At 54.0% G+C, this 70,337-nt stretch overlaps 4 protein-coding genes across 6 annotated transcripts in view; 1 reads left to right on the plus strand and 3 right to left on the minus strand.

The window, feature by feature from the left end:
- Positions 1-10,034: 10,034 nt before the first annotated feature.
- LOC119096212 (ATP-binding cassette sub-family F member 3) lies at positions 10,035-30,212 on the minus strand. 2 transcript variants are annotated; one of them, XM_037219011.1, is made up of 16 exons: positions 30,120-30,212; positions 26,497-26,567; positions 22,511-22,616; positions 21,491-21,665; positions 19,753-19,970; positions 19,266-19,370; positions 18,472-18,630; positions 16,551-16,751; positions 15,412-15,594; positions 15,011-15,083; positions 14,532-14,632; positions 12,652-12,829; positions 12,319-12,499; positions 11,692-11,762; positions 10,939-11,088; positions 10,035-10,474 (listed from the first exon to the last, which is right to left on the minus strand). In XM_037219011.1, exons 2-16 carry the CDS (start codon positions 26,561-26,563, stop codon positions 10,316-10,318), a joined length of 2,127 nt encoding a protein of 708 aa, XP_037074906.1. In that variant the 5' UTR covers positions 26,564-26,567; positions 30,120-30,212; the 3' UTR covers positions 10,035-10,315. The 2 variants fall into 2 exon arrangements, with proteins under 2 accessions (XP_037074906.1, XP_037074905.1); XM_037219010.1 differs by having other exon boundaries at positions 30,124-30,206.
- Positions 30,213-30,524: 312 nt separating this feature from the next.
- Positions 30,525-34,538, plus strand: LOC119097081 (eukaryotic translation initiation factor 4E type 2). The gene is made up of 7 exons (XM_037220117.1): positions 30,525-30,631; positions 30,816-30,959; positions 31,782-31,842; positions 32,158-32,282; positions 32,520-32,634; positions 33,012-33,301; positions 34,349-34,538. The coding sequence occupies exons 2-7, from the start codon at positions 30,928-30,930 to the stop codon at positions 34,389-34,391; spliced, it is 666 nt and encodes a 221-aa protein (XP_037076012.1). The 5' UTR covers positions 30,525-30,631; positions 30,816-30,927; the 3' UTR covers positions 34,392-34,538.
- Positions 34,539-36,204: 1,666 nt separating this feature from the next.
- LOC119097583 (uncharacterized) lies at positions 36,205-44,581 on the minus strand. Of its 2 annotated transcripts, none has more exons than XM_037220628.1 (5): positions 44,167-44,581; positions 39,960-40,095; positions 39,118-39,226; positions 37,801-37,917; positions 36,205-36,826 (listed from the first exon to the last, which is right to left on the minus strand). In XM_037220628.1, exons 1-5 carry the CDS (start codon positions 44,252-44,254, stop codon positions 36,653-36,655), a joined length of 624 nt encoding a protein of 207 aa, XP_037076523.1. In that variant the 5' UTR covers positions 44,255-44,581; the 3' UTR covers positions 36,205-36,652. The 2 variants fall into 2 exon arrangements, with proteins under 2 accessions (XP_037076523.1, XP_037076522.1); XM_037220627.1 differs by lacking the exon at positions 44,167-44,581 and adding an exon at positions 42,349-42,496.
- A 23,476-nt stretch (positions 44,582-68,057) lies between these two features.
- Positions 68,058-70,337, minus strand: part of LOC119097106 (transcription factor SOX-14) — a 6,798-nt gene continuing 4,518 nt past the window's right edge. Inside the window, exons 4-5 of the mRNA XM_037220152.1 lie at positions 69,332-69,435; positions 68,058-68,968 (exon numbers count right to left, since the gene is read on the minus strand). Coding sequence (XP_037076047.1) covers positions 68,510-68,968; positions 69,332-69,435 — 563 coding nt within the window. The 3' untranslated portion in view covers positions 68,058-68,509. The remainder of the gene's footprint in view (positions 68,969-69,331; positions 69,436-70,337) is intronic.

Genomic DNA, 70,337 nt, shown 5'->3' on the forward strand with positions numbered 1-70,337 from the left:
CTGAAAGAGCCATCTTCAAGATCATTTGGTGTGGTTCACAATGCCGCCCATCTCAAGACCTGTCCTTCTAGTTTCTTAACTCAACGACCGCGAGGACTTACGTCGGACGTGGACGAGGACGTGCACACTGTTTTCGGGAGAATATTTTAAGGTCACCCAGGCATTCATGATATGATAACGTCATTGAAATCTTGTCATGCCATTAGCCGTGCGGCGACCGACGCTAAAGAGATAAACTGCCGTGCCTTTCATTTCTGTCATTTGTGAACGTCATTTGCATATAAAGCGGCCGACAGCTGGCTCTTAGCCAACGTTATGCATTACACAAAGAGGTATCAGACATTAAAGCATTGACAAGCATATTTACTAAACAGAGGAACCGCAATGCCTGAAGCAGTTTTCCCACTTGACGTACACCAGCAGTGATAACTGAGCCCATTTCTTAATATCTGATGCCTCTCCAAATGTCACACATCTTTAAAAGCCACGACAAAATAATACCCGCAGTCCAATTTGGGAATTAGACGTGGTACCAGACGGTTTGACGTAGTCACACGTGTTGTGTGATGAGCTGTTGTGCACAGCAAGATACACACGGCTGAGGTGGGCTAGTTGACAACAGCACCGTACGCATTCCGGCATGTGACTGTCGCATGTCCCAAACCGACCAATGATTCACCAGCTGGGGCTCTGCACCCAGCTCTGAGAAACTGCAACGTTACGACCAGGCGCTGTCAGAGTCGGTAGCGGGCGGGGAATTCCGTGCAGTTTCTTGGAGGCGTCATTTTCGAGTGCAACCCTCTCCTTAGCTATTAGACGGGAACCAGCGCTGAGCACGAACTAGACTATTGCACGATTGTAAAATCAACTAACACAGGGGGGGGGGGGGGCAAAATGACCGCAGTAGTCGACGCGCCCTAAAACTCCAATCAACAACAGCTAACACAGTATTCAGCTGGACTAAAATGCCTTTCCCTTTGATATTTTCCCAGACTAAATAATCTACTAGGTCATCTTTTCACTAGTTGGTACAGTTAACTAGATCACACATCTCACTAAATGAAATGTTTCACCGAATAATTACACAACACCGTTAGTTCGGTAGCTATGCTCTAGAGGCATCGGACTCTCAACGTTTGCTTCTTGTACGTCGTCCTGTTATTGCTCCGTATCCCCCCCCCCACACACACACTCACGCCACTGGTTCCGTTACGCCCAACGGCAGCGTAACCAGCATTGCCTTGCGACGAAGCCATGTCCACCGCACAGTAATGACGCAATTGCAGGTAGTTCCCCAACCGCAGACATCGTGCATGACAATTACTGAAGACCTGTCGATGACGTCACACCAGTTCCAGAGAAATCGGCATGCATATCCATCACCGAAGACCATCGGATAAATTAAACGGTCATATCGAAAAGCATGTATCCACCTGAATGCTGCGGGGATATGGATCAAACCGGGAATAGCGGCCGACACGGGCCAGGCGGGAGCGTGGATAACAGGCGAATCCTAACCTGGATGCGATCGGGGAAATGGATCAACTCGACCGGTGGCGCAGCGGTCCCGAAGTTGGTATTATGACCGCTTATGTGATCAGACCATGCAGCACAATATAGTCATGTAATGTGACCACAAACCCACATCGAATGACGAGCTCATGGCTGGCAGTACGCTCACTTATGCTATATGCCACGGATCCGCCGTAGCTGCTCGCGGAAATACACAACACAGCCAAGGTCAGATCAGTGATTTGTCCTGCCTAGATGCATGCAGTATGAATAATTAATGGAATTCTTGAGCGGGTTATACCGCCAGTTAAGAAATCATAACTGCATTTACGTAGTGAACTAGACTACTCACAATCGACGCTGGAAACGCAACAACATGAGTCACTCACGTGTCTACACTCAAAGATTGGTGAATCGGGATGTAGCATGGAAACCTCTAAAACTAACCAATACGCGGACTAAAATTTAACTCATCACACGACTGGGAAATTTCCGATGTGATGGCAAATCCCTCCAAACTCCCAAACAAACCAAACAGGGCGCATTCTCTCTCATTCAGAGCAATTTCGGCGCAGTCGACAACATGCGCCAACAGCGACCTGTCACCTAAAGCGCTGTCTGATTTCTCATCTGAAGTAGAATTACCCCTATGCATATAACAGACCGCGACTTAACCCGAAAGAAAACGGCAGCGGAAGCTGTAGTTGAACACGGTTGTCAGAATTGATCCTTGGAGTTGTATCATTCCATCAATGAGTCCAATGAAGAGAAGGTCTTAAACGCAAGCGTGCGTGAAATCAACGCGCCATCTTAAATTTCATATTATCTATCACAGACAGAGGCGCATTTTTGTTTGTCTCCTTATATCTCTTTTCTAAGAAGGTGGTTCAGAAGGTGGAACAAAGGATCAAGCTGGATAACAATTAACAAGTCGAGAATGCCGAATGTCTGTTCTGGCAATTATCCAAAAAATTGAACAAACTTTGATAGGCGAAAATAGACCGTAGAAGTAGGCCGGTATAGTAGTAACGTGCCGAGGCAGCGCGAGAACAGAACACGACACACCGGGCGTCAGGTCAGGACAGATCGGTGTACCGACGTCAGGTCAGGACAGATCGGTATACCGACGTGAGGTCAAAGCAGATCGGTGTACTGACGCCAAGTGAGGATCGATCGGTGTGCCAACATAAGGTCGGGACAGATCGGTGTACTGCCATACGGTCAGGACAGAGCGGTGTACCGACGCCAGGTCAGCACAGATCATCGTGTAGACATCAGGACAAATTGGTGTACCGACATTTGGTTAGGACAGACCGTTTTATCGACGTGAGGTCAGGACAGACTGGTGTTTGAAAAGCACGGACTGCTGAATTATATGGATGGGTTCACTTGCAGTTAAGAGACAAAACAGCAGTTTGTGCAATTCTTACAAATCAGGGAGGGGAAAATGGACACGACCAAAGCCTTTCAAAGGGGGCAATTGATATCTTGTCCACAAGACGTCATTGGTCATTTGCTTCCAACATGGTCACACTGCGCTGAAGATAGCTTTATATTTACGGATCATTCTGTGCTCGCATGTGCCATGATACCTGAGAGGCTTGTTCGAAAATGAAAATAAATCGGCTTACAACTAACTTAAAGCTATGAAGAAACCAGTTACACGCCAACAGATTCCACAACTGAACGTTATACCAGCGGGTCCATTGGAGCCACACATCTTGTGTGATAAGCTGTTATGCATAGTAAGACATAACAGGTGTGATGGGGCGGCCGGCAACATAACCCGACGCCTGCCCGCGTACGACTGTAAGTCCCGAACCGTCCCATGATTCACCAAGTGGGGTTCTAACCGCAGCTCTGACGAAACCCGACGTTACGGCCGGGCGCTGTCAGAAGGAGGTAACGAGCGGGGCGTTTCATACCTTCCACGCCTCGCTCGTCTTTCCAGTTACCTTACGTGTCTTCCCTCGCCGAGCAGAGTCAGAGTCAGAGTCCAGAGCCGAGTAGTCAAACGTCGCGTGTTCATAAGATGTGGTCCTGGCGTGGTGAGATGGCACACCAGAGAGATTCCGTGACTAAACAAACACCTCTGCACGTGCATGGAGATGTTGTCGGGAGAGTGACGTTCGAAGCAGCTCTGGTTTTCTTCATGCTGCACTTAAACCTCGTCCGACTCCAACGCGGACGAGGGAAGACACCAGCGTGCAGACCGTGTGTTGTATTAGCAAATTCGGTTTGATACATGTTCGGCGTATCAAGGGCTTTTGACAAAGCCTCCAGCTAGCGTGAGAAGCGCATTTTCAACAAAGCTAAACAGAGCATTGGTCGCGTGGCCCGCCGCTGATGGGACATACGTCACTGGTGCTCTTTCCTGCGAGCCTGGAGAGGAGATAGGAAGGAGCTGATTCGAAGCCGACGCAGGAAAATAATATTGCATGAAGGTATACCGATATGTTAAGTAACTCACCTGTCAGTAGTCGTTTTAGCTTCCACATTGTGACTAGTCATGTCCATTATTTTGTTTAAAGACTTCATGCAACGTGCAAACACTCTCAAAGCCTGCATAAATAATGAGCAGATGTAACGCGGAAACAATTACACCTAACAAGACGCACGTTAGACCTACTTAAAACCAATCTTCCCGCTGCCATAATGAGCATCTCTGCGAATCTATCAATCAAGTCACGCACTGATAACATTCGAACACAATCTTTCGCGCTCAACATCGCAGCCTAAGCTTTACTGAGAGAGCTTAGGTGGTCAACATTGAGGCTTTACAACGTACTCAGCTGCTGAGGCTATATGGTGCCGCTTGCCTCTCACCCTGGCGGGAAGGGCGAGCGCTGCTGGGATTTATCTCCGCAGTTCTGTTTTTTCCACACAAAACACGCGATTCAGCCCTCTGATCTAAGAAAGCTTAGGTCAATAGGCTGAATCGCGTCCAAGGCGTTTTGGAACGCTTGATGTAATACAAGTGTGTCGTTCAGCTGCTGCTCTATCCAGTTGGTATACTTGCTGAGGTCGGTGTAGACGCTGGGCAAGTCCGCGTCGCCGCAGCCGCGGCCACTCGACACCACGGCCACCAGCCGCTGCCGGCCGGCGGGGCCGACGGCCAGCGGACCGCCGGAGTCGGCGCGACACGCGTCCCGGCCACCGCCGGTCACGTCGGCTGCACACAGCACAAGGCCACCGAAGCCGCCCGGGAACAGCTGGCGCACGAGCGAGTTGGGCGCGGCGCCGTCCAGGTGCAAGCGCTCACATTCGGTCGGATCCGTCACTGTCACGTCCGCCTCCAGCAGCACGGAGGACGGGCGTCCGGCAAACCTCGTCACGCCCCAGCCGGCGACGGTGGCGCGCTGGCCGGGCCGCACCGAACCCAGCTGTGCCGGCTGCTGCCTCACGGCCGCCGACAGCGTCAGCATGGCCAGGTCGTTCTTCAAACCGACACGTTCCGGGTGCACGACGACGCGCAGCACGTCCCGATCGGCGTGCTGGCCGTCGGCTGTGGTGCCGAGCCGGGTCTCACCGAGCCGCACCACCAGCTGACTGGGCGCCACGCTGACCAGACAGTGGGCCGCCGTCAGCACGTGACGCGGGCTGAGCAGTGAGCCGCCGCACAGCCAGCGGACCGAGCCGTCCGGCTGGCGGGCCCCCAGTAGCGCGATGAACGTCCACTTGGTCTGCCGCTCGCTAGGGAACACCTCGTCACCGTTGGAAATAGCATCTGGGTCCACGTCATCTACATTTTGAGATTGCAGCCCAGGTCGTTCCAACGCATCGAGCAGAGCCGGACTCAAGGCGACCGTCAGCAGAAGAGCCCGCAGTAGCGACATGACACCGGCAGAAAGAGTGGTGCCTGCTGTCCGCCATCCGCGCCTTATACACGGGCGGAGTACGCCGCCAACGTCGTCACGAGCGCCGCTTCAGCCGCTGCGGCGGCCGCCGGCGACACCCAGTCGGGAAGTACGGCTCCGCGGTCAGCCGGCGCCGCCGACACGCCGTATATACCTGGAAGGCGCTAGGTGCCGTCATACTTGACAAGCCGGGGCCTGGGGTCCCCCACCCGATGCGGAGACAAAAGCCGACGGGGAAGTTCGGCTCGGGAGATGCAATCTCGGATGCATCCAGCCACGACACGGCACCACAATAAACAGTCAGTTGCATTTCTGGCGCTCTGTTGGCATTGCGACAATGCTATCGTCTTTCGTAAAGGCAAACTTACGCGAGCCTCTCCCTGAAACGCTTCAAATTTCACAAACAAGCACAGGAAAGAGGAGCGTTGCTGTGATACACCGTTTTGATAATCAGAAGGTTGTTCGCTGTCCATGAAAATGCAGCCAGCCACTGGTAACAATACTGGCTCCGAGTGGGAACACAAACGATGCGTGGTTTTGTAGCGATAACTGTCAACGGAAACTTTTCTTTGAGGCATTTTTGTGCTCACTCGGTGTGAGCAACTTTTAGCTTGGACTTTGTAAGGCGCCAACAAGGACGGGCTAACAGGTTCTAAGGAAGGATACGCTTACATTTCACAGGCTAAAATACCGCTTGCATGATTCTTACAAATCATGGAGTGCAACATGTGCACGAACGAAAGCCTTCGACAGTGTAGGACTTACGTAGGGCTTAAAAGATATTATTGATTATCTTATCAACGTGCACCAACATAGTGACAGTGCACTGAGGACAAAGTTAATCCTATGAATGATCGTAAGGCTTGCATGCCCCCGAAATACCTGAAATCTTGTTCGAAAACAATCAAATTCAGTTTGTGACTAACGTAAAAATAGTGTTCCACATTTGTACGTGGTTTTGAACTGAAAGAGCCATCTTCAAGATCATTTGGTGTGGTTCACAATGCCGCCCATCTCAAGACCTGTCCTTCTAGTTTCTTAACTCAACGACCGCGAGGACTTGCGTCGGATGTGGACGAGGACGTGCACACTGTTTTCGGGAGAATATTTTAAGGTCACCCAGGCATTCATGATATCATGATAACGTCATTGAAATCTTGTCATGCCATTAGCCGTGCGGCGACCGAGGCTAAAGAGATAAACTGTCGTGCCTTTCATTTCTGTCATTTGTGAACGTCATTTGCATATAAAGCGGCCGACAGTTGGCTCTTAGCCAATATTATGCATTACACAAAGAGGTATCAGACATTAAAGCATTGACGAGCATATTTACTAAACAGAGGAACCGCAATGCCTGAAGCAGTTTTCCCACTTGACGTACACCAGTAGTGATAACTGAGCCCATTTCTTAATATCTGATGCCTCTCCAAATGTCACACATCTTCTTTAAAAGCCACGACAAAATAATACCCGCAGTCCAATTTGAGAATTGGACGTAGTACCAGACGGTTTGGCGTGGTCACACGTGTTGTGTGATGAGCTGTTGTGCACAGCAAGATACACGCGGCTGAGGTGGGCTACTTGACAACAGCACCGTACGCATTCCGGCATGTGACTGTCACATGCCCCAAACCGACCAATGATTCACCAGCTGGGGCTCTGCACCCAGCTCTGAGAAACAGCAACGTTACGACCAGGCGCTGTCAGAGTCGGTAGCGGGCGGGAAATTCCGGGCAGTTTCTTGGACGCGTCATTTTCGAGTGCAGCGCTCTCCTTAGCTATTAGACGGGAAACAGCGCTGAGCACGAACTAGACTATTGCACGATTGTAAAATCAACTAACACAGTATTCAGTTGGACTAAAACGACTTTCCCTTTGATATTTTCCCAGACTAAATAATCTACTAGGTCATCTTTTCACTAGTTGGTACAGTTAACTAGATCACACATCTCACTGAATGAAATGTTTCACCGGATAATTACACAGCACCGTTTGTTCGGTAGCTATGCTCTAGAGGCATCCGACCCTCAACGTTTGCTTCTTGCACGTCGTCCTGTTATTGCTCCATATCCCCCCCCCCCACACACACACACTCACGCCACTGGTTCTGTTACGCCCAACGGCAGCGTAACCGGCATTGCCTTGCGACGAAGCCATGTCTACCGCACAGTAATGACGCAGTTGCAGGTAGTTACCCAACCGCAGACATCGTGCATGACGATTACTGGAGACCTGTCAATGACGTCACACCAGTTCCGGAGATATCGGCATGCATATCTTCGACCATCACCGAAGACCATCGCATAAATTAAACGGTCATATCGAAACGCATGTGTTCACCTGAATGCTGCGGGGATATGGATCAAACCGGGAGTAACGGCCGACACGGGCCGGGCGGGAGCGTGGATAACAGGCGAATCCTAAACTGGATGCGATCGGGGAAATGGATCAACTCGACCGTTGGCGCAGCGGTCCCGAAGTTGGTATTATGACCGCTTATGTGATCAGACCATGCAGCACAATATAGTCATGTAATGTGACCACAAACCCACATCGAATGACGAGCTCATGGCTGGCAGTACGCTCACTTATGCTATATGCCACGGATCCGCCGTAGCTGCTCGCGGAAATACACAACACAGCCAAGGTCAGATCGGTGATTTGTCCTGCCTAGATGCATGCAGTATGAATAATTAATGGAATTCTTGAGCGGGTTATACCGCTAGTTAAGAAATCATAACTGCATTTACGTAGTGAACTAGACTACTCACAATCGACGCTGGAAACGCAACAACATGAGTCACTCACTTGTCTACACTCAAAGATTGGTGAATCGGGATGTAGCATGGAAACCTCTAAAACTAACCAATACGCGGGCTAAAATTTAACTCATCACACGACTGGGAAATTTCCGATGTGATGGCAAATCTCTCCAAACTCCCAAACAAACCAAACAGGGCGCATTCTCTCTCATTCAGAGCAATTTCGGCGCAGTCGACAACATGCGCCAACAGCGACCTGTCACCTAAAGCGCTGTCTGATTTCTCATCTGAAGTAGAATTACCCCTATGCATATAACAGACCGCGACTTAACCCGAAAGAAAACGGCAGCGGAAGCTGTAGTTGAACACGGTTGCCAGAATTGATCCTTATGTGTAGTTTGTGTATCATTATGTGTAGTATGTGTAGTATCATTCCATCAATGAGTCCAATGAAGAGAAGGTCTTAAACGCAAGCACGCGTGAAATCAACGCGCCATCTTAAATTTCATATTATCTATCACAGACAGAGGCGCATTTTTGTTTGTCTCCTTATATCTCTTTTCTAAGAAGGTGGTTCAGAAGGTGGAACAAAGGATCAAGCTGGATAACAATTAACAAGTCGAGAATGCCGAATGTCTGTTCTAGGAATTATCCAAAAAATTGAACAAACTTTGATAGGCGAAAATAGACCGTAGAAGTAGGCCGGTATAGTAGTAACGTGCCGAGGCAGCGCGAGAACAGAACACGACACACCGAGCGTCAGGTCAGGACAGATCGGTGTACCGACGTCAGGTCAGGACAGATCGGTATACCGACGTGAGGTCAAAGCAGATCGGTGTACTGACGCCAAGTGAGGATCGATCGGTGTGCCAACATAAGGTCGGGACAGATCGGTGTACTGCCATACGGTCAGGACAGAGCGGTGTACCGACGCCAGGTCAGCACAGATCATCGTGTAGACATCAGGACAAATTGGTGTACCGACATTTGGTTAGGACAGACCGTTTTATCGACGTGAGGTCAGGACAGACTGGTGTTTGAAAAGGACGGACTGCTGAATTATATGGATGGGTTCACTTGCAGTTAAGAGACAAAACAGCAGTTTGTGCAATTCTTACAAATCAGGGAGGGGAAAATGGACACGACCAAAGCCTTTCAAAGGGGGCAATTTATATCTTGTCCACAAGACGTCATTGGTCATTTACTTCCAACATGGTCACACTGCGCTGAAGATAGCTTTATATTTACGGATCATTCTGTGCTCGCATGTGCCATGATACCTGAGAGGCTTGTTCGAAAATGAAAATAAATCGGCTTACAACTAACTTAAAGCTATGAAGAAACCAGTTACACGCCAACAGATTCCACAACTGAACGTTATACCAGCGGGTCCACTGGAGCCACACATCTTGTGTGATAAGCTGTTATGCATAGTAAGACATAACAGGTGTGATGGGGCGGCCGGCAACATAACCCGACGCCTGCCCGCGTACGACTGTAAGTCCCGAACCGTCTCATGATTCACCAAGTGGGGTTCTAACCGCAGCTCTGACGAAACCCGACGTTACGGCCGGGCGCTGTCAGAAGGAGGTAGCGAGCGGGGCGTTTCATGCCTTCCACGCCTCGCTCGTCTTTCCAGTTACCTTACGTGTCTTCCCTCGCCGAGCAGAGTTTCGAGTCAGAGTCCAGAGCCGAGTCCAGTCAAACATCGCGTGTTCATAAGATGAGGTCCTGGCGTGGTGAGATGATACACCAGAGAGATTCCGTAGCCAGACAAACACCTCTGCACGTGCATGGAGATGTTGTCGAGGGGGTAATGTTCGAAGCAGCTTTGTCTTTCCTCACACTGCACTAAAACCTCGTCCGACTCCAACGCGGACGAGGGAAGACACCAGCGTGCAGACCGTGTGTTGTATTAGCAAATTCGGTTTGATACATGTTCAGCGTATCAAGGGCTTTTGACAAAGCCTCCAGCTAGCGTGAGAAGCACATTTTCAACAAAGCTAAACAGAGCATTGGTCGCGTGGCCCGCATCGCCCGTCGCCACTGCAGAGGCACATCACCCCACACCGTCCTCCCAATCCGCCCGCTCTCCGGCCCCTGCCTTGAAGCCTCCGCGCGCGCGCCGGTCGGACCCGCGCCGTCCTCCAATTCCATTAGATCGGGCCTAGATGGGGGCCGGCATCAGCCGGCGTTGGCCGCCTCGATCTCGCGCCGCACGATCGTCTTGTACTCGTCGAAGCCGCCCTCCAGCGCCTTGACGGTGCCGTCCGCGCAGACCCAGAGCTCGCGGCACACCATGCGGATGAGGCGCTCGTCGTGAGAGACGAGGATCACGCCACCCTGCGGGCGCGACGGCGCGTCAGAGCGGCAGCACGGGGCCAGCCAGCCGCCGCCACAGACAGGGCGCACGGCCGGCGCGCATCAGGCCATGCTACTGGGGTCCCTGGACACGCGCTGGAGATAGCACGGGTCATTGCTCCATTTACCACAAGCTGGGAACAAGGATGTCCGTCTTTATGCTGTACGGGATAAGTAACAGACCATATACCGGATCCCTGCTCACCGCCCGAAAAGACCTTACTCTGGTGATCAGCAAAGAGCCCAGCGGGCATCACTATAACCCTACATCATCGTCATCACATGAGAGTAAGCGGCCAACAACACTGAGCCAGCTGAACACCGCCGCGCCCGGCTTCTTCGAGCGCCACGCCGCAGCAGCGCTCCAGCGCCGCGGCTCTCTCGGCGACACGGCCTGCCCGCCCGCTCCAGCGTCCCGTACTCAGTGGGACCGGCGACAAACTCACGTTGAAGCGGTTGATGGCGTGTCCGAGCGCCTCGATCGTCTCGATGTCCAGGTGGTTGGTCGGCTCGTCCAGTATGAAGAAGTTGGGTCGCGCCATGCAGAGCGCGGCAAAAGCCACGCGCGACTTCTGACCCCCGGAGAGACTGCCCACCTGGCGGCCAGAGCGGTCACGGTCAGCGTGGGTCCGGCGAACACGAGGGAACCAACACCATACCATCAGCAACTCCTGGTGTAATCGCTGTGGATCGCTGGAAAAGTTTCGCAGGTCAGATGAAGCGCAGTATAAAGCGTAGTATTCAAGGGAAAAATGATGCATCACATGACTGCAAAGTGCGATGGATTAGCATTGCCAAACCCACCAGCGAGACACGCGTAGATACATCGAAAAAGTGCTTAAAGACGCAAACCACCGTCAAGATACACCACACTGTGTTCTCCCACATTGGTTGTCATATAGCTCGAGAGTGTAGCACACGACGTTTGGCAGGTAACAGGCGCAACTCTCGACAGAGACAAATGTGAACATCGCCCCCAGCTCCGTTTCCGCCGACACACCAACCGCTGACACCATGAGCCGTCACCCAAGTGGCGGCGACCGCAGGCAATAATTAATCCCACTCCCGACAGATGTCTCAGCTGCCACGCCGTTGGCCGGCGAGCGATAGACGACACGGCCGGCCGCCGCAGCGGCGACACGCCAGCGTCTCCGAGCCGTCTCCGGCCGGAGTCGGCGGCGGGGTCGGTCGAGCCGCACCTGCTGCGTGGCCAGGTCCCCGGACACGCCGAAGCTGCCCAGCTGCTGACGATACTCCTCCACCGGCCGGCCTGCCGGCCAGGCCCCGGTCAGCGCTCAGCACCCCCAGCGGCAGCCACAGCTGCCGGCCTGCGCGCTCGTCACAACACTTAACCCGCTTGTTGCATCATCCGATACAGAGCAACGTATTTGGATTTATCTCAGAAGCCTGTGGAATTCATTAATATATGGCTGCATCATGCGGTGTCCGCGTCCACGCAGGGATCTAAGTAAAATAGAATAAAAACCGCTCTAAAAGAAAAAAAACTGTCACTCGCCCGCCACGCGGCGTCAGCAGAAAATGAAATACAGACTGCTAGCCTACATCACTGCTGTTGGCTTGTCTTCCGACCTTAATGTCCGCAACACTCTCATGTTCCACGGTACATATCCGAGACTACACGCCAGCAAGGCAATAGCATGCTCATTTACGTTGTTATCCTTGTATGTTCATTCGTGTGCTAGCACTCCTGCCTCAAACAACCGTGTTTCGACCATTCACTTCCCGTGCGTTCTGTCCACCTGTGTGTCTGGACAAGACCATACAGCAGTGCCTGCTCACATATCCCCGCGCTCTGTGGTGCTCACCTGGGAACCGTTTGGCCAGCAGCTGGATCGAGTGCACGGTCATGTCTAGCTGGTCCACGTGGTGCTGCGAGAAGAACGCGATCTTGAGGTTGCGGTGCGCGTGCCGCATGCCAGCCACCGGCGACAGGTCGTCCATCAGGATCTTCAGCAGCGTCGTCTTGCCGGCGCCGTTCTCTCCCACCTGGCGGCGGACGGAGCAACTGGTCACTTACCGGCCGCCAACAGAGCCCGCCAGCGAGGCCCTCAAGCCGTCGGGAGGGGGCAAGTGAGCGGAGATCGGAAAGAGGGAGCCGTGCCCCCGCTGGTACCCGCTACACCAGCAGCCTCACTCACAATGCAGATGCGTGACTCCATGCTGGTGCTGAGGTCGACCTTGCGGAAGATGTAGCGGTCGGAAGTGGGGTAGCGGAAGTCGACCTCGTCCAGCTGCAGCACGGGCGGGTTTAGCGGCTCGGTTGGCGGGAACTTGAGCACCACCTCCCCCTCCGGCACGATCGGCACCAGCACCGGACTGTGGAGGTACACAGGCGAACGGTGATCACCCCCGGAGGACTGGGAGCGGGTCACACAGCGAACGGTGGAGGTACACAGGCGAACGGTGATCACCCCCGGAGGACTGGGAGCGGGTCACACAGCGAACGGTGGAGGTACACAGGCGAACGGTGATCACCCCCGGAGGACTGGGAGCGGGTCACACAGCGAACGGTGGAGGTACACAGGCGAACGGTGATCACCCCCGGAGGACTGGGAGCGGGTCACACAGCGAACGGTGGAGGTACACAGGCGAACGGTGATCACCCCGGGAGGACTGGGAGCGGGTCACACAGCGAACGGTGGAGGTACACAGGCGAACGGTGATCACCCCGGGAGGACTGGGAGCGGGTCACACAGCGAACGGTGGAGGTACACAGGCGGACGGTGATCACCCCCGGAGGACTGGGAGCGGGTCACACAGCGAACGGTGGAGGTACACAGGCGGACGGTGATCACCCCGGGAGGACTGGGAGCGGGTCACACAGCGAACGGTGGAGGTACACAGGCGAACGGTGATCACCCCGGGAGGACTGGGAGCGGGTCACACAGCGAACGGTGGAGGTACACAGGCGGACGGTGATCACCCCCGGAGGACTGGGAGCGGGTCACACAGCGAACGGTGGAGGTACACAGGCGAACGGTGATCACCCCCGGAGGACTGGGAGCGGGTCACACAGCGAACGGTGGAGGTACACAGGCGAACGGTGATCACCCCGGGAGGACTGGGAGCGGGTCACACAGCGAACGGTGGAGGTACACAGGCGAACGGTGATCACCCCCGGAGGACTGGGAGCGGGTCACACAGCGAACGGTGGAGGTACACAGGCGAACGGTGATCACCCCGGGAGGACTGGGAGCGGGTCACACAGCGAACGGTGGAGGTACACAGGCGAACGGTGATCACCCCCGGAGGACTGGGAGCGGGTCACACAGCGAACGGTGGAGGTACACAGGCGAACGGTGATCACCCCCGGAGGACTGGGGGCGGGTCACACAGCGAACGGTGGAGGTACACAGGCGGACGGCGGAGATGGCCGTGACAGCGGTGGACGGCGTACGAATAACAGACGGGAAATGACAGCTACCACTCCGATGGCAGAGCACAACCGCCGCGCACGACACCGACACACGGCCGGAGCGGCAGCGTACACACTCCGATGGCAGAGCACAACCGCCGCGCACGACACCGACACACGGTCGGAGCGGCAGCGTACACACTCCGATGGCAGAGCACAACCGCCGCGCACGACACCGACACACGGCCGGAGCGGCAGTGTACACACTCCGATGGCAGAGCACAACCGCCGCGCACGACACCGACACACGGTCGGAGCGGCAGCGTACACACTCCGATGGCAGAGCACAACCGCCGCGCACGACACCGACACACGGCCGGAGCGGCAGTGTACACACTCCGATGGCAGAGCACAACCGCCGCGCACGACACCGACACACGGTCGGAGCGGCAGCGTACACACTCCGATGGCGGAGCACAACCGCCGCGCACGACACCGACACACGGTCGGAGCGGCAGCGTACACACTCCGCGCCGCGGTCGGACTCCCACTGCCGCGGCCGTTCGGCATGCTACAACCGCAGCCGTTCGACCGCACAGCTTGGTGAGTTCAATGAATGCTGCGCTTACTCCATCTCATCCTATGGAAGACATGTTCACTTACAGCTTTTCCAGCATCTTGATCTTGCTCTGGACCAGCGACGCTCTCTTGGCGTTATATCTGAACTTGTCGATAAACTCCTGGGCGTGTGCCCTAAACGCCATCTGAAGAGACCCAGACAAGCACAACCATGAAGACACGAACATTTCGGACAGGGCCAGGCCGGGCATCAGTCCCTGACTCGCCTAAGACTGCGTCTCAGCTGACGCGTAAGCGGTAGTGCCCGTTGGCAGCACGTCATTCAGCCGTCGGAGGGTTGCGGAATACAGGCGCGCGCTACAGAGCGACACGCTGAACCACCCGGGAGACAAGCATCGGCGACGAAACGAACTCAACGACACGGCAGCCAGGGTTGTGAGATCGAGGAGATAAAACACAAGCCACAGGTGCTGAGATCCTGCCGTTCTTTTGACCAGCCAGCCGAGGTCGTCAAGTGACCCTGTAACAAAACTGACACGAAGCAGAGTCCTGTTGGCACTTACCTGAGCTTCATACTCCCGTTGCTGATTCTTCATCTTCTCCGTCTTGGCTTTCACAAAGTGCTCATAGTTACCTCTGCAAGCAGAAGGGTGGGCGGTATACAATAATACCCAGAGCACTGAAGTTACAGATCCCAAATAGGTAGCAACATATATCAACACGCATTATCGCGTTATGCGTATCACTTACACTGCAAACGCCTTCATAATTCCACTTTTATCGTGCGTCTCAACTAATCTTCGCCCCACTGACGTGTGCTGCTAATACAACAAGCCAGAACGTCTCCTGAACAGTGCCTCGAAACTCCCGCTTACGCCACCTGGGTCCGAGCGCCGTCACAGACGACACCAAAAGACCACGCCCAGAGGCCGGGCGTGGGTGGCGACGCGGCGGCCGTCCTCACTTGTAGCAGTCGATCTTCTGGTTGTGCAGGAAGAGGATGTCGGTGGGCACCACCTCGAGGAACTGGCGGTCGTGCGACACCACCAGCAGCGTCGACGGCCACGTCTGCAGGTAGTCCTCCAGCCAGATGATGGCCTTCATGTCCAACATGTTCGTCGGTTCGTCCAGCAGCAGAAGGTCCGGCCTGGCAGGCGCGGGCACCCCCGTCAGCGGCCGCTCGCAGTGGTCTGACGTGTGTCAGCAGGGCGCCCAGTGACACACTGACAGTGTCAGCGACGAGCCAGGTCTATCGCGGTATGTAAGGCAAGCCCGCCATCGCTGGTGCCGCGGTGAGGCTGTGCGCTACCGCCCGCAGGAGCGGTGAGTGACCACGAACGTTCTCAGGTCTCACACAGTGTCGTCATGGACCACAAAGCACACGCTTGGGGCGTGGCGGTACCGCCAGACGAGAGCGCGCACACTTCCCATTGACTAGCAGCCATGAGATCAGCCTCGCACCGCTTCACAAGAGGCCAGCTGCGACACGCACAGCTGGCGAACTCACTTTGAGAACAGGCCTGCGAGCTCACTACGAGAAGAGGCCCGAGATCTCACTGTGAGAAAGCCTCCGAGCTGACTGTGAGAAGGCCTGCGAGCTGATTGTGGGAAGGGGCCTGCGAGCTCATGAGAAGGGGCCTGAGATCTCACTGTGAGAAGGCTTGCGAGCTGACTGTGAGACGGCCTGCGAGATGACTGTGAGAAGTCCTGTGAGCTGACTGTGAGAAAGCCTGCGAGCCGACTGTGAGAAAGCCTGCGAGCTGACTGTGAGAAGGCCTGCGAGCTGACTGTGAGAAGTCCTGCGAGCTGACTGTGAGAAGGCCTGCGAGCTGACTGTGAGAAGTCCTGCGAGCTGACTGTGAGAAGTCCTGCAAGCTGACTGTGAGAAGGCCTGCAAGGTGATTGTGAGAAGAGGCCTGTGAGCTCACTGTGAGAAGAGGCCTGCGAGCTGACTGTGAGAAGAGGCCTGCGAGCTCACTGTGAGAAGAGGCCTGCGAGCTGACTGTGAGAAGAGGCCTGCGAGCTCACTGTGAGAAGAGGCCTGCGAGCTGACTGTGAGAAGAGGCCTGCGAGCTGACTGTGAGAAGAGGCCTGCGAGCTCACTGTGAGAAGAGGGCGCGGGCGAGCGCCAGCCGCATCCGCCAGCCGCCGGAGAACTCGCGGGTGGGCCGCTTCTGCATCTCGGGGCTGAAGCCGAGACCACGCAGGATAACCGCTGCGCGCGCCGGCGCCCGGTCCGCGTCCGAGGCCTGCAGGCGCGCGTACACCTCCGACAGCTGCTCCGAGAGGTTGGCGTCCTGGTGGCTGGAGACGGGAGATGAGGGTCACCACGGCACGGCATCCTGGTGGCTGGAGACGGGAGGGGAGGGTCACCACGGCACGGCGTCCTGGTGGCTGGAGACGGGAGGGGAGGGTCACCACGGCACGGCGTCCTGGTGGCTGGAGACGGGAGGGGAGGGTCACCACGGCACGGCGTCCTGGTGGCTGGAGACGGGAGGGGAGGGTCACCACAGCACGGCATCCTGGTGTCCGGAGACGGGGGGGGGGGGGGGGGGGGCGATCAACACGTCGGAAAGACGCCACAGTACGAACCACCATGTTCTAATAAACGGACATACTGGTGTCCGGAATACGCAACAGATAACTGTATTGGGTCCATTGGTCCTTCCACTAACGCCCAATAACATACACACAACATGACCAACTGCAACGAGTAAGCTGACGCCCGTTCTTCACAGAAGAGGGCAGCGTTTTCCCTGCCGTTCAACAGTCGTTACGGCTAGTTAGTGATGGCTCATCTTGCGGTCATTCTATCAATCTGTTCTTGTGACTACGCTAGCCGCAAGACCACCGCAGTCTACTGGCGTTTTGTAGCATTGCCCACACGTCCGCAGGCGCGGTGTTTGCTGACAAACCGGGAAGCGTCTTGTAGGTGACGTATTTCCATTGTGGCGTCATCGGCCGGGGAGCTACCGCCGCATTCTCGCGTGCCGATTGACCTCACCTCACCAAGTGACCACCGCCGGAGTCGGCGGGGGGAAGGGGGAGGGGGAGGGGGAGGGGGGAGGGGGAGGGGGAGGGGGAGGGGGGGGAGGGGGAGGTCACCGTCCCGTGTAAATCCTCCCAGTCGTTGCTACTATCGTGGAGAGGGTTGTTCAACGCCAGATGCGCTCCAGTCTGTCCAGAAGTCATCTTCATGTCTCAGCCCAGCGTGGTCTGAGCCCGCACCATTCCGTCGGAATCTCTCCCCCGGGCGTCCCAGACCGGACTCCGGGAGTCATGAACCGCTGACCATGGCTGGCTGGGCTCCATGGCTGTGGTTCGATCCATGGCTGGATTCGGTCCATGACTGAATTCGGTCGATGGCTGGAGTTCGGTCGATGGCTGGAGTTTGATCCATGGCTGGCGTCCAGTCTATGGCTGGACGTCGGTCCATGGCTGGAGGTCGGCCGATGGCTGGAGGTCGGTACATAGCTGGTGTTCGGTCCATGGCTAGATATTGATCCACGGCTACAGTTCGGTTCGGATCGGTCCATGAAGTTCGCGACTGTTCGCCCTCGTTCGTCCAACGGTGTTGGCCTCGGGCCGTTGCTTCTCCAGGTTGAAAAGATTATGATCCAATTTCGATACCCTGCGCTTGACGTTTCTTACACTGTGCAAACTTTATGTCATCATGTTATGCAACACGATAGCATACCCTTGGGTAACACGATTTTCTTATCTTTATCACGAAAACGGAGGTGAATTTTAACATCAGATTGCTACCATAAATGTACCAACAATGTTACAATGTTGTGTAGTCAAACAAACAGCCCACATGTGGAAGTCCTGAAAATGCGATAGAACAAGTTTTAAAAATGCACTGCCTGTCCCTGAAACTCTCTGGCGCTATGCTCACTGCTGCAAGCATATAGCCCCGTCCAAACAGCGACCGACCGTGTCGGCCCGGGCCGGGCCGAGGCCGCTCAGTAACAACATCTTCAGCAACGCCGGCATCCACTCTCGCCGCCGTCCGAACGCTCACCCGTCGTTGATGCGCGCGGTGAGGTGGCGCTCCCGCGCCAGCAGCTCCTCCCGCGCCGTGTCGCACTCCAGCACCGACTGCAGCGCCTCCGTCTCGTCGCCGGTGACCTCCTGCTCCACGTGCAGCACGCTCACGTGCGAGGGGATCACCAGCTGGCCGCTGGAACAGCGCCGCCGGCCGTGAGAGGCGGCGGCGGGCCGCCGACAGGCGCCGGTGGTGCCCCGCAGTTTGTATCATCAGGCGGCAGACCAAGGTCTGTTCGGCTACGAAACCGAGCGCCAGCAATGCGTCAAGCAAGAACGAGTGGACGATGGAGTAACGGGTCGGTGATTTACGAATGAACATGTGCATGACAGGCTCTCACGACAGTTTGATGATTTGTTTACGGCATTCGCGTGATTTAGATGATGACACCAACATCGCATCTCTCTCGCCAGCTGACGGGTAGACGTCGGCAAAATGCCAAGGTACGAATTGAGTCCGACACGTTTTCAAGCGCACTTACTCCATGAATACGTCAAACGCTTCATATTTCCCTCTAAAAAATGACGTCATCACTTCGCGTAACTCGCTTCACATACAGACAATGAGCCTCTTGAGACGGAGGTAACGGACAAAACACACCGAAGCGAAGGCCTTGGACGAGTGGGCATCACGTGCGCGTGTCGCACCGGAGGTGATTCGATCTTTCGATCGTGCGCAAGGTGAAGTTCTTTTACACTCATTGCATGGCGTGTTTTCCGTTTAGCAGCTGGCGTGTTGGTGGTGGTGAAGCAGCCGCGGGCTTCACCCACCTGGAAATCATTCGCAGCATGGTGGTCTTGCCGAGGCCGTTCCTGCCCACATAGCCGTACCGCCGGCCGTACACCAGCGTTATGTCCGCCCCGGTCATCAGCACCCTGCCGAGACACGGCGGCACGGGTCAGGGGGCACACTGACATCAGGTGCACCCAGTGGGGATGTGGTGGGTGCACACCCTGACCTCGTCTGACCTCGGCCTCCTGCAGGGACAGGGCAGACGGCGCACGCTTCGTCAACAACACCACGCGAGGACGCGATGGACGGTGCAGGACACGCTGACACCGGCATCCCTCTTCCGCCGACATGGCGCAGAGGGTTCAGAATAGACACTGATATCAGCATGCTCCACAGGAATGCTGGGCAGGCAACACACTATAGTCACCAACATCTTTCCCACTCACCGCACCGCCCTTCGCGCACGTCGCATGTGCGTGCTTTGCCCCCCCCCCCCCGCCCCCACTCTACTCCCACCGCACCCACTTGTCTCCGATGGTAATGTCGAAGTTCTCGATGCGAATGTCCTTGCACATGTTGGCGCCGCGGGCTTCTGCGCGCACGTCGCGTTTGGAGATGACCTGCGAGGCGCTGGCCGTCTTCTCGGCCAGGCTGGCCGCCGCCGGCGCCGGTGCCGCGCTCTGCTTCTCCAGCTTCTTCTTGATCTTCTCCTCAGCCTTCTCCAGCTTCTTGGTGTCCACGCGCTAGCGGCGGATGGCAGAGCGGAGGGGGTGAGGTGAGCACTAGTCGATGAGAGAGAGAGGTGTGAAGTGAGCACTCGTCGATGAGAGGGAGATGTGAGGTGAGCACTCGCCGGTGAGACGGAGGGGTGAGGCGAGCACTCGGCGGTGAGACGGAGGTGTGAGGTGAACACTCGCCGGTGAGAGGGATGTATGGGGTGAAGACTCGACTGTGAGAGGGAGGTATGAGTTGAATACTCGCCTGTGAGAGGAAAGGGTGGGGTGAGCACTTGCCGGTGAGGTGAGCACTCGTCGGTGAGATGAAGGTGTGACGTGAGCACTCGTCGGTGAGAGGAAGGTGTGAGGTGAGCACTCGCCGGTGAGAGGAAGGTATGAGGTGAACGCTTGCCGGTGAGACGGAGGTGTGAGGTGAACACTCGCCGATGAGAGGGAGGTGTGAAGTGAACACTCGTCGGTGAGATGAGGGTGTGAGGTGAGCACTCGCCGGTGAAACGGAGGTGTGAGACGAACACTCGCCGGTGAGAGGGATGTGTGAGGCAAGCACTCGCCGGTGAGGGGATGTGTGAGGTGAACTCACTTGTGAGAGGGAGGTGTGAGATGAATACTCGCCTGTGAAAGGGGGGTTAGGGAAGCACTCGCCTGTGAGATGGGGGTGTGAGGTGACCACTCGCCGGTGAGAGGCAGGTGTGAGGTGAGCACTCGCCGGTGAGAGAGAGGGGTGATGTGAGCACTCGCCGGTGAGAGGGAGGTGTGAGGTGAGCACTTGCCGGCGAGAGAGGGGTGAGTTGAGCATTCATCGGTGAGAGTGAGGGGTGAAGTGAGCACTCGCCAGTGAGAGGGAGGGTGAGGTAGTTCGCCATCGTGTTCACGTTGCCGAGACCTTAGCACGATACTACACCGTTTTCGCTAAAGATCTAAGCCTGGCGTAGATGTACGGACAGGGGTCAAAGGTACTGGACACACTTCCTGGAAGTTTAACATTGACGCTGTGACCATGCACGAAAACAGATGGCTTTATATGGGGTTTGGGTTTTCTGCTCTCCTCTTTGCGGTCATTGCAAGCTACCACCGAATCCTTCTGGATTACTGATGGCCACAACACCAAACAAGTCTGGTCTCTTCTGACACATCAGCCATGCAGAAAAAGGCCGGTCCTGATGATCAGCCGTGATTACCTCAAGCATTTTAGGTCAGAACTCAGTCTCACTACATCTGCCAATGGAGCTGAGGTGCCGCACATGTGCTTTCACAGCCAGACAGCAGCTGAGTGGTCAAGGACAGGGAGCCGCAAAAGATCCGGGCCTAGCCTCCATCGTTCCACTACCGTACCCGGCCCCGTCTCATTCAATTCAAGTCAATGCCATCCCATCGCGTCCCATCTCATCTCATCTCATCTCATCTTATCAAATCACATCACATCACATCAATCACACCACATCACATCTCATCCCATTCCATTCTATTCCATTCCATTCCACCCAATCCCGTTCAATCCAATTCCCACACCCCTGAGCGGGACTGACCGAGACGACCTCCTTCTGCGCCAGCCAGATGCTGGGCATCTCCTGGACCGTGTCGTCTCCGGCCAGCGAACCCAGGTGCACGGGCGCCTCCAGTCGCTTCCGGCCGCCGTTGGCCACCTGGTGGCCGTCCGGAGCACTAACTCGCAGCTGCGCCATCACCCGGTCACAAAGCAGGCTGCCGATCACCACCCCCGGTCAGGGTTACGGTCAGGTCACCGACAGGTCACGCTCAAGGCCACTGTACCCTGCACAGAACAACGGCGGAGAAGACCTCGCGCACAGGTCGACGTCGAGACCGCAGTCCCCGCTGGAATGTGGTGTTTAGCATAGCCTCCACCAATTCCTTCGCTCCTCGCCACCCACTAAGCGTTCACCGCTGGTGGACACTGGCGTTGTCACGCATGGTCGGATTGAGACGTACTGATTACGTTTGTCAATTCAACATATGAGATTTGATGACAGAGAGCACGCCTTAGTAGGCGCAAGCGGACCGCATAAGCAAGTCGGTAAAGCAAATCCGTACCAGGGCAACATGAGAACAGAGCACGACGGACCAGAAGTTAGGTCAGGATAGAACGGTGTATCGACGTCAGGTCACGACAGAGCGGTGTATCGACGTCAGGTCAGAACAGAGCGGTGTACCGATGTCAGGTCAGGACAGAACGGTGCACCGGCGGCAGGTCAGGACAGAGCGGTGTACCGACGTCAGGTCAGGACAGAGCGGTGCGCCGTCAGGTCAGGACAGAGCGGTGCACCGACGGCAGGTCAGAACAGAGCGGTGTACCGACGTCAGGTCAGGACAGATCGGTGCAACGACGGCACGTCAGGACAGATCGGTGCACCGACGTCAGGTCAGGACAGAGCGGTGCGCCGACAGCAGGTCAGGACAGAGCGGTGCACCGGCGTCAGGTTAGGACAGATCGGTGTACCGACGTCAGGTCAGGACAGATCGGTGTACCGATGTCAGGTCAGGACAGATCGGTGTACCGAGGGCAGGTCAGGACAGGTCACAACACTGACCGAACCACGTGCTCGCTGTCGTCGCCGGCCACCTGCTCTACGATGCCGCCGATCGCCTCGTACACGTCATCGCCGGACTCAAACTCCTCGCCCGAGTCGAGCACCCCTGCCGGCGAGGGGGCGTGCCAGAGGTCCGTTCCACTCCGCCGCCAGGTCGCGGCTCATTTACCCACAGCCGTGGCATCGGACGACCCCGTGACCCCCTCCCCGTCCCGTGCTGTCGGCAGTCATTTTAGCTTGTACACTTTGACTGGCCATGTCCATTATTTTGCTTGAAGACTTGATGCAACGTGCAAGTACTCTGGTTACAGCTCGCACATAAAGTGTGATAATGTTGCATCGCGGAAATAGTCGAATAAATGTGGAGCGTGTAAAAAGCGTGTCTAAAAAGGTAAGGAAATGCGTGCCAAATGTTACCGCCCGTAAATGGTGCCACTTGCATACGGCGGATATTGGCAAACACATTTTTCGCATGGAAGTTATCGAAAAAGTAGTGCCCAAAATCATCACGACTGGTCAGCCAACAAAATACTTTTCTTTCAAAACTCCAAGCATAGCATTTTCCAGGATTCTTGAGACATCAGGACGTAGACATACCAGGACAACTCGGCAATGACCACAAAAGTATTGGGAAAACATATTATTTCCAACCTAACATTCTAACACCAACTGCAGCCAGGAGCTACAACAGCGAATTTCTACCCCAAAGTTTCCTCAACATGAGTCACAGTTGTAGTTCAAAGATTAGCAGCATCTTGACACGGCCCATGTGACATGGGCTTGAAACCATTCTTCCCGCTACCACAACGACAATCTCTGCGAGTCTACTGATCAAGTCCCCTGCCGATAACACTCGAAGCCAACCTTCCCAGCTCAACACCACGGTCAAGCTCTACTGAAAAAAACCTGGTGTCAAAAGGTTGAGCCACGTCCAAGGCGTTTTCATGTAAAACAGGTGTGTGGTTCAGCTGCCGCCACATCCAGTCCATATACTTGCTGAGGTCGGTGTAGACGCTGGGCAAGCCCGCGTCGCCGCAGCCGCGGCCACTCGACACCACGGCCACCAGCCGCTGCCGGCCGGCGGGGCCGACGGCCAGCGGACCGCCGGAGTCGGCGCGACACGCGTCCCGGCCACCGCCGGTCAGGTCGGCTGCACACAGCATACGGCCACCGAAGCCGCCCGGGAACAGCTGGCGCACGAGCGAGTTGGGCGCGGCGCCGTCCAGGTGCAGGCGCTCACATTCGGTCGGATCCGTCACTGTCACGTCCGCCTCCAGCAGCACGGAGGACGGGCGGCCGGCAAACCTCGTCACGCCCCAGCCGGCGACGGTGGCGCGCTGGCCGGGCCGCACCGAACCCAGCTGTGCCGGCTGCTGCCTCACGGCCGCCGACAGCGTCAGCATGGCCAGGTCGTTCTTGAAGCCAACATGTTCCGGGTGCACGACGACGCGCAGCACGTCCCGATCGGCGTGCTGGCCGTCGGTGGTCGTGCCGAGCCAGGTCTCACCGAGCCGCACCACCAGCTGACTGGGCGCCACTCTGACTAGACAGTGGGCCGCCGTCAGCACGTGGCGCGAGCTGAGCAGTGAGCCGCCGCACAACCAGCGGACCGAGCCGTCCGGCTGGCGGGCCCCCAGTAGCGCGATGAACGTCCACTTGGTCTGCCGCTCGCTAGGGGACACCTCGTCACCTTGGGAAATGGGAACGGGCCTGCCATCGTCTACCTGTTGAAAGCTCAGGGAGGGTTGTTCGAACGCATCAAGCAGGGCCGGACTCAAGGCGACCGTCAGCAGAAGAGCCCGCAGTAGCGACATGACACCGGCAGAAAGAGTGGTGCCTGCTGTCCGCCATCCGCGCCTTATATACGGCGGAATACGCCGCCAATCTCATCACGAGCGCCGCTTCAGCCGCTGCGGCGGCCGCTGGCGCGAACCAGTCGGTAAGTACGGATCCGTGGTCAGCCGGCGCTAGGTACAGCCATACCTGACAACCCGGGGCCTAGGTCCTCCACCAGATGTGGAGGCGAAAGGCGGCGGGAAATTCCGGCTCGGGGAATGCAATCTACCCCCAGCTTCGGATGCATCCAGCCACGGCACGGCGGCGTGCTTTTGCAATTTGCCATTTAGCCGTTCGTCATTTCGGCATGTCAGCTTGTTGACATGTCGCCACGTTGCTAGCCGTCATTAAGGAGCTTCCCATTTCGGCACGTCGGCATTCTTCCATGTCGCTGACATGGAAGTCGTCATATACCAGTCGACAAACAGGCGCTCGACAAATTGAGTCGATTTTTGTCCGGACACCTCGGTGACGTGACGACAGTTCCAGAGATATCGGCATGCATACTTTCGACCACCATCGAAGACCATCACACAAATTAAACAATCATTTTGAAAGGTACGTATTCACCTGAATGCGGCAGGAAAATACATCAAATCGGGAGTAACGGCAGACACGGGCCAGGTGGAAATGTGGATAATAGGCGAATCCTAACCTGGATGCGATCGGGGAAATGGATCAACTCGACCGGTGGCGCAGCGGCCCCGAAGTTTGCATTATGACCTCTTATCGTGCTCAGGCCATGCAGCATAACATAAGCATGTAATGTGAGGACAAACCCACAGCTAATGAAGGGCTCATGGCTGGCAGTACGCTCACTTATGATATCCGCCACGGATCCGCCGTAGCTGCTCGCGGAAACACACATCACAGCCAAGGTCAGATCGGCGATTTGTCCTGGCTAGATGCATGCGGTATGACTAATTAAGGGACACGTTGACCGAAGTTATACCGCTAGTTAAGAAACCATAACTGCATTTAGGTAGTGAATTAGACTACTCATAATCGGCGCTGGAAACACCACGACAACATGAGTCACTCACATGTTCGCACTCACGCCAGTGATTCAAAGATTAGTGAATCAGGATGCAGCGTGAAAACATTTAGAACTAAACAATACGCAAGTTGAAATTTGACTCATGATGCGACTGGAAAATTTCCGATGTGATAGCAAATCTCTCCAAACTCCCAAACCCACCAAGCAAGGCACATTCTCTCATTCAGGGCATTTTCGATGCAGCAAAGACAACACGCGCCACCAACGACCTTTGACCTAAAGCGGTTTGATATCTTATCTGAACTAGGATCGTCCCTACGCATATAACAGACCGCGACTTAGCCCGGAAGAAAAGGGCAACGGAAGCTATGGTTGAATCCGGTTGTCAGAATTGATTCCTGGAGTTACATATCAGTGGGTCCTTTGAAAGTGAAGGTCTTAGATGGAAGCACGAGTGAAATCAACGGGTCATCGTTAACACCATGCGCCTGTAACAAACGCATTTTCGTTTGCTTCCTTGCTGATGTTTTTTTTAAGAATGCGGTTGAGGAGGCGGGGCAAAGGATCAAGCCAGCTAACAAACCCCAAATCAAGAAAACTGAATGTCTGTTCTAGGAATCATTCGAATAATTGTCACTCGACGAGTACCCGCCTTATTTACAGAATGAATACGAAAAAAGCTTAAGTACCTGTCATGCACATCGCATCACATATTCCTCAAAACACAGGCACATCAAGAATTTGCGCATCCTCAGAGCCAAAATCTGAGCCCAGATATCGCGGCTGCGAGGGGGGAGGGCACACACCAAGATATCCTTATGTCCGGGGACGTAGGGAGGTCTAGGGGTTCAAGCTGGTCACCCTGGGAGGGGCGAACAATTACCAGAACACCACCTGGTTAGATATGTACTGTCATTGACATCAGGAGGGCCGCACAAGATCCCGGCGAGGGATGAGAGGAGACAGCGTGGCTCCTGGATCTCCCGTTTGTGAAGCCTGGCGGTGCAGGACGAGACCGTTTCCGGTACAACAGGCCCGCCGAAAGCAATGTTTATTCGGTAAGAAGCGACCTTCGCTGCCCAATACTACGCACATGGATTGTGTTTGGACACTGCTGCACGCATACAAGGTCGTGCACGGCGAGGAAACGTACCTTCCACATACTGGAACAGATCTTCGTCCATGTGTGGGAAGGCATCGCGAACAATTCGGGCTGCCATTGTCCTGTGGCGAACCAGAGCACGTTACAGCTCTCAGGCCGTTGCTATGGTGATAACTTGTGACTAGAGAACAAACAGCGAAGAAGCATTAGGAGTGAAAATTAGACATTTTAAGGTTCAGTGACATGTGTGTCCGCCAGCTTAGCTTACTTGTCAGCTTTCAGGAAATAGAACGACTTTTTCTGCTGGAACCCAGCCTCACTGAACTTCATTTGTTTCTGCCTTTTCAGGTGGGACTGCATGGGAACTAGGGCACCAGGGGAGCTAACTAACGCTCACTTTCTTAGGATATTAAACTGACCCTATGCCATGGGCTAGAAAGAGATGAGCAAAATTACCAAATGTGTATTGCAGCCTCTGCTCCCACCTAGCTTGGGGAAAATTCCATTGTCCCTGTCATGCGGAATGTCCCAGCATGAGGTATGCCATACATGGCGTGGATGCAGTGTGAGCCTGGCTTGGGTCTGAGTCGCACAGTGCTGGCTAGGGACAACGTGTCACACAGGAGGGCATTCCAGTCAAAGGGAACATCATGTGAAGTCAGGCACCATCTCCATGCAACACAAGAAGATGCTGAACTAGCAGCCCCGTGGTACTAGGTGCAAGTCCAAAGGAGTGTGCATTGTTTGGCCCAAATGAAATGCAGGCAACTGACATTCAGCTGACAGCTGACCAAAGAGGGTGACCAGGCCTCAGGCCAAGGGTGCTACAGCATTGTGCAGCACGTGACACCCTCCTCAGCAATGTCCGGCGAAAGGGTGCAGGCAAAATTATCCATTGAACTAGATGGCACAGCCTGGGTGGTGTGTTCAGAGTACACACAGGGTTTGCTTAGCAGGTACTCAATTGAAAACCATTCATGTGAATCACTCAAATCAATGTGGTAAAAAGGGCTTTATGGGACTATCTTAAACAGTACTGGCTCCAGATATCCAGCATTGGCTCCTGATATATGAGATATTTTCTAATGGTGGGTGCTAGTAAAATCTGATTTGACTCTTGTGAAGGACTTTTAATGGCAGACCACTCCACCAAGGATCAGCGACAGAATACAATGATGATGTCACTCAGCCAATATCCGTAGTACAGTAATGACACCCTGAGGCAACTGAGTCCCCCCCCCAGATGATGCTGTTCCCTCACTTTCCAGACAAGGCTTGTCCTTATCTTTGGATCTGCCCCACATTGTTCAAGCCCAGACTACCAAATGACCCTTGTATGATGAAGCTGTACTCAGTGTATGCTGTATATGTATACAAGTACAAGCAAGCAGGGGCTAAGGTTCACAAACAACTACCACAGAATGATCACCACCTGGGTTGCTGATTTAAGAACTATTTAGTTTACATTGCAAGTCCATCAACAGTGAATGAATGACCCAAACCAACATGGCCTTTTCTTGGACCTATGTCATACAGAGTGAAAGCACCTAAAATTTACAAACATTCAAACATGCATGAATATACACCAAATGTGAAGTCAACAGATAAGTAGAGTTAAGAGATAAAAACATAAAAATGGGACAAAGGCATGATTCTGCTGTGAAGTAGTTATGACTGCAAATTCATGAAGCAGCTTTGCTTTTGACATTGCTGGTGTTGCCTGCTCCCAAAATCTCAGCTGGCTGTCTCCAAGCACACCTAGGTCTCCCTCCTGCCACACTTCATGTACTTTGGTGCCACTCAGGTAAAGTCAGGTGCATATTGCAAAGAACAGTCTGCATCACTTTGCACATGAACCCTCCACAGGAAACACCTCGCTCATGTGACTGCTTCAGCAGGCATGTTGAGGCAAAAATTCAGCAAAATGCTTGATGGTGCACTGACATGTAGCGGAATGCCATTCACAAAGATGGCGAAATCCCCAGCTTAAGCGCATACCCCAGGAGTATTTCAACTGCAGCAAGCATGCACTGTCAAGGCAGCCTATGCACCATAAAGCAGAACCATTCAATGTTTGCCTGTCAACATGACTGCAGCTAGCTTATTTAGTAATCTTATGTAACCCTGATGTGTTGAGCTCAAAGACATCTTTAATAGAGCACACAATGCAAGGCCTGACTTAAAAATACAGGTACATTACATGCTTACAGCATTGGTATTCCTCCATCCTCAGTCAAGTGCCATTTTTGCATGGACTTATATGCTTATATGGGAAGGATACTGTGTTAAATTGCATGAAGGAGCACTGTCTCTAATGTACTGGATCAACTCATCCTGTACTATACATTACATAATTCAGATAGAGAAGGCATTAGGTTGACTGCTTGATGGCCTTCAGTATCATACACCTTTTTGGCGAATTGGATCTACCTGCTAAAATTTCTAAATGTACTGATGCCTGCCAGCATCTGACAAAGTATGTTCTGAGGAGCAGACAGAGTGATAATGACCCAAGTCTTTTGTAAAATGAGCATACCTATTGCAAAGTATGCTTTTTGCACACATTCAAAGGGATATTCCAAAACATTTCTAAGAACCATGTCAGAAGGGAAAAGGGGACCATCTATGCATTCTTTAAACATGCAAGGACATAAGGGTTTGGATGGACATTTGACAAACCAAAGTACAACAAAGGGGCTGGGATGAGTTTGGATGCAGTAGTTACACTCAGGTGTAAATATAAATGATGCTCATCTTTTTTAACATTAAAATCCCCAAAATCAAACACCATTCTCTTCTATTCATGGCGAGCAGGATAGCTATCTTTGTTTCATGCTTCTTGTCCAGAGTGCAAAAACAACAAATTATGCTGAACATATCTGGCATAACAGTGACATTACTGCAACAGTTTCAATGCATATGCAGATGCATTGCATGCATAATGCAGACAGAATCCTATACACAATGGCCACCAATTTCACTGCATAGAGGCCCAATGTTTCAGGGCATCACAATGTTATAAAGGCAATTTTGCACAACAGGAGTCTGAAAATGTTTTTACACCACAGCAGTTTAAAAATTTGAGTCAATTTGCCTTGTCCAACTTACTGAATGCTTCCACAAGTCAGGCCACATGGATGTTATGTAGCATCCAACAGTGAAAGGATTTTTGGCAGACTCATCTCCAGAGTCAAAATCAGGGTTTAAAGAGCACCCTTGGCATGTGCCACATGGGCAATATGCTATGATGTAACATGTAATGCAACATGTAAAAATGGTTCACTGTACATACAGGAGAATGGAGGTATTACCCAGCATAGCTGGTGAACAGCCAGGGGAGTGAAAGCAAACAACCAAAAATGCCTAGCATATTTCATGATGATGCCCAAAATAATTTAAAAAATATACAGACACGAGCATAACATGCTTGCAACATTATCAAAAGCTGTTCTTTCACAAAATACTAATGGAAATGGACGCTATACCACGCACAAGCTCAAGATCGTGCGGGAAACAGCCGTAACCCATTATAGATCACCCAAGCTTAACAAGATGGCCTCTTTACGACGCGTCCGCAAGACGGGTCATTTGCAGCGTGGGAATCACATAAATACGTCTAATTTAAACGAAAAGTGCCTTCTGATCATGCATGACCAAAATAACTATCTAAGTACCTGCCTCTAATTGACGCGCCCCAGCACGGACCCAATCGTGGCAGCTGGCCGTCACTCGTCGGCAAGGCAGTGCCCAGGGCAACGTTGTGCAAGCCGATTTGTCTCTGCGTGTCCATAATTGAGGCATAACAAAGCTTCCAAATTCTGGCAGCCATTACCGGCACCAGAGTTATCGCAAATGATGGGTAAATATTTGTAATTTATTGACGTTTTTGCCATTTTACGGATAGAATATGCATAAATAGTTCCTTTTCAGCCTATTTTCTCAAATATATACGGTATTATATGACAAATTGACAAAAATATCGAGTAAACGCCCTACATATTTGTTGTGAAGTGAAGTCTACATAGTAAAGATATCAAAAAAACTTCACACACTCACAGCGACCACACCGTGTACACCGCGCACGGCGGAATAGCATCGGCACTGTGGGACCACGAGAAAATTGGGGGTGGTGGGTTGTGTGTGGTGAAGTTGGGACACAGAAGCTAACGTTGTATCGCTGATCAAGGTAGGGTCGGTATCCTTCGAATTTTTGAGTGGAGCGAGGGCGTCTGCCTTTGGTATGCGGTGTCTGGTTATACACCCGTCGCTGTGGTATCAAATCAATGGCTGCGAGCTTTTCGGTGTTGTAACTGCCCGTGCCATACATGACATGAACAAGCAATGACGACTGTAACTGTCGTCTGTTTCAGGGCAGTTTCAAGGACAACGCCATACTCATCGCATTCTGAAAGCTGTGGGGCTTGAGGCCATCCATAAAAGGCTGTGTTTTGAAGGTTGCAGCTGCAGCCTGAAGGTGCTAAAATGAGTGCAAAGTCAGGGAATCAATTTGAGGCGTAAGTGCCATACTTTTTATTTTAAAAAATGGTTTGGCTTGTGATGAATTGGTGGTACCAATCTAGCTTTCATCATATCAGAAGCATTGTACAAGACAGTGACTTATGCTGCTGGTCCCATTTTATCCTGTAGCATACAACAGCACCTCCCTGCAGCCTGTGTTGATGTTTTCTCAAAATATTGGATAAAAATTACCATGGAACCTCATTTGTCACCTGTACTTGACCAATGCTGCACAACAAAGTGCTTAAATCTGGCATAAGAAGTAAGGAGATACTGTCATAGAAACCAGGGTGGTACATCTAAGCATTTTCAGGATGAGAATCTCATTTCTCTTTATTGATATGAGATCATTAGGTTTTGTTGCAAAACATGCAAAAATACATATTGCAAGCATGATAAAATGCATGAAATACAGTGTTAAAACAATAATCTATGCACATAGTATTACATACATATGTTATGATTTAATCATGCAGTCTTCAGTGGGTACTTCAATACTGCAGTAGGTATTTAATGGCCAGACTCATTGTCCTTGCAGGGCTTTCATCTGTCACTTATAACAGTATTTATTTGCAAATGGTGATTATGGTTGCACTTCCTCGCACTCTGCACCTTCCTGAGTTTGATATACCTATATTGGTCATCATTTGTATGATGATAACCTTTGTTCTGAAGGTGACATAATGTACTCCATCTGTGTTTTTTTGTGACTGGTGCTGTATGCTTCAAAGCACTTGTTATATGTTACCACTTTTGTTATGAAGGTATGATAAGAGTTTAATCCATGGCACCATGTCTTATAAATGATTGTTTTTCAGTTTAAAAATGAGTGATGACAGTGGAGAGGAAGACAGGGAGCTGAAAGTTGGTCATAAACTGGTATGTAATAAATATCTGTATTTTGCATTTGTGGGTTCTGTGGGTACTAACATCTTATGTTAAGATAGAGTGAAATCAGTTTGATGCCTTTTTTGCTGCTTTGTGTGCACCAGTGGCATGGATGAGTAATATGATTTGATGTTCCCTTATTTTAATATTGAAATACTTAAATCATATTGTAGGATATGCCTATAGGTCATCATATCTCTGGTGCATACTGAAGTACACAGCAGCAGTTATGCTGTTGTCATGGAGGCAGCATTGTCAATGGGGACCATCAGCCCCTAAGGTGATGTTACACCATCTTTGTTTCAGCCTCCTCTGGAGATCCCACCACACCATCACAAGCTGCAGCATGTGCACTGCTTGTGGTTCACGGCACGTTCGCCAGGCAACAAACACTCAGCCAGCTTTGACCAGAACCTCAAGCTGGTTGGAAGGTATGGAACATTGCAGACTGTCACATACTGGCTGGATTGATACCATGACATTCCAAGGGCCGCTAGCTATCCATGCTTGCCGAGACAGGTGTAGGTTGCGTTGCATCACATGAAATGCCTTGGGGGATTGCGATGAATTTGGTAATGTGTATAACACAGTCGAGAGATGTGTCACCGAGATGTGTTACCGGCTGTCTGCAGTGTCTGGTGCTGTGACTGATGCTGATGTGGCGGCAGGTTTGGCTCAGTGGAGCAGTTCTGGTCGATATACGGGCACTGTGTCAGGCCACATGACATGAAGGGCCACAGTGACTACCACCTCTTCAAGGAGGGCATCAAACCCATGTGGGAGGTGGGTGCCGCCGGCTGGCTCTCGGTCTCGGCACTGGCCGGTGTTTCTTCTTGTGCTCATGTCTGGTCCATGTGTGGCCAATGGTACCATTCACTCAATTATTTGCGGGTGAAGGCATGTCGGAGCGCGCAGTGTAATCCTTGCCTCAATGTGTTGCGGCGCATCGCCGAAAAGCATGGGGCTTGTTTGCTCACCTGTTTGATTTTGTAAGATGCGCTATCTTTTTGATCGTAATTCCGTAACTTCTGACGCCGTTTGAAGGAGGTAAGCTAGCGTAAATCTCGTGCCCCACTCCAAGAAGAGAAGCCGCGGCCGCGCTGCCCCCCTGCGCGTGCCTGGGCCGTGCTGACCCAGCGCCGCCGCCGTCCGGCCGCCAGGACGACGCCAACAGTCGCGGCGGGAAGTGGATCGTGCGGCTGCGCAAAGGCCTGGCGTCGCGCTGCTGGGAGAACCTGGTGCTGGCGCTGCTCGGCGAGCAGTTCATGGTGGGAGAGGAGATCTGCGGCGCCGTGGTCAGCGTGCGGCACATGGAGGACATCATCTCCGTGTGGAACCGCACGGCCGCCGACACACCCACCACCGCCCGCATCCGGGACACGCTCAAGCGCGTGCTCAACCTGCCGCACAACACCATCATGGAGTACAAAACGCACACGGACAGTCTCAGGTACGGATCCAGCCTGCCGCACACCATCATGGAGTACAAAACGCACGCGGACAGTGTCAGGTACGGGTCCAACCTACGCACGCGGACAGTCTCAAGTACGGACTCAAACTTCGGAACGACACTCATGCAGTACGCAACACACACGGACAGGCTTGGGTACGGACGGTTGGGTGCCGCCGTCGACGAGTAAAAACACACCAGCAGTTTCTGGTACGGAAGCCGGGCTTCAGCTGGGACACGGAACACCCCGACAGGATCGGATTTTGGGCGATCAGACAAGTTCCATGGATTACAAAACCCATGCCGACAGTCAGATGTGGTCGGAAAACGCCGTCACTCACTACCAACAGCACATCGAGAATCTCTAGTACTGGCTGTTAATCCAGTCATAGTGTGTGAGACGCACACTGTGAGCCTGGCATACTTCGCCGTGATAAGATACAAAAGGCGTGCGGACGGTGTCAGGCGTGACCTCTCGGACATCACCGGGGTGGGGCACAGCATCTGCTCCCGGGGGCACAGAGCGCACAACGGCTGTCTGTGAAATAGGCTCCTCCCAGCCTGCAGCATGAGTGCTCATGTCACCATGAAACGCAGAACGCTCGTGAGAAGCCTGAGGTGCAGATGGCCCAACTGTCTAGCGACTTCGTGTTCGGGGCTTTCGACTCGTTATGGTTTGGCTTAGAGTCCTGTGGGGCTGCGGCGGTCTTTTCAGGGCTATGGGGTAAAGCAGAGAGGTGGTTGGTTGGAGGATATCCTGGAGATCGTGGGGAACCGGCCTGCACGTGCGCCGGCTCATGGCTGACGTCCGTGGCCGTCTGGGAAGATGGGGCGGGGCGGGGCGAGGGTCACGATGAGGCGGTGAGTGGGGAGAGAAGGGCGGGTGGCGGGTTTGGGCGTGCATACCGTCAGACTCTGGGGACCCTTGGACTGGTGCCAGCCTCGTACGCCGCCCGTCTCCGCTCACACGCCAGGCGCGCGCCGGCCCACAGCCCAGGCCGCCCTCCTCCAGCGCCGGTTGGTGGCGTCATCTACGTTCTCTTTCAGAGACAACTCTAGCTTCCGCAACACGGATCTGTTCGTCAAGTAAGCGTCCACCGGAGTGGAGTGGCATGCTGACATCTAGCGGCTGGTGATAGAAGCTTCGACGTCTCCCGGTGTCTGGTGCCTCTCGGCCTCTGTCCAATGGTGCGCCTCGCGCGCGACAGTCATCAAATACACTTGTTTTTACGCATGACCCACGCCTGGTTTCACCGATGATGACGGCACTTTTTGCCCAAGCGGGAGTTGCGTCCCGTGAATGGGAACAGCGCGAACCGCTGGCATGTCTGACAAGCTGACATGTGATGCAACAAGGGACGAACTCTGAGCAGCTATTGTCTCCCGTGTTCCGCACAAAACCGGCACACGACAGCCGCGGCCATGCGCGCTGTGCACCGGACGTCCGCGTCTGTTGGGGCTCGTGTGTTCGCGCAGCGGCTTGTGTGGCCGTATGGATGGGGTGTGTATTGGCCGAGTCTATGTGGTGTGCGTGGTCGTGTCTATGGGTCCCGTGTAGCCATGTCAACGGGTTCGATACGCAGCGGCGGCGCCACGGGTTTTGAGTTGGGGGGGGGGGGGGGGCAGCATTTTCGAGGGAACCTCCTGGACGAAATGGGGCCTCCTTGCAGGGAGGCCTCCAGCACGGCGTCGTATTCCAGGGGAGCGGCACCGAGAACACTTGCCCATTATCAAACTGGTATATGTATCATATCCAAGTAAATAAACCTTAACAGTTGAAAAACGTAGAATGGGGCCTTCTAATTATCCAGGAAAGGGTCTCGCTAACCCAAAGCAGGGTCCCCTGTCCCAGGAAAGGGTCTCCTGATGCATGGAGGGGCCTCCTAAACTAGGTTAGGATGCTTACGATCACGGAGGGGTCCTCAAATATAGAAACGTCCTGGTTCCGGACCAGGATGTCCCCAGACAGGACATCTTGATCCGGGACCGCGGCCATCTGATGTACGCAAGGGGCATCCCCTTTCCCTGAATGGGGGTACCGAAATAAACAGGGTGCCTTCTAGATAAGGACAGGCGTCTCCTGGAGTAAAAAAGTGGGGCTCCCGAGGCCGCGAAGAATACTCAGTATTCGGTCCCCTGATCCAGGGCCTGGACCGCCGTACTGAAAAGGGGCCTCTGAACCCAGACGACGTGTCTCTTGATGTAGTCAAGGGTCCATATGTAGTGATGATGTCATGATAATTGATGATTTGTCATGTAGTCAAGTCTAATTTATGACTCCCTAGCTCAGTTGTAGGGTCTCCTTGAACTGAATTTTGGTACTCTACGTATAGCTGCAATGCTTTTGGTAGGAAAAAGGCGTCCCAAAAATTATGGGGGAGAGGGGACGAAAAAAAGGATGCTCTTGCTCCCTCTGTGGTCCAACGCATCGCCCCAAGGCAGATCCGCAAAGAATATCGCGTTTGTGCCCAAGCGTTTCCGATTACTCATTCCCAGCCCAGTGGTACCATGAACATCACGCTCCCAGCGAGGACCATCTCACTCACCCGGCGACCGGGGTGCCAACACATGCCCGTCACCACCGCGGCCGCGGCCCCACGAGCCGGCCGGGGTGCCGACACGTGTCCCCCCCCCCGCCGCGGTCACCGGGGCTGCGGTCAGGCGTCTGCCGCTGACGTCACCGGGGCTGCGGTCAGGCGTCTGCCGCTGACGTCACCGGGCGCCACCAGTCCGACACCGCGGGCTGGTGGGGTGAGGGAGGGGGGGGGGGGGGGGGGCACGGCATGGTGACGGTGGACAGAGACGGACCGCGGTGCTCGGCCGCAGGCGTTACATCACCGGTTGTTCTGAAGACGGGGCCTCTGCCACGTGGTGTACTGACGGCACGCTCTCTCCACACAATCTTAAAAGCGTGGAATTCAATCGTGTATTTTGTTCCATGCATCACTGGTGCGGTAACATTTCGTTACATTTGGTAACCTGGCGCGACCTCTACATATGGCACCGATCGGGGCAGTTCCCGCGAGCTCGACGGCACCCCTCTGGCTACCTGCCGCCTCAGGGCGCCAACTGTACAGCGGCTTGGCCTCTCGACAACTGGCCATGGCTCGTTGGTGGGAGGATGCTTAGTGCAAGCGCGGCGCAGGGCAGACTGCGGCGAGGGACAACAGAACCTCGGCGTTAGATATTGCCAGCGCCTCCGACGCTCAACGACTATTACGTGATGCGTGCACCAGTTAACAGCGACAGAGGCAAACAGAGATGGACGGCGGCGCCCTGCTCGGTACGCTGCGCAGTCAGAGTACAAACACAGCCGTTGGCCGAGCGCGATAGAGGTGGGCACGGCGCCGCTCAGTACTTGTCGCAGTCGGCGGACGAGTACTGCGTGCAGATACTGTCGCTGGTGCTCTCGGAGAACACCGGGTCGCCCTGGTCGAGGCCCGAGCCCACGATCAGGTTCTTCATGTTGCAGTAGTTGGTCGAGCTGTCCAGGTAGGCGTACCACGTCTTGGAGCGCGAGTAGCCCTGGCGGAGAGCGGTGGCCGTGTGACGTCACTGCCCGATCCCGGGGATCGTGGGCCAGTCCCGCTTACGCTCGACTCTGGCGGGAGCGTGACCGCAGTGCAAGGAAGTCTGATGACATCGTCAAAAATGCGATTATATCTGTGCAGTGCAAAGCTGATGTAACGCGGAGGTAATGCGGGCATGCCAGCAATGCAGCGATGGAAAAGGAGACATGACCGCTGAGCTCAGGTGGGCCGGCCAGGCGTTGCAACAATCGTGAAAGAAACCAGGACATACACATGGCAGGGGAGGGGCACAGGGGGCACGTGCCCCCTCCTACCCACCTTAGATCACGAGGGTCTCAGGGCCCTCCGCGCCCCTCGGGACCGACGATTAAGGGCCCGATTTGAGCGTCCAAAGGGCTGATCTGGGGTCGTATTAAGGGGTCCCGATCCGCAGGGCCGGGCGCTCAAATGTCATGCTGCTCAGAGGGCTCTGCGCCAAGTGTGTGTATGGGGGGAGGGGGTGGGGGATGCTGAGTTGATGAGGGCCTCTATGTCGGTCAGGCACCACCAGTACCAGTCGGCTCCGTGTCAGCCTGGGTCTGGGGGGCCATTTCTCAGGCGATTTACATTGGTCCAGGCTACTGAGTCAATGAGCGTCCCCTGTGCCCCCCCCTCCCCCCACACACCAATACCCTGGTTACGCCTTTGGTCTCAATGGCTTGTGATCATAGCCTTGTGAACCCAGTGGACAGCCAGATGGTCAGATAGCGCCAGTGAGCAGCTGCCCTTGACATTCAGTCCAATATGAGAGCTGCCTAACTGGCGATGCTCAGCACAGGAAAATCGCTCCGCACTTCCACTGTTATTAGCTGGACATTTGGCTTCCAGTCACCGCTTCCGGAAACCTGTCTCACCGTACCGGTGCGCCCGCCATCTGGCGGTCCCCACACGCACCTATCGTTCGCGCGGCTCCCGCTAGGCCGACCTCACCTCCATCCGACACGTGCCGGTCGTGCCATTGACGAACGTCAGCTTCAGCTCGTCCACGTACTTGGCGACGGGCGTGGTGTGTGTGCCCGTCACCACGTTCCCGGCGGCGCTGGTCACCTACGCGCGCAGGGACCGACATCGGGTCAGGGCAGGTCAGCGCCGCAAGGCGCGAGCTGCTCAGAAGACGCGCACAGGCAGAGACGGGTGAAATGCGCGTGAAGGAGACGAAACCTCTGCGACTTGACAAAGCAGGAAATAAAGAATCCTTGATTGCGTTTTTACACACGACACGAGAGCGACGCTAATGATTTTTCAAGTACTGAAGGGCACAAGGTCCTTCTTGCTGAACTTGGACTACGTCATTACAAAAGGACAGTCCATTTGGGTACAAAACGGGTCGAAAGAAGGCCGATTGGGGTTTGCTCATGGACCACCGGTATTTGAGACGGACGGTCGCGTCGCTGGTCTGCCAGATGCACCTGGTCCGTTGACTTCTTCAGAATCCTGCATCGGTCTCCTAAATCATATGCGCATTTCAGCTCCAGCGCAGAAAACGCCGCCACAAGTGCGAGCGCTCGCGAAGGGCGTCGCGCATGGAGCGGGTACGAACCACAAAAAACGGTCAACGGTGGTCCAAACCAATTTAAATGGGGGGGAGGGGGGGGGGGCAGTCTGCTCTGATGCTTATTTAATGCGGCCAACTCACAATAACAGGTCGTCGCCGACCGAGGACACTGGCAGCTAGAGCTATGGGGCGCATCGACTCCAGTGACGTTAACTTCTGGGCGGCAAGGTCACTTAGGGGTGACTGCATTCACCTGATGTACCAGTGGAAGGAAGCGCCACAATCCCTCCCTGCCCCCAGTCCACCGGCCCGACTGTCACCCGCGACCGGAGGGGGGGGGGGGGGAGGGGCCCAGCTAGTGGCGGTACCACCGATGCCGAGGCTATGCCGCTCGTCCCTCCTCGTTCCCCCCTTCCTCCAGCTGGCCATGCTCATCTCTCCGGTATGGGGCGAGGGAGTTCAAGAGCCAGAGGACTTGTAAAGAAATCGAGCCTCAGTTTACACCACAGGGAGCCCGGGCGAGGGGCGTCTCAGAAAGCCAGGTGAACAACACCATGTTTGAAGAAGACTTTGCATCCATAGTAATAGGGTTCGTGTCGTTCTTCCTACTCCCCCCCCCCCCCCTCGCCATCCTGTTTCTCTGAACACAGCAGGGAGCTCTCACTGGCACCGTTTTCCTCGGGGGACCTCGGTCAGGGCATCGGCAGTCGCCTGCGCCACCAGTAATGCAGTCGTCGCTGTGCCGCCGTTACCTCGTAAAGGCACTTCTCTCCGCCGCCGACGCAGCCGTCCGGCCCAGCCCAGGCGTTCATCTGGTCGACGATCGTGCTCATCACGTCCGGACACGGCTTGCCGAACGTCCTGCCGGCGGTCAGCCGAGGTCAGCAGGGTCAACAGGGTCAGCCAGGTCAGCCGGCGCCGCGCCCGTCACGCGGCGCGCCAGCGTGGTCGCGCTGCACCTGCGCGGATGCGGGCGCGGCACGGCGCGGCGGCGCACTGGCGCAGGGGCGGCCCGGACACGTGTGCCACGTGCGGGACCAGAGGCACGGACACTTGAGGTGGTGGCAGTTAGAGAGCTGAAACCAATCACTGGCAGTGGTGCAGCGCGGTCGCGGCGAATTTGCGGCGGGTTCTCTGAAGTCTAGATTGGCCAATCAAACTATAATGCCGTGTTCAGTGCGTATATTTATATCCATTTTTAGACTGCTTGACGGCAGCACGACAGTCACTACCAAGACTGCGCTTCTTTTCAATGATTCTTTTCTGTTTTTTTTTTAGGATTGTCCCCCACAATCAACCCCTCACCCCCCCCCCCCCCACACACACAAAACACAGGATTTGATAACAGTTCATAACCCCCACCATCCCACCCAGTTTTTCACGAGTAGGCTGTGCTACTCCGAGGCAGAGGCTCGATGCTCGAGTCTACGAGGCAGAGCCGTGAGCGTTGCAATCTCTCCGTGTGAAAACGCACGGTGCATGTCGAGTTTCCTAACATCACGCACGGTCGGTGCCCGCGAGCCGGCGGACCAGCGCCCAGGGGACAGTCAGGCCCTTCTCACGCCTTGATGCCCCTCCCCACCCCTTCACGCACCAGTCGGCCTGGCAGGAGGCGTGCCAGGGGTAGCCGACGAGCGAGAAGGCCGAGACGACGGTGACGGCGGCCAGCACCATGATGATGACGCAGGCGGTGAGCAGGGCGAGCGCCACCGTCTGGCAGCAGCAGCAGCCTGCGCAGCAGAGGCAGCGGCAGCAGCGCCGCAGACACATGTCACAGGCGGCGGCGGCCGACGCCGGGCGGCAGCCGGCCAATCAGCGGCGGCGTGAGGGCTTCACGCAACCGGAAAAACGGCCTCCGGGGAGGACAGGCGGGCGGAGCCGGCGTGACGACACCAGACGAGGTCCCACACGCGCGTCACGGGCCGGCACAGGCGTCACGCGCGTCACGCGCACGTCCCACCACCGAGAGGGCGGCAAGCGCCGGCGGCGAGGAGCCGGCTCCGGCCGGAGATCAATAGCCCACGGGGCGAGCGGCGCCGGCTCTTTCTCCGGCTCCGCGGCGCGGCGGCGGGCGGCGAGTGCGTGCCGGGCAGGCCGAGGGCGCCTCCGCGCCACTGACCGGCGGCCACAGCTGGGCCCGGCCGACGCACACAGGTGACGACAAGCGCGCGCTCAGACGTCACACAGGGGGCGGCGGGGGAGGGGTCGACGGCAGCGTCGCCCTCCCCCACAGGGATTCGCGACGCTGTGGGGAGCCATCGCTAGAACATTCAGTCGTGGCGAATATCGTTTAGTGCATAGTTCAGCGCGTGACGTTTTGGCCTGCGCTGATGCCGTGCTCTGCCCTCAGCGTCCCCACGCTCCCTAGCGCCTGCCTCCCTGACACTGCCCCCGCGGCGAATGCTCCCAGGTGCGCTTTATTAGGTGACATGCGGTGCAATTTAGGGTGGGTCGTGAAAAGAAGATACCCAACAAAAACTACACCCTAAGCTCATAATCACTGCAGCAAACAAAAACCAGCAACTTTTGTGTCATAATTTTGCAATATTTGAGCAATTTTCTCTCGTGAGCGTGAGGAAATAGATTTGCATCTATTTTCTCATAAATACTCGTAAATAAATAGCTGGGCATGCGCTTTCCTTGCTCTGAAAAGAACATCGTATTAACGGACGCGATTTTTGTACTGCCGGCTATCGCATAACGGCTTTATGCACCACAAAAACTGATGTTTACCCTCTGGGATGGCTACTGTGTTTCACAACGAAATTAGAGCACGGACTTTTTGCTAGGGCATCTTGACTTCTGACGGTCCTTTTCCGATATGCGCAAATGCGCCACAGCCGGTGACCGGCCTGGCTGAGCTCGGTCGTGCAGGGGCTGGTGGCAACTGACCAGTGGTCTCCGCCCCACCCGCCGCCGCGGCAGGTCAGGTTAACACGCCCCAAACATTGCAGCCCTCCAGCAGCATGTAAACAAGCCGGGTAGCTCATGGCGTCAGCGCCCGACCGACGCTCGCTGTTGCTTCTCATGCCGGGACGTGCCTCTGGCGGGTCCGGCAGCCGCGGCGGCCGGGCCCCACCGTCCCGTCCCGGGACCCCACCGTCCCGTCCCGACCCCGCCGACCCGTTCCCCCCACCCCCACCGTCCCGCCTCCTCCCCCCCCCCCCCCACCGTCCCGTCCCAACCCCGCCGACCCGTCCTCCCCACCCCCACCGTGCCGCCCCGGTCACCGGGCAGCGCCGGGCAGCCGCGCTCCTCCGTCCAAGGCCGAGGTCTCCGGCTCCATAGTTCGTCCGATATCTGTTTCGCAATCGTGACTGTTCGCCGCACGGGACGAGCGGTGAGTCATGACCCCCGTCTGACGCACCGGGGCCTCCATGGTGAGGCGAACTTCAAAAATGATCCTTCACAACTTACATTTTTTACATTTACATTTACATTTACGTTACAAACATACAACACAATTAACCGAGGCAGCACAACTGACTCCAGCTGGTGAATTACCTAACGCCCACCATCGTTTGTGAAAGTTTTATTCTCCATAGTAGCGAAGGATTTATGTACACGCTAATTGTGGACTTTGATCAAAACTTGCAGTCGCTAACGACATGTGAACAGAATGGCCTCGAGAGTGAAACAGATAAGTGGTCAGATGATGCGAAGCCCACCTCCAGGGGCGCGAACACACGGCCTCGAGCCTGGACTCATACCATGGCACGGGCAAACCTGAAGGCACCTCAGACTCACACCATCTGCGTCTGTGACCGGCACTGAGCGCCGCAGGGAAACACAATCATCCCGACACCGACAGCTCGATGACGGCGGCCACTAACATTTCAGCACAGCTCTCTCACCCACCACACACACAACGCAAAACACTGGGAGGCTCAGTGCACCAACAACTGGGACGCGGCATGCGATAAACATGAGACGCACTGCGTGCACGCTCCGCAACAGCCAGTAAAAGCGAAGCGAATACTAACATCGACGAGAGCATCCTCCCGGCGCCAGTCCCTCGCGCGGGTCCGCGATCAGGACCTCCGCCGACGGGCTGCGACGAACAGCGGCGCGTCCCATGGCCGACGCCGCCGAGGAGAGCGGCACACACACTCACGCGCGCGCGGGCGGGCGACTCACCTGACACGGAGCGACTGGGTGGGACAGACAAGGCCGCGCACCTCGGGCGCGAGCAGACCACGATAGTCGCCCGCCCGCGCTGGCTGGCCCGGTGTACCGCACGATAGGCTGACGCACCGCCCAGGCTTGATTCGAGCTGCGATCAACGTCTAAAGTCCTGCTTCCCCCCTCCCCCCCCCCCCTCCTCGCGCTTGCAAGGCCGCGCGCTATCTCAAGATGAGCTACGCGTGATCAGTGGCGCACGTGGGGCGTGATCTGCCGCTGTGGCAGCGAGCTGTGACGCCCACACGTGTTGTGGATCAAGCGATACGTCACCGAGGCTAAGCACACACGCTTCGCAGAGCGACACACCGATCCGATGGGATGGAACTCGGACAACAGTTCCCCTTCACACAACAGCGCTAGGCTGACATGGATCGCTCCCGCCACATTGGCACTCTCAAATGGCATCTTCCTCCCCGCCACGGACGGACCTAGTACGATCAAGGAGGACGCTCTCCGTCTATTGCGGGGACTGCTTTTTCTTCGCAGAATAGCTGCACTCGCTGTCATACAAAATTGAAGGATCCTGGGACATGCTCAAGTACACGCCTCCGCGCCCTGCCCTTCATTCGCCCCAGATCGTAACCAGAACGAAAAGCACGCTACGCGCCGCGTGGTCTTGTTGGCACCCGCCATCCAGCACGTGTAGTCCCACCATTGTGCTGCGGCAGTGGCCGCGAGGCGGTGCGCACCGTTATATAACCAGCTGGGCCAGGGCGCGGGAGGCCAGGTGACGGCGGGGCCGCGCTGCCGAACCCGGCCGGGCAGCAACACGGCGACTACGAGGCCGCCGCTCCCGGCCCCCGCGGCGCCCAACATCGCAGCGGCTCGCCGTCCGGACCGGTCGGGGCGGGCCGGGCTGGCTGTCGGTCCGAGGCAGGCCCGGGGCCGGGGCACGGCTCAGCCCCGCGCACAGGACACCCGGCCAGGCCTACTGCACGCGATCGCCTCAGGGGCGGCCAGACGCGGTCACTGTCAGGTCCTGTCAGGTCACTGGCTTCAGCGCGCCCAGGGTGTGCATCAAGGCCGTGGCCCAGACAGCTGTATCAGCTTAGCAGGCTTCTCCCGCCTAAGCGTTGAGGTCAATTTCAATCGATGTTATAAATGTCATGGAACATGGCCAGCTTCCCGTCAGCCACTGGCATTAGCTGGGTGACGCGCCCGGCGCCGGGTGCCGCGTGGTCACCGGCGCCCCGCACTGCTCCCAGTGCAGTCACCCCGAAAGTGTAGAGGCATGTGATAGCACCCCGCCCCGAAGGGTCTTGTGCTCGGCGACACAGATTCAGACGTTCGTTCAGATAACGACGACCGACGTTCTCCGCGGTGAGCACGGGTGCGACCTCCCGTGGAGACGCCTACTGGTATCCCGGAATAATACCCACGACCTTGGCCCACTGGCACACCAAAACACGGCTACTTACCGATCAATGCCACGTGTAAAAGCTGGCATTCAACCGTTCACCAAAAATCGCATGGAGCATCATCGAGGGTGCACGGAATGGAGCTATCACTGACCACACAAAGTTGCGTGCAACACACCGCAGAATACCATCAATAAGCACAGCCTCCCAAACGTTGTGCGTCGCAAAGTTGCGCCGTGCCGCGGCAGCGCCCACTCTCACCTTCGCAGCGGCCTTTCCGCTCAGAGCCGATCAGGGGCGTTGTTTCCCCTGGCGGAGGTCCGTCGGCCGTAGCGTCCGTCTGCTCCATGTCCGCTCTTGTTAGCCTCCTCCGGGTCACCAGCTTGGCCTTGCTTGGGCTGCGGCGGACGGGCTAATACGTCCGGGGAATCCCTACGACTGCAGCCGACTGCCTGTTCAACTTTCCAGTCAGGGCTGGGTCCTCACGACCAGGCCCTGGACGATCGCGACCCCTTCACGGACTACCACAGCTTTCTTCTTTCATCACAAACTGCCCACGTCGATCGAGCTGAAAATCAATAGGATCGATGACGCAAAACGCCTTACGACCACCCCCCAGCGCACCCCAGGACTCTCTTTTAAGCGGTACAGGGCAAATTCATCGCGATCGCCGCACTGCGGCAAAACATCGAGGCAGCCATGTCGTGTGAGCCTGGCATGCAAGTTTTCAAACAATGTGCCGCTCACTCTTATGTTTTTGCTGGGGACGGTTTGGTGCAAGGTTTGTTCCTCAAAAATAACTGTGCGTCTTATTTTATTACAGGTATTCTGGTCTTCATACGTTATGATCCTTAAAAGTGTAGCAAGCTACGTTGCGTTGGAGAAATGTGCATCTTCAGGATCGTGACGTCATAGCTTCGGGACGCCTCTGTCCTCTAGCGGAAAAGTTATAAACCCCAGCTTGTGCATTTACATGATAGGTGACAACAAGGTGCCGTCAGCTGACCCTCGCCAACGGTGGAAGCTCACATTTGCACTTTATTTCTGGGGGTGGGGGCTAGAGCCAAGTTGAGGAGGGCTGAAGCGACCCTCCAACTGAATTGGAATCTAGGTTCTCAAGTTGAAAGAGGGGCGGAGGTGGAGCCAAGCAAGGAAAAATATCCAAACGTACACCAAAAACAGAATTAGGCAAACAAACAACAAAGATTTCTCCGCGGACAGCTCCCTCAACTGATTTGAGTCTACACCCCCGTCAGCAGATGTCAGGGAAGCTGCCAATCAGCAAGCCGATAAAGCTGTCACAAGTGGGCGCAAGAGTTTGGATTGGCTTGTTTAAGTTAAACCCAAGCATGTACCCATCTAAGCCGAAGCCTCATCGGCTCGACGACCGCAGAAGACATTGGAGTTTCTGAGCCGGAGTTCGATTCCCGCGTATGTTGGCGGCGAGGGGAGCAGGACTGTTTCTCCGACTTTGGAAGAGTTTGTGATTAACATTATCGCGCTGCATGGCAAGACATGGGTTCAAAGCGATTGAAAGCGCGTCCTTGTTTCCATTTAGCCCGTGGGGAAGCGAAGTCATGTTGAGACCTGCTCGAAAATGTGCCCATCTACAATGCAGACGAGTCCAGAAATTCTAGCAAGGGCCCAAGATGTCTGTCGTGGAGCGGCGATCCATGGACCTTTCCATCTGCGGTAGATCACTCAGAATGCGCGCGGCCTTCTAACGCGTCGCTCTTTGTGACATTAGTTTCTGACGCGCGATCTTAGCCGCAGTCTGAATTTTCGTAACTAGGCCCAGGGCTAAGTGAGCACTCATCATAAGAGGACCAAAGAAGTCGTCTTTGGTGCTTAACCAGACAATGAATGCGAGACAGAGGTGAGGGCCTGGGTTCCCGGGCTCATCCCTCTGGCTGCGCACCTGTGCGCGACAAGGTATCCTTGACATCCCACATGTCGTTGCCCGTTGGAAACAACATTCTGTGTAATTTCATCCAATACGCTGATGAACATGTGCCGGTTTTAGCCACATCAACAAACCCTCCAGGGGGGGGGGGGGGGGGCGTTGCATCGTGACGCGCATGCACGTGCACCACGAGTGGCGTTTCTCGCCGCTGCAAGCTCGGGCGGTCACGCCGAACGCATCGGTCAACGCATCGGTCATGCCGAACATGCACCTCAACGCGTTAATGTTTATGATCACATGCACAGGGTAAAGTCTGAACCGCACATTCAGCATCCACCAATGGACCTTGCATCCCTTCCCTCTTGACGACCCCTGCACCAGTGACGTCATATCCGTATGGCGAGTGAGTGACTCTGGGATGGGTTTCAAAGACGCTATCGCTCTGCCCTCGTCACGTCACGTTACGTCACGTCCGTTAATCATCCATGCATGGACCTTCGCGTGCTGTGAATGGAACACAACCCGAATGGGTGGAGGAATGGCCAGCGTTCCAGATTTTGACCCCTCGGTAACTGAGTGGGCGAAGGAATGGCCAGCGTTCCAGATTTTGACCCCTCAGTAACTGAAGGGGTGGAGGGATTGCCAGAGTTCCAGATTTTGACCCCTTGGTAACTGACTTTTAGGCCTAACTCGGAGACCAGAGCAAATGCGAGAATTGAGAGCTGTCTGTTGTTTTGACGAACATTCTGCCAATAAAGCCAATGAAGCCAAACAGCTAGGGTGACCTTAACCTGGCGCTCAAAGTTCTGCCCAGTGCGCTGGACAGTCCACCGCGCATGAGCATTGACAGTCTGATGTTCATCCACCAATAGCAATGCTTGAAAATAACGCCGGCTCTGAGGCAGGACAGGGCGGCAACTTTGGTTGGCAAAATTGATGACTGCAGCGATTTAGCGATTTTGTAGTTGTGATTAATGTGAGACGAAAACGCAAATATTTTGTTTGAATATTGGTCACAGTGAACAGGGCCACAATGAACGCCTTTGTAGTGTTCCTGGCATAATTTATTCCGGTTTTGGCGCCTTGCATCTAAATCTTTTGGAAAGGTTGACACTAATCTTTCCGAAGCACTGACTTCTGATGACACTGACCTTTCCGAAACACTGACTTCTGGCGACACTGACCTTTCCGAAACACTGACTTCTGGTGACACTGACCTTTCCGAAACACTGACTTCTGGTGACACTGACCTTTCCGAAACACTGACTTCTGGCGACACTGACCTTTCCGAAACACTGACTTCTGGTGACACTGACCTTTCCGAAACACTGACTTCTGGTGACACTGACCTTTCCGAAACACTGACTTCTGGTGACACTGACCTTTCCGAATCACTGACTTCTGTTGACACTGACCTTTCCGAAACACTGACTTCTGGCGACACTAACCTTTCCGAAACACTGACTTCTGGTGACACTGACCTTTCCGAAACACTGACTTCTGGTGACACTGACCTTTCCGAAACACTGGCCACTGGTGACACTGGCCGCTTTCTGGGCGCGACTGTCGTTCCTGTAGGCCAGACAGGTTTAGGACCCATGAGGGGCTACAGTCGGCACGTTCGCTCGCACCATGCGGTTGGTTTCACCACGGCGTTTGCGCTGATTGTTGAGATTTTCATTCGACAGACATTCGTTGATGGCCAGATTCATGTTTCTGTCCTCAGTGCCCAGAGAACGCCGTTAACTGGACATGCCTCTGAACGGATCCGGTCCGGTGACGGAACTGGACAGGCATGCCTCTGAACGGATCTGGTCCGGTGACAGAACTGGACAGGCGTGCCTCTGAACGAATCCGGTTCGGTGACAGCACTGGACGGTCACTTTAACAGGTAAGCAAAAGGAGCATGCTGCTTTCCGATTGCAATGTTGTTGAGAACCATTGGAACGCCATGTAATTGCTGTAATCTTACATAATCATGTATTTCCGCTGAAGATGAAAATCGCAGCTTAACCACAGCGTAATACACATTGGCATTTCATTTACGCAATGCATTCTGCTCCGCGGGATATTTTGGTACAATGGTCGTACTTGATATAATATTCCGTATTCCGCAGGCATTCTATTACTTAATAATGCACAGTCGGCAGTAGAGGATAGAGCTGACAGTTGTTTTATGCATCTGCGTATTTTTGCTCGCTGTTCTCGGCAGTGTTGCAAGAAAATAATATATGCGCTCACGGATGCTGGTGCCTGGACGACAGATGTGGAGTTCCGGCAGAGCAGAGGCGGAAACAGGACTGAGCGGTGGTCGAGACCTCCTGACGCTTGAACCAACACGTGTAAATCTGCATCGCGGTTTTTGGAGCCTCAGACACAATGCGGTGCATGAATTTGAGCAAAGCGTGTGTAAAGCGGAGGGTAAGTTAACGCAAGCGTGTGTAAAGCGGAGGGTAAGTTAACACAAGCGTGTGTAAGGCGGAGGGTAAGTTAACGCAAACCATGCCCAAGCGATACCCAAAGAAACCACCCAAGAACATTTCAAGCTTTTGAGTTCTAAACCCGAGGGAGAAGCTATTGAAGAGAGCGAACCATTGCCACTTATATGGAAAATAACCTTTGCAGCTGTTTTGTTGCCGCAAAATTGTTTGCTACTTAATTTGGATAGCAAAATATTCCATATTGCATGGCTAGTGCCGTCAGTGGCACTGAACTTTCATTTTATAATAACTCTATTATGCCAGTATCCGTGCCTAGTCCAGGGCATCTGGGCAGTTTTGAGTGCTTTCTCCCAGCTCATGCGGTTGCTTGACTTGTTTGGACATCTTTTGCAGATTAACGGCACTCCACAGACCGACAAGACCGAGCCATAGCCTGCACTTGCACGGCTCTACACTCGCCAGCTGCCAACTCTCCTAACAGTTCCCTGCTCAGGTATGGTGAACGGCAGTAAGCTAGCTGTGACCGCTCCTGAAGTCTTTGGCAGCGTACAGCACTTAATGATGTGGATTTTCATCAAATTTGTACATTCGATTATAATTGGATAGCACCTGTCAACAGCCCGATGGATACTACGTTGCCCCTCCGACCTAATATACGTCGGCGCAAATGTATCAGGAAATGTGCGAGCCCTAGTCTCGCGGGCGGCGCTTCCTTTGAGACCGCACCGTCTCCCCCGCCGAGGGGTGCATCCGACGGCGCTCGACACTGGGCACGAGCGCAGCCGCCGGCGAAAGGCTGCCGGCGCATGGCACAGCGAGGACCCGGCCGGCGCGTCGGCGTCGCTCCATCCATCCGAGGCACAACGGCGTCGCCGCTCGACTCTGACAAGGCCTACGACTCCCACAAACGACGTCTTTATGGTGCGATCCATCACGGGCGCCGTCATAATCTGTATCGTTGCCAGATGATATGTGATGGAGTGTTTGTGCGGCAACAAAATGGCGGCCTGTCTTCCGTCCCGCGGCTAATGACGTTCGGGGCGGCCCGCGGGGAGCCATCGGGAGAGGAAGGCGCGCCCCAGGCCCCCGGCTCACCGGAAGAGGCCGCCGCCCCGGCGCCGCGGGCAGGGTGGGGCAGGACCGCTCGCTCTGGGGGGCGGGAGGGCACGACCGCTCGCTCTGCGAGGGGGCAAGACCACTCGCTCTGTAGGGGGGGGGCAAGATCGCTCGCTCTGGGGGGGGCAGGATTGCTCGCTCTGGGGGGGGGGAGGGCAGGACCGCTCGCTCTGGCAGGTGGGGGCAGAATCGCTCGCTCTGAGGGGGGGGGGAGCAGGATCCCTCGTCGGGGGGCGGGCGGGGTGTGGGGGGGGGGGGGTGGGGCAGGATCGCTCGCTCTAGGGTGTTGCGGGGTACAAGAGGGCTCAGAGCTGTCTTCGCTGCTCCGAGTCCTACGGCACTCCCACAGCCTGCGCCGAGGGTGTACCACCATCAGGGTCTGCTACCAGAAACGTACCCGTCGAGGCTCCGGTGTCGGAACAGGATTAACGAGAGCAGAGAGATGGAGGCACTGCTGGAGATCACACGTCCGGATGTCCCCGTGGGAGATCCGATCACGATGTGCATGCAGGCGTCAGACGAAGTGACAGCACTGAAGCCCCTAGTTTTGGTGACTTATGCCGGCGTGGGGCGTTTTCATAGTCTTAACGGTACGCAGTTGATGTGGCATCAAAAGAACATCGGGTGCTCGTTATCAGAGGAGACTGCAGACTGGCAGCACATGCATTCTATTGACGATGCCCACTTTACCAGCACCCGCCTTATTAAACTTGTCACGCGGGTCAATATATTTATATGAGCGATAACGATTCAGAAGGCGATACGCTTGCGCCACCCTGTTGTGCTGGACAATGGAGAGCTAAATCCGGCCGTAGATAACAGCATGCGTGACCTTGACAAACAATTCACCAGTGAGACGTCTTGTTTGTTATGGTAAAAGACGAGTGATACGAGGGCACAGCTGAGTGTTACCATGACAACAGTGATGACTGCAGGGTTTTCATCACTCTGTGATATCTACGATATGTCACGCAGTACTACTCCGCGATAACAACCGGCATTGCATCAGCAGTCGGTTACGCTTTCATTAGCCTGCGACACACAGTCAGCCACGAGATAAACAGCCTTGTGTGATCTTCAACGGTATTGGCTGTGACCGAAGCATTGGTAACAAAACGAATATTCTGGGTTTGCGATGGCCAAAGCAAACCAAAATTTATATCCAAGTTGGCGCTGAGCGCGGCCATAGGCCATAGGCTCTCCGTGGGAATTCTTCCTGCACGAGCGCCGCATACGCGGCGCTGCATAGATCCAAGTGAGCGGCATGAGCCGCCGAGAAATTATCTACGCCTGGGTGCGGCCGTATTTGAGTGATATGAAGTGGGAGTATTTTCATTGCGGTGTCAAGACATTCCGTTTTCAGCACATCTAACAGTGCTTAGACCAGGGACGTAATTTGCAAAAGAAATTGCAGTAAGATTGCATGGAAAAATGGCTAAATGTGCCCCAAAACACAGAAAAACGGGGTTTCCACAATTTTAACCCACTTTGTTCTCAAATCCTATCTCGATAAGAAACTTTACCCCTGACCCGCCGTAACTTGGGCTCAGAAACTTTACCTCTGATTCGCCGTAACCCGGACTCGGAAAATTCACTCCTGACTCGCCGTAACTTGGCCTCAGAAACTTCACCTATGACCCGTTGTAACTTGTGCTCAGAAACGTCACCTCTGACTCACCGTAACTCGGACTCGGAAAATTCACTTCTGACCCGCCGTAACTGGGACCCGGAAGCTTCCCTTCTGACCCGCCGTATCTCATTGATTGGGAGCCAATTGACATCCATCATATCTGAAAATCTCGCTCAGAAACGCCAAATATGAATGGTTTGATGACCATATTCTTCCTGGCCTAGAACGCTGCTTGGCCAGTGGGCTGGCAGAATTTCAAGACGTCTTTATGGTGTCACACGTGCCTGGATCACCATGAAATAGTCCGCACAACGTAACCTGCACATTTTCGCGGACGTGTAGCTCAGAAACTAGACGGTGTTGTGTCTTAAGGAAGTTCATGGCTGTGAACTGCACTGAACAATCTTCAAAATGGTTACTTAAGTTCAAAACCCAATACAAATGCGAAGCACGTGCTTTAAAATTTGCTTTTTATGGTCTGGTCCTCTACAAATTTTCGATTACGCTCAGGATTCGCCGAGAAACGCCCATGTTTGGGTGACACACCATGACGTGTATCCTGTTATTAGTTGGACTGTAGGCCGAGCTTGTCTTGTGGCAGAAGCAGTAAGTGTTAGATCTCCGCGTTACTGCTTCTGCCACAAGACAAGCTCGGCCTACAGTCCAACTAATAACAGGATACACGTCATGGTGTGTCACCCAAACATGGCCGTTTCTCGGCGAATCCTGAGCGTAATCGAAAATTTGTAGAGGACCAGACTATAAAAAGCAAACTTTAAGGGACGTGCTTCGCATTTGTATTGGGTTTTGAACTTAAGTAGCCATTTTGAAGATTGTCCAGTGCAGTTCACAGCCATGAACTTCCTTAAGACACAACACCGTCTAGTTTCTGAGCTACACGCCCGCGAAAATGTGTAGGTTACGTTGTGCAGACTGTTTCATGGTGTTCCAAGCACGTGTGACGCCGTAAAGACGTCTTGAAATTCTGCCAGCCCACTGGCCAAGCAGCGTTCTAGGCCAGGAAGAATATAATCATCAAACCACTCATATTTGGCGTTTCTGAGCGAGATTTTCAAATATGATGGATGTCAGTTGGCTCCCAATCAATGCTGAGCAAACTATGCTAGGTTCCAATCACGAACCATATTTTGTGCTGCATGGTATAACAAGTTGAACATGGTGCTTGTTATCACGAAAATAAGACTTGTAATCGGATGGCTCAAGAAAACCACCATAATCGACTTTGTGAATGCAAGTAAACACCTTAAATTCACTGATAAATATACTAGAATGCCACGAGAAAGGGCCAAAACACGAGGGCATAACGACATTTGGTCTAGCAAACATCTCCAGGGCCGCAAACATCTGCCACCTCTCGGGAGACTTAAGCGCTACAGGGAAGTGACAGAGTGGCAATTTTACACAGCTATATTGTTAGCACCTCGCCGTCATGCAAACGTTCCATACCGCAAACAATCAACGTGTTGGGGAACATATTCTCTAAATAGAGAAATTGCATTGTCTACAGCAGTCTTTTCCACTTAGCAGCATACCGATAGCTAGAGGTGAGCTTATGTCATCATATCTGCTGTTTGCATTAATATCTTCAAATGTGGAACATTCCTCGTAATGGATCTTTTGTGTTAGTACAGTTCCCTAACGCTGCAGTTCAGGCAACGCAATATAACTTTTAAGTTAGAACATTTTCATGGCACTGCGGTCCGGACATAGGAGAGAGTGGGGCGAGTTACATCATGTCCAAGAATTATCAGGATGATTCACTCCAAATTGATTAAACGAATGACAGTGTTGGGTCACTGAGTTGATGCGCAACAGCTTCCTCTACCCTTCAGTGTACTTCCGGCCTCGTACGTCCTGGGCAGACACGAAAAATATGGTATTTGCAAATCCTTGGAGACTATAGCGATCGATGTAAAAGTGTGCTTAATAGCCAACGGCATAACTAGAGCAATCTGAATGATATACTCAGTGATGGGGCAGTGCGTGCACCGTATATACTGCAAAGCATTTGGCATCTGATAGCAGAAGATTTTGGGGTCGCGCGGACGTTTTTCTAAGATGGTTGATGGTAAATGGTACCATACGAGACAGAGGTACCATGTACCCATCAGCTGTGCATGGGGCATGTTGCAACATTGATGCGATACGCCGACAGTATGTTACTGATTGACGGGCCGTCAATGATTGACGGACATAATTACCATGACTTGCTTGAAAAATGTAAGTGCATTTTCTCCACCAGGTGATACCATTCACTTCAAGGTGGGGCAGGTTTCTCATTTGAAAGGGGTACATTCAGTAGTTAGTTGCCAAAAACCGAAGATGCGCTCCACAAAATTGTATCGCTGCAAATAAAGCTGAAGGTAGCAAGTGTCTGCGGATATAATAATCGTAGTATTATCCTCAGCAGCGATAGCAGTACGGAGCCCAGAGTAAAGTGATACCCCCCCCCCCCCCCCGCTCTCCGCTACTAAACAACAAAAACATGTCGCCGTAACGTAAGCTCATTCCCTCCCCGCACTCAATTGTACCTGGTCAGCCAAGACGCAATCGATGACTGGTTAGTCGTGCGCCACACCGAAGTCCCCCCCCGAACATACACGACCTCGGAGCGGAAGGGGTTCGTCGTCCCCCTCCCCCCCCCCCCCCACCACAATAACCCCTCCGCGCTGAGACGCGGCCGAGCTCTAGGCGGGAGGAAAGGAGGGAGAGGGTGGGGGGGGGGGGGGGGCGCCGGTGGCGAGGTCGAGCGGCGCGTCAGCCAGCAGCGCTGCGCGGGGGTCCTCCGGCCAGCAGAATGGTTTTTAATTGGGACTGATACGCGCGTGATGGACGAGACTGCGATGCTATCTGAAGCTGAATGGACGCGGCTGGATTGCCGTGTTGACTCAGTTTTTATCGGCGGTGAATGGAAGCAGATTCGCTCTGTCAATGGCCGCGTGTGCGCCGTGTTAGAGGGCAGAGGGTTCGGAGCCGATGCGTTTTTAGGCTTGGGGTCGTTAAGCACATGCCGTGCGTTAGATTTTTTCAAAACCTCAGCAAAGCACTGCATCCACGAGTCTGTTGGCATGCGTAATAGTTCCTGACACATTTGACATATGTCAAGAGTTAACTGGGTCATGCATCATTCAACGGAATGCACGGTAAAATGCATAACTATCCGCGTGTGCACGACCGGGTTTTTAAGTGATATAGGCCTCCATGTTAGGAGTACTTGCTAACTCCAACGAGGAGGTATAAATTGGATGTTCTTAGCACTTATACTCAGAAGCGGTCACTTTCAAAATATTGACTGGGGTAGTTGAGCCAGTTGAGTTCACATAGCTTACCCCCAAAATTCTGATTTACCTCTGGATTTCGGTCGCCTAGATTTGCGTCACTAACGTCAAAATCAAAATCACAATTGCTTTTGGTCGGTTCCAAAATCACGCCGATGTTGATGAATAACTTCCCATTTGAAGCCGATGTGATAGTGATTGTGATAACGTACGATAGTGGTGACATTGATAGCAATGCGTGTAGGCACCTAGTGTACCACCATTTCAGGCACTTGCTGCATTTCGTTGGCCCCTGTATTCCTGCTTTGCTCACATGCGTTCCGGGGGGGGGGGGGGGACGGGGAGAGGAGGCTCAGAAGCAGACTTATGTTCGACTTGAGCTGAATGAATTCACCAGAAAAACTGTCGCTTTGAGTCATAAGCTAAACCATATTCTTCATAAATTTCATGACCTGAATCATGAGTCAATCATTCACTAGCAACGTTGTTTCAGCGAGTCATATGGCTCACTTGAAAGTGATAACATGAGGAAACACAGTGCGCCCCATACAAATTAACAGACGACTTCAAAGTGTTGAAAAGGACGGCATGTAGCCGTAGTAATCAAGCTTTTGAAAAATAACTGCGTAGTTTGTCATTGTAATATCTAAGCATCAAACAATATTGTTCATCTTGAACTAAAGTTTGTCAAATCTCAGCTTGGAACTAGATGGTATTGCATGGTACATACTGCCGAATGTCAGGTTATTTGAAGTTTAGTCCACAATGCAAGCTATACAACTGATAGGTCTGGGTCATAGGTGCCAGGAAGAATATGCTAGCCTTATAACTGAGACTTGAAAGAGCTGGTTGGTAGCAAGTCACAGGAAAGGTATCATTTGCTGCATTATATTTGGTAGGCGTTTAAAGTACAATCTTGCTACGGGGCTATTTATATCTATTTATATATATATATATATATATATATATATATATATATATATATATATATATATATATATATATACCTTATGATGTCAAAATCTGTCAGAGTGCTGGCAACAAAGCTCGTTCTAGGAGTAGCTTTGCGTACCGACGCAGAATGCGTGCTCAGTTGGCGGTGCCATTACCGGACTGCAATGCGGTGGTCGAAGTAGAAAAGCTGTGAAAGTGCGAGGTAAATTCACAACGTTAAGCTGATGACACCAATCGCCACACCTCTCTTTCTTTTGCCACAAAAGCGTCGCAAATAACCATCCCGCATTTTAAAGTACGCAGACCAAACAATATGTCATTCCAGTTTGGCTCTGAGAAGGGTTGTCACTCGCGACTGTCCTTCAAATGTTGTTTTCGATTAATTTGCCTCTCCTGTGTGTTGCCCCCGCCGTGAGCTCGTTCGCAGAAAGGCCTGAACAGCGGCACTCGCAGCAAATCTCGCTCCATTCTGTGCCGCACCGAAGCCCCCCGATTACAAGAGCCGATGCCCGTGTGTGGTGTAAGCCACAATGGACCCGCCCGGGGGATCAATAACGCGTAATCAGGTGTGCATGGCGGCCCGGTCGCCCCCGCCTGACCCCACAGACACAAGCTTGCCCCCATTTGCGCCGCGGCCGGGAACTACATCGATGTCACCTGCACAAAGCACCTCTCTTTTATAATTAATAAGGCTCATTTTGTCTCATAAACCTACCATAAAACGATCCATCTTGTTCGAGACAATGGCGACGAAGGGCGGCCGTGTTGCATTGTGGGCCTGTCTAATGCAGTGGGTGTCGAACAAAGGCAAACCAAACATACGCCGAATGATAAACACGCGGCCTCGTGCAGCGCCGCGGACAGCGCGGCAGGACCCATTCTTCGACGCTCATATAAGGTGCGAACCACCATCAATTATTGAAAAATCAATAGTCGACCATCGTGGCCCGCAGCGGGCGGCGTTGCTAGAATTTATCTGCGACGTGCATCACACACGACCCGCACGACTGCGCGTTTCAGCACTGAGTCATCGACTCGTCGAGTCGCCGAGTCGCCGGGTGACGTCGGCCACGTGCCAGAGGTGTGGCCGGTTGGGCTGAGCCGCTCTTCGGCCCGGGGCGGGCCGGAGCCGGTGTTTGACGAGCGGGCGGTGCCGCCGCAGACGCGTCATTGCCGGCGGGCCGCGTGCAGCCAGGGCCAGCCACTGTTGACTCGGCGTTGCCGCTGCACCGGCGACGGTACGCCGGCTGACTCGGCTTCCTGGCCCGGCCGGTCAGCGGAGTCCGGCCGTCAGCGTCCGAGTCCGGCCGTCAGCGTCCGAGTCCGGCCGTCGGCGCCCGAGTCCGGCCGTCGGCGCCCGAGTCCGGCCGTCAGTGTAGGAGTCCGGCCATTAGTGCCCGAGTCCAGTTGTCAGCGTCCGGGTTCGACCATCAGTATCCGAGTCCGGCCATCAGCGTCCGAGTCCGGCTGTCGGCGCCCGAGTCCGGCCGTCGGCGCCCGAGTCCGGCCGTCAGCGTAGGAGTCCGGCCATTAGCGTCCGAGTCCGGCCGTCAGCGTCCGAGTCCGGCCGTCGGCGTCCGAGTCCGGCCGTCGGCGTCCGAGTCCGGCCGTCAGCGTCCGAGTCCGCACCGGGGTACGAGTCCGCGGCATGACCGCACAGGCCGGTCGCACACCGCCCATCGAAGTAACCGTCCCTACAAAGCAGCTGCCGTTGGAGCCCATCATGAGAAGCATGTAGTTAAAATGCTACAAAAATATGGATGGGGTGGAATTTCAAAGCCTACAATGTACATACAAAGATTCGCACTATCCGATATTCATGCAATCCATGTTGAGGACATACTAGTTTTCTAGTATTAGCCATGCACTAGCGAAAAGTCTATGGCGGTGCTGCTTCCGCATCACACACTCAAAGCGAACACTCGATGCGAGAAAGTGGCTACATATGCATGTACCTCCTCTGCTGGTTTCGGTCAATTAAGCACATTATAGTTGCCCCCTCCCCCCCCCCCCAACAAACTGCAACAGCTTGTGTGCGATTGTTCACATGATGGTAAATGCGCCGTCTAACCTCTACAACCGCCCACCACATTATCCCAACTAGTGGGGCTCGTCCCCCACTTTCGCGCTCAGCCAGCTGTCGCAGAGCTCTGCGCGCGACATCTCTATTCGCGTCTTCCCGCGTCGCCGCCGCGCGCGCGCAGTCATCTGCTTACAGTCGCACTCCGGCGACACTAACCGCATTATTCCAGTAACTCGGAACCCCATTTCACGCGACCGACAAAGATTTCTATAGTCCGGCTTCTCAGAGCACTCCTATCAAAGGGTGGAGAGATTCAATCAAAGCCGCTGCATTGTTGCCACACAAAACACATGAAGATCATATTGGCGCAGCAGTGTTGACTTGCCGCGGGGTATTTTTATATGAGGCGCCGCCACCGTCGCAGAATGGGACGCGCCGCTTTCGTATTCCGGCGGCGCGTTGGCCTCAAAGACTCGCGGCCGGCAAATCGGCAGTAGGGACAGAGGGACGAACTGCAGGGCCTAGGGGCTGCCGGTGACGCGGGCCCGATGGGGCCCATCGGGGATCATTGGAACCCGACCGTGTAGCGGGAACAACTGTCATGTGATGATGGAGAGGCCGGGCGGAAGTATCCATTTTTCGAACAGGATTGAGGGTCGCATCCTATAAGGTGTCATTACAAGGAAAGTGTCACATTTTGGTAGCAAGCTGACGGGACACTTACCGAACTAGATTGGGCGTGTTTGGTTTTTACTGCGCTGCTAGTGTTCTAGAATCGCTCCCCAATAGCTCAAAGTTTTCATTTGAAATGGCTATTTTCGTTGAATCCCTTCATAAGTTTCCTTGCTCATCGCCATACAAGTTATACACCTTCGGCTAAAGTATCTGTTTGGTGGAGTTCGAGACTATATTGATGTTGACCTCAGTTGAGATGATCGAGATACAATGACCGAGATCCAATAACTGTTCAGATCGAGATACAATAATTGTCCAGATCGAGATGCAGCAAATACTCAGATCAAGGCGTCCGAAAGCCGCAACGGTGACATCGTACGCAAGTTTGCAATACCTGCTTTCTAAAAGAAAGCTCGTTCAGAACAATTATATCCAGTAGAAGCCCGGCGACTTGTGTTTCAGCTGCTTACATCTTTGGCCAGTTTTGTTCAAGGCTTAAAACGTAACGTAACGTAATCGTAACGTAAATCGTAACGTAAATCGTAAAGTAAGACGTAGCGTAAAAATAAACGTAAAACGTAATCAGACTGCATTTTCATTGCAGCCTTTGGGTGGCTCAGGTGAACAGTCCTAGGTTGTGTGCACTTGTTAATAGCCCCACGTATTCAATGGAGAGCATTTGTTCCCTATCTACCGAAGGAGGCAATCGCTCTTAACCGCACTGGAATTGTTTCAATCTGAAGGTTGATGCCTTCTTCAGCATTCGAACCAACAGCGTCCAGTGCCTATTTAGTTACCGGGTCACAGTTAGGCTCAAGGGACCCCCCCCCCCCCCCCAAAAAAAAAAAAAACCTGTTTTCAAATAGTCGGTACCGATACAGGCAAGAACAAGAATACAAATGTCTCATGAATGGGGCTTTCTGAATGAATTGTATGAAACTTCGCACGTGCATGTATGTCGGCAGCACTGCTGGTTTTATTTCCGCTACACATTACACCGCCGCTGCTGGCTATGTCTGACGACAACGAAGTCAGAAGCGAAGAGCACTCGCTCCCCAATGCCTCGACTACCGAAGAGATCCTGCCTGGGACTGACTGCCGACTCCCATGCCTGCCCAGCCCGCTTCGCACAGCAGACTGCAGGGTGTGTACATCTAAGCAAACATCTCGTGGGCCGGGAGATTTACCGTCAACACGTTTCACTGATAGCCACCCATTTGTCTACTTCGAATATTCACCTCACACAATGGGGCGCCGCTTCAGTCGCCCAGGAATGAGCCAAGGAAAATAATCGGCCTGTTTGTATTCTGCGGCTGTTATCTTTCTGGGAGTTTTCGTTTTTCTTGCGGAGGGCCGGGCGGGCCGTTGGGCCAACAATAACATCACTGATGACCTCCGTCCTCTTACGCCATTGCCGACCCACCCAGGTGCAGCCTAAGTCAACCGCCCGACATGCCTGGACGCTTTTGAGCCGCCCTCGAGGGTCGGCTGTCATGAGGCCCCCGGAATTTTCTCATGATGCCAGCGCGCGGCGCGATCAGCTGTAAGATTTGAAAACCTGCTGCTGACTCGGTGGCTAGTGGAGTTCAACCGTTGCTTCTACCATCCTATTCGATGCCGGAAAGAGGGTGGCCCCGTCCGGACGCGTTCGCAAGAGCGCGGACCGGGTCTTTACCGTCGATCGGGGGGGGGGGGGAGGATCGGACGCCCCCTGGGGCGATGGCCCCCCGCTGACGGGCGCCGATCCTCGACCGATCGGCCGCCATCAATATTGTCCTTTTTGCGGAGATCAAAACACGCGGGGGTCGCGATGACTTTCTGATGCAAATGGTCATCCTGTTTCCTCGTGGCGCGGCGCAGCCGACGCGATGTTTTAACGACAGCGACGAATGCGCCGGAAGCGCCTCCGATGCGCCATCGCTCCGGGCCGGAAGTGACGTTACAAATGAGAATGGCGGGCGAATTCCAGAAAAACGCCCGGATCATTGTGACAAAAAGCGGGGGCAGAGTGGAGCAAAGGAGAGCCATTCTGATAATCAATCATGCTAATGGAATCCATTATTTCGTCGAGTGGGCAAGGCACGGGAACCATGAGGAAACGACCAACGGCTGATGTGTGTTGTGGGGTCGACACTCCCGCAAGCGAACATGCAAGAGCGCACACACACACACACACACACACACACACACACACACACACACACACACACACACACACACACACACACACACACACACACACACACACACACACACACACACACACACACACACACACACACACATACATACGTACACACACGGCTATGTACACACGAGTAAACGCACTTGCAGGACTCGGACAGCATGCTAAAACGGCACGGACACGCGATTCGGACACCTGTGCCAGCGGGTGCCAGTAGAGACAAAAACTTCCAGTGCGAGATATGCAGTGATGTAACCGTTCGGGCATTTGGGCCATGGTGGGGGCATTTGGGCCGTGCCCCCCTCCCCATGAAGGTGGTGGGGGGTCTCGCTGAGGCCTGCGGATCGCAAGGCGTGTAAAACATAAACACGCGCTTCCAAGGTATCAAAATGGGACCCCCAGCGGAAAAATGTCTTTTCGCGTAAAAAATGGACGCCTTATAGCGACGCAGAGGGGGGCTGAACCCCGTTTGCCGAGATCGCCCCTGCAGTTCGATTTGACTCCCTACTGGGCGAAATCCTTGCTACGACACTGGATAACTGAAGACATGTCTTAAGACTTGTGACGTTTGAAGCGTTTGAAGCGTACGCAGCATTAGCATAAATCAGCATTGACATTTGGCATTCATAGCTTCATTAGCATAGCATCGAGCGATTATTCGTTACGTGACACACACGAACGAGAATAAAGACCAGTACGGGGCGAAAAGCAAAACAACGAGGATTGGAAAGAAAGAAGAAGAAAAAGAAGTGCGAACAGGGATCCTCGCACGAAGCTTCTAAGCGATCCCCGTTCCTGAGCATATTGGGTCTTCCGACAATACTGCAGCAAAAAAAATACCATTTATAGGGGCTGCGATCTTTTCAACTGGTTTCCTCGTCTGAGAGTGGATTTCCTGATCAAAGAACTTCATCAAAGGGGAGCATATAATAGTCCCATTCAGGATTATGTCTCAATGTTGTCTTCTTTCTTTCAGCCAGATTTGTTTAAAGCTCCCTCGCTTTCTGCGTCTCCTTTCTATTATTTCGCCATAGAAGCTGTGAAAATCCAATCTGCCTGGCTGCCAGGCCTTTCTCTGGTCCCCCTTTAATTTGCGCCGGCTTTGTTGGCTGGGCGGGGCCGCGGGCGGTGGCCACGCGCGCGCCGGGCCGTTCAGTGGCAGCCCGCACCTCCGATGAGCTGCGTCGTCGCCGATGATGAGTCCGCGGCGGAGTTGGCGAGGACGTCGTTGTCGACGCAGCGTCGACAAACCATCTCTCTGACTTTTTCAGTTGAGAAGAAGCTGGGTTCCCGAGGTGTTCGTGGGTACGGTGAATGGGGTATACCACCACAGGTGGCCAACGTAAATGCGAAGGTAGCTCTCGTACTCAGGTATTGTCATTGTAAATGCAAGGCGCAGTTAAATCCGGGGTCGTGTTTGAAGCATCCAAGTGCAGGCAAATATTTACCTTATTTTATGAAGTGCGCTGCGCAAATTTCTTGGAAAGTCGCTCCGTTTTTTCGGATATTGCAAAACCACACGCTGCATATGCAGGTCAGGACGACAGTGTGTACATGGCAAGATTCCAGTCACTCTAGAAAATATGCCGAGGTACGCAAAACAACAATACAACGCACTCTCCTCCACTCTGCTCCCCGCTCCCTCCCCCCCCCCCCCAATTCAGCCTGGCTACCAGGAATGCCACCGAGGAAGTCAAATAATAATTGTAGGGATGTTTTTAGCAGTAAAAGGTGCAGATAAGTCGAAGTGTTTTTAGCTAATATATATATATATATATATATATATATATATTGTAGGTGGCTCGGGCAAAATCACTCATGTATTCGTCAATCTTCACATTCTTACGTTTCAAGGTTTTATCTCGTCGTCGGAGAAGATTGAATGGCACAATAAATAAATTCTGGGTCTTAAAGGATGATAATTGTGCATTACTATTGAAAAACAACTTTTGGTACAGAGAAGACAAATGAAACGTGGCCACAAATATATGAACACATTGCCACAGTGGCATCAATAGTACTCACCGCCCACCACCTAATAATTCAAAAGATTGTGCAGTAATTGTTTGTTTGTTCAAATTCCGACTTTGAAAACGAAATACGACATCTGACAAGACACTTGCAAAAACACAAGACAACAAACCAAGACAAGACAAACAACCAACCGTCCAACTGTATATTCAAAATCAAATGACAGCTGTGTACAAACAAGACGAAAAAGCTTCACAGGAAATCAGCTCTCGACATGTAAAAAGCAAAAACGACCACACAAAAGACATTGCCACTCATTATCGCAACAATAAAATTATCTGACTTCCTTATGAGAAACAGTCCATACAAACCCGATGAACTAAAATCCACCAATGTAGTGTACCAATTCAAATGCAATGTGGAAGGCCGCAAGCTTCGATCCATACACAGCATTGGTGTGACCACAACGACACTCTCACGACGCCTGACAATGCACTTACGTGACGAGGCACCCTAGGACCACGTGCGACACGAACATGACAGAACATTGACACGACAGCAACTGACAGACAGTACTGACAGTCTTGATACGTGCAATGACAGAAGACGCCTTCAAATTTGGGTAAGTATATTTCTTAACGACTTCTCTCCAGCCCTAAACAGACAACTTATTGCAAGACCCTTGAAATATTAGGTGGTGGGCGGCAAATGCTACTGATGTGATTGTGGCAATGTGTTCGTGCCTTTGAAGTGTTTGCGTTTTGGTTGCATTTTATATGCATTAAGGGATTATATAATTCTGTCTTACTTCAATTGTCCATGCTTCATTTGCTTTCTCCGACGACGCGATAAAATCTCAAAGCGTAAGAATGTAAGGATTAACGAATACGTGATTGGCATATATATATATATATATATATATATATATATATATATATATATATATGTGTGTGTGTGTGTGTGTGTGTGTGTGTGTGTATACAATGTTATACCTAAGTAGTTCCAGCGCATTTCGATGACCTTTTCGGGGGTTGTTGGTGGTCCGTCTTCACATTGTATTTTATGTCATATTCAGATGAACTGCAACTTGAGGGCGAATCTCTATGTGCCTAGACTACCATTAAAACGTTTATCTGCAACCCGGGTTGTGTGTACCATACCTAACTGCCAAGGAAGCCTTTGTGCACTGGCCAACTGAGAAACGATGAACAGGCATGGTTTGGCACGTTGGCTATGCGATTTGTGAGGATTCGAACAGAACAAGAAGAAAATGTAAGCATCCCCAGCAAATCACACGCATAGAATGCATCACACAGTCGCTGCCAGCCGGCAGGGCAATGGTGTGAACCACCCTGGCCAGCGGTTAGAGCAGTGGTGTGGACTACTGAGCAGCGTCAGAGCAGTGGTGTGGACCGTCCTGCCCAGCGGTCAGAGCAGTGCTGTGGGCCGTCCTGCCCAGCGGTCAGAGCAGTGGTGTGGACCGTCCTGCCCAGCGGGCGGAACAATGGTGTGAACCGTCCTGCCCAGCGGTCAGAGCAGTGGTGTGGACCGTCGTGACCAGCGGTCAGAGCAGTCCTGTGGACCGCCCTGACCAGCGGTCAGAGCAGTGCTGTGGGCCGTCGTGACCAGCGGTCAGAGCAGTGCTGTGGACCGCCCTGACCAGCGGTCAGAGCAGTGCTGTGGGCCGTCGTGACCAGCGGTCAGAGCAGTGCTGCGGGCCGTCGTGACCAGCGGTCAGAGCAGTGGTGTGGACCGTCGTGACCAGCGGTCAGAGCAGTGGTGTGGACCGCCCTGCCCAGCGGTCAGAGCAGTGGTGTGGACCGTCGTGACCAGCGGTCAGAGCAGTCCTGTGGACCGCCCTGACCAGGTCAGAGCAGTGCTGTGGGCCGTCGTGATCAGCGGTCAGAGCAGGTGGGGCCGTCGTGACCAGCGGTCAGAGCAGTGCTGCGGGCCGTCGTGACCAGCGGTCAGAGCAGTGCTGCGGGCCGTCGTGACCAGCGGTCAGAGCAGTGGTGTGGACCGTCGTGACCAGCGGTCAGAGCAGTCCTGTGGACCGCCCTGACCAGCGGTCAGAGCAGTGCTGTGGGCCGTCGTGACCAGCGGTCAGAGCAGTGCTGCGGGCCGTCGTGACCAGCGGTCAGAGCAGTGCGTGTGGACCGTCGTGACCAGCGGTCAGAGCAGTGGTGTGGACCGTCGTGACCAGCGGTCAGAGCAGTCCTGTGGACCGCCCTGACCAGCGGTCAGAGCAGTGCTGCGGGCCGTCGTGACCAGCGGTCAGAGCAGTGCTGCGGGCCGTCGTGACCAGCGGTCAGAGCAGTGGTGTGGACCGTCGTGACCAGCGGTCAGAGCAGTCCTGTGGACCGTCCTGACCAGCGGTCAGAGCAGTCCTGTGGACCGCCCTGACCAGCGGTCAGAGCAGTGCTGTGGGCCGTCGTGACCAGCGGTCAGAGCAGTGCTGTGGACCGTCGTGACCAGCGGTCAGAGCAGTGCTGCGGGCCGTCGTGACCAGAGGTCAGAGCAGTGCTGTGGGCCGTCCTGTGGACCGCCCTGACCAGCGGTCAGAGCAGTGCTGTGGACCGTCGTGACCAGAGGTCAGAGCAGTGCTGTGGGCCGTCGTGACCAGAGGTCAGAGCAGTGCTGTGGGCCGTCCTGTGGACCGCCCTGACCAGCGGTCAGAGCAGTGTTATGGGCCGTCCTAACCAGAGGCCAGGGCGACCCACGGGAATATTCGTCCTCTGTGCGAGCACAGGCCCAGTTCCCACAACAAAAGTCGTCCGGGCCTGGCGCTCGTGTCACGTTATGTCGCGACCCCGCTCTGGCAGAAGCGCGTCACAAAGCGGTTCAGAGGCGAGCTCGAGCTAATATCCGCTCCACTCACCGCGCGCTTCCTGAGAACGACGAAGGTCACACTGTGCTGCATACATGCGACACGTGAATTAGCAAAGTCGGCTCATATTGTTGTAACAAACTAAAATGAAATGGCAGCCAGCTGAGATAAAAAACAATGTCACAGAACTGCATGTTGCCAAGAACCAGCTGAGCGCATGTATCGGAATGTGGTGCATTGAACAGGGCATCTCTGAGGCAACGGGTGATGTGCGAGTTGTCAGCAATCTTCATTCTGTACACAATCCTTGCATTTTCAAGGAAGCACGGAATCAAGCGACCAAATTCATCATCTGCACATCAGTCACGCACAATTAATTACCAGCAGCCAGGAAAATGACATTCCACTACGTAAACACAAATCAGCAGAGCTTAAGTGAAAATCACCCGCGGCATCTGCCCGGTGTGCACCATTTTCCGGGTCCATTTTCTCCCCCAGTACGCCGGGCATTGTCATCTCCCCAGAGCACACCAACAAAACATCCATCCCGCGGCATTCGTGCATTATCTGCGGATCGGGTGTCCGACGTGTCGCTCAATATGCTATTTATCATAGCTGACGTTGGCTGCGAGGCGCGCCACTCGGCGCAACTAATGGCGCGAAACTATCCGATTGGTCGGCACCCCGGGGCCGGAAGCTGGTGGGGAAGGAGCGCTAATTGCGTGGCCGGGTGGCGACCAACGCTTGCCATAAGTTCCCCGAGAGCAGGGCCGCTGGGGGAGGAGTGATGCCAACCCTGGCGGGCTCCATAACGATGACCTGAGCCTGGCTGACGGGCTGGGTCGGTGGGTCGTGCCGTTGGACGCAGATCATGGATACGCCGCTGCTGGGAAGTTGGAGGATTGGGGTGTGACCAAAAAAAAGAGTAAAAGGATCCCAAAAAACATGAAAGATCTGACAGCGTGAGGTAGGGCAAGTGCGCGGTCTTAAAACTAACTGCTCAGTTTATCATATTTGGCGTAAAATTCTGACGAAATGTGGTAGGGAAGCGAGCAACGCCGACTTTGAAAGAGTCTCTGCTATCCTCATAATCTATTTGTAAAGAGCCTACTTCCTTTTTTCAAATTGGCTCACCTTATGAAAATAAATACTGAATACGTGAGACTCGATCGATTACGCCCACCAAGCCATCAATATATTCATGCTATTGCTATCAATTCGGCCGCAAATGAAAACAACTCAAATCCATGTATGAATTTGCGTGGATGAGCTTGTATACAGGTTGGCCCACTTCGTCTGCTGAAATAAACATGTCTTTATATTACCAGATACCGCATCTATATCTCTGAATATGAGTAGCAGTTTTATACATGATCTTTGGCTGGCTCAAATGTGAAACTTTCGTCAAAAATGAATAGTATCACGTTGGAATTTGGACGGAAGTGTTCCCACACAGCGCTCAAAGCCCGATGTTAAAACTAAGAAACGTTGGAAAAGACTTTGAACCTCTCCAAATGCGCGTGAGGTTTCACCCGCGACGAGCTCTATCAAAACAGAAATGACTGAAACCGTGCATCAGTTGCCTTATACACCGACGCAGTATGCTCTGTGTTGAAACACACATTCTTACGTGAATTACTGAAAAAAACATCTCAACACGGTCCGAGCAGTTCCAAAGGAATCTTTTATGTAGCGTCATGGTACTCGGCGCGGAGGTACTATGCTCAAACCACGCTAGTATATTCCGCTGGTATAGGAAGGGTTGGACATTACAAAAGCGAGTAGCCGGCGGGGCTAGAGGTGGGACAGCCCTCGCCAACTCCTTCGAGTACTGACGTTCAGGTCGGCACCAGGTCAGTGACTGGGCAGCTCGAGGAACGGCACGTGTGCTTAGCAGCCGTTGGTGCGGTGCATACGGACGAGCTGGACTCTGAAGTCGTACCAGAGACTGGAGTCGTACTCATACCAGACTGCCAAATAGGGGTGTCTACAGTAGGCCGTGTACAGACCTGAGTGCGTCACGCCAGAATATTGTGTCACGAGGTAAGCTCAGAAACCCAGTCTCCCGGTGGGGCAGAGTATGGCGACCGGTCCAGACTATGCTAGACTCTTTATTTTATGTAGCTTTATGAAAGGCACGCATTCACCGTCAATCGCTTCTTACCGTTAATACGGCGTGAAGCGGATAACCACCGCTGATCATTTTCCGCCGTTAACTCGTGAATTGCGTAGTTATTCTCTTCGTGAAAAGTAAAGAACGCCACTTGCGTCCGGCATTTATTAGGTCAAACAAAGTGCATTACAATACCGTCCGAGAGTCATACTACGGAACCAGGTCACATAGACAACACAAATGCCTAGGCGTAGGAACATCGGTACCAATAAATAAGTCGAAACATTCTAAGTTACGCAAACTTTATGAAAACCACGGCAAAATCCCGAAGCTCATAACGATAGCCGCAAAAGCTAAGATTCTACCCACGCATGCATTCCACCCAGATACGACTGTGTTCGCCAAAGGCAAACCGGTTGAGTCCAAACGCTCCAACGTCATAACCACTGCAAGCTCTGTTCAGATATGTACACATGCGCATACGCACATATTCCTGAGTAGCTGCAAATGTGATTCACCCTCACTCAAGGCACGACACCATACGCACCTGCACCTAACTTACTTATTCACGCTTACGCACGTGAGATGTGCATCAACAAGGATCTGCGTGATCCAATCTTATCACAGATGTGTAGCAGAGGATAGCCCTCTAACGTCGTTCGTAACAGTCTAGATAAGCCCCACTATCGCCGAATGGTCCCGTGTTTTGCATGCGATCGAAGCAGATTCCACGAACCTGTGAGTTCGGGGAGTTGCATAGCGGATAATCCTGGAAGCTTGACGAAATACGCAACGGGCCGTGATATTTGGATATTTATGTGATTTGGTTATTAAATACCACAGATGCAATTGGTAAATCAATCTGACATTACTGACATGGGCTGCGTAACAGGAAGGGGTGGGGCGGAAAGAAGGGAGTAAGTTGGCCTTGAAAACCTGGCGACCTCTGTATTTGAATATATATATATATATATATATATATATATATATATATATATATATATATAATGCCACCAGCGCATGAGCGTTGCATGGAAAGAAATACACTAAACACGTTGATATCCCACCCAATTTTGAGTCCGCGCTGGAGCTACCGATGTTTTTGCAATAGAAAACAACAGCGGACAGGTCAAGGTGCCCTTTTGGATCTAGAAACATCACATTGTTATGCTTGCGGCCTCATTTTCTCCTTCTTGCACGTTCTTGCCATGCTTGATGCACCGCCACATTCCGGCCCTAGCGGCCCTAGTCCTCTGGTCAGCGTTTCCTGTGACACTTCAGTCTGCCCAAGAAGATGTTCTCCCGGTCCCGTTCAGAAGGACAGGCTGCCACCAGCTTCTGCTCAGAGCATGACAGTCAGCCCCATCCTCCGCTCAGAGCATGACAGTCAGCCCCCATCCTCCGCTCAGGGCATGAGTCAGCCCCCAGCCCCCGCTCAGAGCATGACAGCCAGTCCCCATCCTCCGCTCAGAATATGACGGACAGCGGCCTGCGGTACTCGCCGGCGGCCGAGGCGGCGTACGCGGCCGGGTAGCCGGGCTGCTGCACGGCCGCCGGCGCCGCGTGGCTCTGCTGCAGGCCGGCGTACGGGTAGCCCTGCTGCTGGGAGTACAGGCCCGACAGCGCCTCGTTCGAGTAGCCGAGGAGGCCTGCCTGCGGCGCCGGCGCCGGCTCCGGCGAGCGGCTCGCCTCCTGCTTCACCTCGAACGGCCGGAACGTCTCGCCCAGGCCGTAGCCGCGCGGCTCCGGCTTGGCCGGCTCGGCGTACTTGACGTGCTCCGGGGAGCTGCGCTGGTACTCGGCCAGCCGCTGCTCGTACTTGAGCGCGGAGGTGGCGCTGGTGTAGGTCGGCTGCGACACGCCGCCCAGAGATGGCGCCAGCGTCGAGTACGCCGGGTTGTACGGCATCGAGTAGCTGGACGTCGCCTGCGAGGTGGGCGAGAGGTTTGTTAGTTTGTAACGAAGCCAGAACGTGTCACAGAGCATTGGCCCCTTTGAAGTTAACATTGATGCCTGTGCTGACTTGAATAAGTGTCATGGTTGTGTTGTGGAGCTAGAATAGCTTAGCACAAACGCGAGCGGTGTTAGCTGCATATACATTTACGTGTTACCGAATTTCATGACAGAGTGACCTTGGTTTGTCATTTGTTGGGTCTGTTTGGTTTTAGAAGCTGTAGGTTTGGGCTACACTAAGTCAGGTTGTCAAGCCGGAGATCATATTTGAATCACAATTACGACAGGGAGTTTCCGACTTTGATTCAACTACTATTCCTGTGCAGTGTTGCTTACCTGCGCCGTTTGCGCCGCCGCAGCTGCCGCCGCTGCCGCCATGTGCGCCGCCGCGAAGGGGTTGTAGCCGTTGCCGTAGTATGATGACATGGCACCGGGGAATCCTGAAACCGGGGGCGCCGTTTGTCAGCGCCTGCAAATTTCTGCCGGCGGCACGGCGATGATCCCAACGGCCAGTTATCTTTACGAGCTCGGTGTTAAGAACAATGGGCGTTGAAGGCAAACCCAGTCTTCTAAAAGTATAATGGCGATATCATGCTAATTTCGATGCAACGTGATGTAGTCATTTCCACACAAGCCGCGCCGCACCCTCCACCGGTGTCAAAGTCGGCGGCAAGACGCCGACCCGGCGGCCGGAGCAGTGACGTCACCAGGGGGAGCCCCTCCGCGGCGAGCCCCGGGGGAGGCCCGGCCCCAGGTGGCGCCGGCTCGCTGGCCTGCCGCGGCGAGCCCCGTTGACACGGGAAACAGCGCCTGGCGGGGAGCAATCGATCACGGCCGCCGGCCGGCCGCCGCCGCTGCAGCCGCCGCTCGCTTCCGCGAACCCTCCCATCGAATTCACTTCAGGTGTCCGCACCGCCCACAACTCGCGTCGGAAACAATCGCTGACGGCTTTGCAGACAGCCGAGCGGTCGTAAAGCGGCACTGGTGCTCGCGCGCGGTGGTAACGGCGCGCCGGTATCGTCCGCGCCGCGGCGCGGCCGCCGCCGGCTGTGTCCACGCGAGGAGTGCCAGGAATTCGCCGGCACAAAAGCCGAATCATAAAAGCGGCGTCACGCGCGTTGCAGGCGGACGGCGCGGCTGGACGGCGGCACAATGCAGCCCGGACAATGGCCGGCCAGATGAGGCGGCGCGTCCCGCTGGCTGCTTTTGTTTCAGCCGCGCGCGGACAGGCGCGCCGCCGAAGCGCGACGTCACCGCCGCGTAGACGTCTGTGGCGCAGTGACCGGCGCTTTCGCCGCGAGAGTGCAGGAGGCGCGAGCGGAGCACGTGGAGCGGGTCTTGT

Source organism: Pollicipes pollicipes, unplaced genomic scaffold, assembly GCF_011947565.3.
Source record: "Pollicipes pollicipes isolate AB1234 unplaced genomic scaffold, Ppol_2.1 Scaffold_4295;HRSCAF=5057_pilon_pilon_pilon, whole genome shotgun sequence".
NCBI lineage: Eukaryota > Metazoa > Arthropoda > Thecostraca > Pollicipedomorpha > Pollicipedidae > Pollicipes > Pollicipes pollicipes.

What these genes read in the sequence shown, in the direction of transcription:
- LOC119096212 (XM_037219011.1), bottom strand. Translation starts at nt 26,563, where the DNA reads ATGGCAGCCCGAATTGTTCGCGATGCCTTCCCACACATGGACGAAGAT. An exon ending in ACCGCGCGCATCAACGACGG is followed by an intron (nt 16,752 to 18,471) that starts GTGAGCGTTCGG and finishes TCCCGTCTCCAG; the next exon opens with CCACCAGGACGCCAACCTCT. An exon ending in AACGGGAGTATGAAGCTCAG is followed by an intron (nt 14,633 to 15,010) that starts GTAAGTGCCAAC and finishes GGGTCTCTTCAG; the next exon opens with ATGGCGTTTAGGGCACACGC.
- LOC119097081 (XM_037220117.1), top strand. Translation starts at nt 30,928, where the DNA reads ATGAGTGCAAAGTCAGGGAATCAATTTGAGGC. An exon ending in TCAGGGAATCAATTTGAGGC is followed by an intron (nt 30,960 to 31,781) that starts GTAAGTGCCATA and finishes ATTGTTTTTCAG; the next exon opens with TTTAAAAATGAGTGATGACA. An exon ending in ACGCACACGGACAGTCTCAG is followed by an intron (nt 33,302 to 34,348) that starts GTACGGATCCAG and finishes GTTCTCTTTCAG; the next exon opens with AGACAACTCTAGCTTCCGCA.
- LOC119097583 (XM_037220627.1), bottom strand. Translation starts at nt 42,442, where the DNA reads ATGGGACGCGCCGCTGTTCGTCGCAGCCCGTCGGCGGAGGTCCTGATC. An exon ending in GGGAGGATGCTCTCGTCGAT is followed by an intron (nt 40,096 to 42,348) that starts GTTAGTATTCGC and finishes TCTGCTGCGCAG; the next exon opens with GCTGCTGCTGCTGCCAGACG. An exon ending in GCCTCCTGCCAGGCCGACTG is followed by an intron (nt 39,227 to 39,959) that starts GTGCGTGAAGGG and finishes GACCGCCGGCAG; the next exon opens with GACGTTCGGCAAGCCGTGTC.